The 71,453-nt window shown below is 47.2% G+C and overlaps 1 protein-coding gene and 1 pseudogene across 8 annotated transcripts; one reads left to right on the forward strand and one right to left on the reverse strand.

Moving 5' to 3' along the window:
* Positions 1 to 7,776: 7,776 nt before the first annotated feature.
* LOC135981888 (GTPase IMAP family member 4-like) lies at positions 7,777 to 24,671 on the reverse strand (annotated as a pseudogene).
* A 5,984-nt stretch (positions 24,672 to 30,655) lies between these two features.
* Positions 30,656 to 55,287, forward strand: LOC135981886 (GTPase IMAP family member 2-like). Of its 8 annotated transcripts, none has more exons than XM_065586650.1 (4): positions 30,961 to 31,210; positions 46,233 to 46,303; positions 50,048 to 50,084; positions 51,916 to 54,367. In XM_065586650.1, the coding sequence occupies exons 3-4, from the start codon at positions 50,054 to 50,056 to the stop codon at positions 52,689 to 52,691; spliced, it is 807 nt and encodes a 268-aa protein (XP_065442722.1). In that variant the 5' UTR covers positions 30,961 to 31,210; positions 46,233 to 46,303; positions 50,048 to 50,053; the 3' UTR covers positions 52,692 to 54,367. The 8 variants fall into 8 exon arrangements, 6 of the variants coding, with proteins under 6 accessions (XP_065442722.1, XP_065442724.1, XP_065442723.1 ...); XM_065586652.1 differs by having other exon boundaries at positions 51,919 to 54,367; XR_010599062.1 differs by lacking the exons at positions 50,048 to 50,084; positions 51,916 to 54,367 and adding an exon at positions 54,984 to 55,287 and having other exon boundaries at positions 30,678 to 31,210.
* The last annotated feature ends 16,166 nt before the right edge of the window (positions 55,288 to 71,453 follow it).

The following is a 71,453-nucleotide window of genomic DNA, read 5'->3' on the forward strand; positions in this document are numbered from 1 at the left end:
GCCATGCAAATAACACCACTCCTCGTAAGGAGAATTACCCTGTGCCCTTCGGAGGATATTACTCCTCCTTTGTAGGCACCTATGTGACAAATGGGTGCAACCGACCCTTCCCAGCCTTAATAGGCCATCATTGGGTTTGTGGGACCAAAGCTTATACTGTGTTACCAGCTAACTGGTCAGGTATCTGTTATCCCGCCCGACTCTTCCCACAATTCTGAGTGCTAGGGTCCTTCCCACGAGAACGCCTCCATAATTTCAGGCGAAGAAGAAGGGACTTATCAGATGCCCAATGGTATGTAAATAACATAAGCCCCTTGACCTGGGAAGAGGCCATTGGCAGTTCCCTTATCCCACTTGGGGGAGTAATACACCATGCAAAAAGGCTCCTAAGGTTACAAGCAGTAGTTGAAATAATGGCAAATGAAACCGGAGAGAGTTTAAAGACCCTGGCCAAAGAAATAGGGGTGATCTGACAGATGGCCCTCCAAAACTGTCAGGCATTGGACATAGTCCTGGCGGCCAAAGGAGGGACCTGTGCTCTCATTGGAAAGAATGTTGTGTGTTCATACCTGACGACACCAATGAGGTAATAGATCGTGCTAGTCACTTAAAACAAATTGCATCTCTTCCCCATGAAGAGCCAAGTTCTTTATGGAAGTGGCTAAGTAACCTATTCAGTTTCTCTGGCACAGGAAACTGGTTGTTTCAGGGAGCCCTGACTATCCTGTTTGGAATCCTAATGATTTTTGTATGTTTTCAATTAATCTCCTGTTGTATCCAAAATTGTGTACGGTATGCCACCCAGGTGACTACCCCAAAACAGAGTGCTAATATGATGATGTTAAATATCACTGATGAACGAAGAGATAAAGAACTATTAATATGTGGAACCCAGTAATGGTTGGTCTTTGCGTAAGCTTGACCAAAAGGAGGGATTGTGAAAGTGAAATGAATTATATTAAAGAAATGGAATGAATTAAAGAATGCTGTATGTACCTTTAAGTAGAAATGAGAAATGCTGCAAGCCAGGGGGGCAGGAAAGCAGACATTAACTGCTTAACTTGCCACTTAAGGGCAATTGGTGAAGCATTAGTCTTAGATCGATAAGAGTTAATAAGGAAGCAGGATATGCATATTGTGCCCTATGCATATTTTACAATTTTGCTCTCTCTGTCCCTTTGTTTAGTTTGCACCCTTTTATCTGTATAAATAAGACTGTTTGAATCTTGCATGGGGGGCTCACATTATCTGAATGTATTAGCAGAGCGCTGTGCTAATAAAACAGAGTGGTCTAACAAACTATGAGTCCTGAGTCTAACTTTGACAATGGGATGGGGGAAGACGGAAGTGGGGGGAGTCTCCGACATACTCCGGGCCTGGGGCAAATTGCCCCACTTGCCCCCCCCCCCCTCTGGGCGGCCCTGCTGAATAGTGGTGACTGGGAATGGGCGGGGGGGGGGGGGGGGAGTGTAGCAGATGACAATTTGAGGTGAATATTCTCTTGGCCAGATTCTACTGGGTTTATGGTGCTTTGTGCTATGGACTGGAGCAAAGTGGCTGGTGAATAACCAAGAATCTGGTTAATAATTATTCTCTAAATTCAGCTTTCTTCTTTCTCTCTCTGTGAATTATCATTAATTCAAAATAGTAGTGTGCAAGTTGACTGGATAATGATAATAGCATAATCTCTTGTTAGAACATTGTAAACCCTACTACCTGATTTTTATATAATACACTCACTATACATAATACAAGAAATCCCTGATGTTAGAACCTGGCTATGCCGCTGCTGTAGGGGGCTCATCACCCAGCAGCTGGGGGCCACCATGTGGGCTCGGCAGAGCTGCTGGCCACGGGGCCAATGGGTGTGGGTGGGATCTCAGGAGTCATGTCCCAGGGATATGCCCCACTCCCCAGCACAGCTCCAGCTCTGAGCTGTCTCCACTGCCTGGGACCTGTGGGGCCCCACCTGCCTCCCCAGGGAAAGAGCCACCTGGGATTGGTGCAGAGGCTGGGCCAGTGTCAGCCAGTCCCAGAGGACAGCTGGGGGAGGGGGACAGTGTGGGAGGCTCAGCTGGGTCCTGCCAGGCATGTGGGTCCTGAGGGAGCCTAGCCCGGGTAGGCCCTGCTCCTGCTCCAGCCTGGCTGATTGCACCCCCAAGGGGCCGGAGTTATCCTGCCCCAGGACAAGCTCTGGCTGCGCTGCCGGCTCAGCCTGGCAGACACAGTCACCTCCCATCAGGGCCGGGTATTGTGGCTGGGGGTTAGGGTGTGGGAGAGTAGCTGGGTCTGGGGGGGTGCTGTGCAGTGAGGGGTGGGAAGATCTGTGTGTGTTGGGGCACTGGGAAGTGTGCAGGGGTCTGGGTGGGGCACTGTGCAGTTGTGGCAGTGGGGCGGTGGGGGGCACTGGGCAGTGAGGGAATCTGTGGGGGGGCTCTGGGCGGGGAGGGGCAGGGCACTGTGCAGTTGTGGGAGGGCTGTGGGGGGTCTACAGCTAGGGGGCACTGGGCAGTGAGAGGATCTGGGGGGGTTCGGAGTGGTCTGTGGGAGGGCACTGGGCATGGGGGTTTGTGGGGGTCTTTTCACGTATTCACACACAAAAACATGAAACAGCGCGCCTCAATTGTCCAATAGATCAATTTGGCACATTAGCCAGGAGGAAGCAGACCGTGAGTGTTTTTGACCACAAACCCCATCCCTCCTGATTCGCAACCCCATGGACCAGTGACAGGTGCATGAGCAGCCAAGTCATTGGAAATAAGGAAGGAGGAAGCCAGTGGAAAAAATGAAAGGGGCCACTCTGGTCTCACCTTGGGCTCAGGGGCATGCTCCGTACCCCCAAAGCTTACCTCCCTTTTCACGGACTCACACACAAATACGTGAAACAGCGCGCCTCAATCGTACAATAGATCAATTTGTCACATTAGCCAGGAGGAAGCAGATCGACCAAAGGGGCCACTCTGGTCTCACCTTGGGGTCATGGGCCCACCCCGAAGGGGAAGAAGCATGATGGGAGCGCAGGGCCGGGCTGGCCAGTGTGCGTCTGGCAGCTCCCGGTTTGTAAACAGTGCCATTGTACTGGGCTGGGTGGAGCAGGGTTGTCCCTGCCGTGCCATGACCCATCTCCCATTGCCCCCGGCCAGCCCGTCGCTCTGAGGACTCTGCCCCTCATGCCCCATGTCCCCATTTCCCCCCTTGGGGACCACAAATATGTTTAGCACCAGGCCCACAAAAAGTTAATCCAGCCCTTTTTGGGGTGCAGGCTCTGGGATGGAGTTGGGGTGCAGGAGGGTTGCAGGCTATGGGTAGTTTGAATGAGGGGTGCAGGCTCTGACCTGGGGCATGGGATTGGGGTACAGGAGGGGGTGCAGACATGTGGGCTCTGGGAGGGAGTTAGCAACTCAGTACGTTATATAAGAGAAATGAGCTGCAGTGATTTCATATAGGCATAGAAACTGATAGAAGACACTTTTACATATTCAAAATGTGAGAGACAGAGTTGGAGGGAGGGAGAGTCTGTACAATATTTCACCGCATTCAGTCTCCTGGCTGGATCAGTAACGTAGCCGTGTACAGGGCTGCCCAGAGGATTCAGGGGGCCTGGGGCAAAGCAATTTTGGGGGCTCCTTCCATAAAAAAAGTTGCAATACTATAGTAACATGTATTTGGAAATGTAAAAAATAACCAGTGACATACATTCAAAAATTAATTTGTAATAATTTGAAAATACACTAAATACATTATTTAAAAACATTCAATGCTTTAATGGTATGTATACATTTGCAATTACATAATGGGCTGTTGCTGGGTGATGGTGATGGTTAGGATGGGGTTGGGGGGGGGTCCCACACCTTACCATGGCGCTTACCCCCTCTCCTGGAGCATCAGCGTGCTGCGACCCGGAGCGGCCCCGGACAGCGTTGGAGCCACCGCGCTGCAGTGCGCCAGGCCCGCTCCCGGACGCGGCACGCTGAGACCCCGGGGGAAGACGGAGGCGGGGGCAGCCTCCGACATATTCGTGGGGGCCCCTGTGGAAAATTGCCCCACTTGGCCCCCCCGTCTGGGCGGCCCTGGCCCTGCAACACTTGTATAGGATACAGAGTAGCAGCCGTGTTAGTCTGTATCCGCAAAAAGAAGAACAGGAGGACTTGTGGCACCTTAGAGACTAACAAATTTATTAGAGCATAAGCTTTCGTGGACTACAGCCCACTTCTTCGGATGCATATAGAATGGAACATATATTGAGGAGATATATATACACACATACAGAGAGCATAAATAGGTGGGAGTTGTCTTACCACCTCTGAGAGGCCAATTAATTAAGAGAAAAAAAACTTTTGAAGTGATAATCAAGCTAGCCGAGTACAGACAGACAGTTAGATAACAAGTGTGAGAGATTCAATGTTTGTAATGGCTCAACCATTCCCAGTCCTTATTTAAACCGGAGTTGATTGTGTCTAGTTTGCATATCAATTCTAGCTCAGCAGTTTCTCGTTGGAGTCTGTTTTTGAAGTTTTTCTGTTGTAATATAGCCACCCGCAGGTCTGTCACTGAATGACCAGACAGGTTAAAGTGTTCTCCCACTGGTTTTTGAGTATTTTGATTCCTGATGTCAGATTTGTGTCCATTAATTCTTTTGCGTAGAGACTGTCCGGTTTGGCCAATGTACATGGCAGAGGGGCATTGCTGGCACATGATGGCATATATCACATTGGTAGATGTGCAGGTGAACGAGCCCCTGATGGTATGGCTGATGTGATTAGGTCCTATGATGATGTCACTGGAATAGATATGTGGACAGAGTTGACATCGGGGTTTGTTACAAGGATAGGTTCCTGGGTTAGTGGTTTTGTTCAGTGATGTGTGGTTGCTGGTGAGTATTTGCTTTAGGTTGGGGGGTTGTCTGTAAGCGAGGACAGGTCTGTCTCCCAAGATCTGTGAGAGTAAAGGATCATCTTTCAGGATAGGTTGTAGATCTCTGATGATGCGCTGGAGAGGTTTTAGTTGGGGGCTGAAGGTGACAGCTAGTGGTGTTCTGTTATTTTCTTTGTTGGGCCTGTCTTGTAGGAGGTGACTTCTGGGTACTCGTCTGGCTCTGTCAATCTGTTTTTTCACTTCAGCAGGTGGGTATTGTAGTTTTAAGAATGCTTGATAGAGATCTTGTAGGTGCTTGTCTCTATCCGAGGGATTGGAGCAAATGCGGTTATATCTTAGAGCTTGGCTGTAGACAATGGATCGTGTGGTGTGTCCTGGATGGAAGCTGGAGGCATGTAGGTAAGTGTAGCGGTCAGTAGGTTTCCGGTATAGGGTGGTATTTATGTGACCATCGCTTATTAGCACAGTAGTGTCCAGGAAATGGACCGCTTGTGTGGATTGATCTAGGCTGAGGTTGATGGTGGGATGGAAATTATTGAAATCATGGTGAAATTCCTCAAGGGCTTCTTTTCCATGGGTCCAGATGATGAAGATGTCATCAATGTAGCGCAAGTAGAGTAGGGGCGTTAGGGGACGAGAGCTAAGGAAGCGTTGTTCTAAGTCAGCCATAAAAATGTTGGCATATTGTGGGGCCATGCGGGTACCCATAGCAGTGCCGCTGACTTGAAGGTATATATTGTCCCCAAATGTGAAATAGTTGTGGGTGAGGACAAAATCACAAAGTTCAGCCACCAGGTTAGCTGTGACATTATCAGGGATACTGTTCCTGATAGCTTGTAGTCCATCTTTGTGTGGAATATTGGTGTAGAGGGCTTCTACGTCCATAGTGGCCAGGATGGTGTTTTCTGGAAGATCACCGATGGATTGTAGTTTCCTCAGGAAGTCAGTGGTGTCTCGAAGATAGCTGGGAGTGCTGGTAGCGTAGGGTCTGAGGAGAGAGTCTACATAACCAGACAAGCCTGATGTTAGGGTGCCAATGCCTGAGATGATGGGGCGTCCAGGATATCCAGGTTTATGGATCTTGGGTAGCAAATAGAATACCCCTGGTCGGGGTTCTAGGCATGTGTCTGTACAGATTTGTTCCTGTGCTTTGTCAGGGAGTTTTTTTAGCAGATGGTGTAGTTTCTTTAGGTAATCCTCAGTGGGATCAGAGGATAATGGCCTGTAGAATGTGGTGTTAGAGAGCTGTCTAGCAGCCTCCTGGTCATATTCCAATTTATTCATGATGACGACAGCACCTCCTTTGTCAGCCTTTTTGATTATGATGTCAGGGTTGTTTCTGAGGCTGTAGATGGCGTTGTGTTCTGCATGGCTGAGGTTATGTGGCAAGTGATGTTGCTTTTCCAACGAGAAACTGCTGAGCTAGAATTGATATGCAAACTAGACACAATCAACTCCGGTTTAAATAAGGACTGGGAATGGTTGAGCCATTACAAACATTGAATCTCTCACACTTGTTATCTAACTGTCTGTCTGTACTCGGCTAGCTTGATTATCACTTCAAAAGTTTTTTTTCTCTTAATTAATTGGCCTCTCAGAGGTGGTAAGACAACTCCCACCTATTTATGCTCTCTGTATGTGTGTATATATATCTCCTCAATATATGTTCCATTCTATATGCATCCGAAGAAGTGGGCTGTAGTCCACGAAAGCTTATGCTCTAATAAATTTGTTAGTCTCTAAGGTGCCACAAGTCCTCCTGTTCTTCTTTTTGTATAGGATAGAGAGGAGCTGCGTTGATTAAGCTTTGACAGGCTAGGAATTGGAGGCCTGTGCCTTTAAGACCCCAACCCCAGGAACCCGCCCCCTGCTCCGAGGCTGACATGCAGCCTCCCTGTGAGACCAACAAAAACAGCCTCTGCCCCCCCACCCCCCTAGATTAGCGAGCACAGTGGGTGGCTCATCCCACGGGGTCACTGTTCCCCCCTCCCCCTCCCTAAACGGGGGTTTTGTACTCGCACGGGGTCTGGCAGTGTCCCCCCCCCCCCCCCCCCCCCGGCTTAACCCCGGCTCTCACCCCCCACCACCGATTTTTGCCCTTCAGCCTCTCTTCTGCCGCTAGCTACAGTAGCTTGAACCCCCCAGGCCAGTAAAATTCTGCCCCCTGCTCAGACCCTGACAGCCCCCGCTGCGATTTGCCCCCTTAATCCTTTTAAACCCTCCCAAAGAGGAGGCAGCAAGTCCTAAGTAGAAGTAAGGGCAGAGAGAGGGCAGTGGCTACAGCGAAGGTTACTGGGCATGCTCAGTTCGAGTCAGCCTGCTCAGTACACCCAAGGTAGCAAAAGGGGAGCGAGAGCCTCCGGGAGCCAGTTGGGGGAAGGAGGAGCCGGGATTGTTTGGGCAGATCAGAAAAAAATCCTGGATGTCACTGTTCAGTCTCTACTGCTTCCCACCCTCACCACCAGTCCCTGGGTTTGCTGGAAATCAGCATGAAAGCTGGCTCTTTGGGAAGTAGGAGGCCCCCACTACGGGTATTCATATGCAGCCATTGTGCCTAGGGGGGCAGGCTTAGAAGGATACAGCTACACAGTTCAGAATCACTAAACACCCCCATTAAACACCCCCAGAATGTGGAGCCTGCAGCAATTTTACACTTTTGAAAATTTAGTTCAAGTTGGAGGAGTCACAAACCTCACGTTTCCATGAGTGTAACTGTTATTTCACTGAAAAACAGGGGCAGAGGGATTTCATTCCACTATGTGTCTGGAAATCCAGGCAGACAGCATCCTGCTGGTGAATGAGAACCACACGAGAACAAACAAAGGGAACTGACTGGTCTGGTTTCACTGCTGAAGCAGAGAGAAAGATAAAAAGTACAACCATAAAATGATGAAAATTAAATTTGATTTAAAATTCTTTCAGGTTTTGCTATCCAAGATGAAATTAGTGATACAATTAAGGGAAATGTAAATATGTTATTTTAATCTCAGTGTCGAAGATTTTAATACCAATAAAAGCCTTGGCATTAAAACAAGTGTTCCAAACCCCCTTCTAAAATGGTAAAAGTACAACAAACCCCTGTCTCAGAAGATCATTATCGATTAGAGTATAGCACAAAAGCGTTCTAAGAGTGACTTGTCCTTCTTAAACATTCCTTCAGTATAACAGGGCTGTTCACTGTTTCCACGCACCATGTCATCAATCATTTCAAGCAACTCAGACACCTGAGCAGACTGTTCATTTCCTTCTGCTCTGTTGTTGAAAGCGAGGCGTCGGTTTCCACAAGTCTGAATCAGACTCCAAAGCTGTTTATCGCCATTTGCTAGGAACGCTTCCAGTGTTTTCTCCTCTAAATCTTCGGGTGAACAGGAAGATCATGTAATTCTTTGCTTCGAACCTGAAAATCCTGTTTATTTCCTTAGCCACGTCCTTTTCTTCTTGGGTGAAGCGACCCAGCTGCATGACGTGAATAATGGCATGGATTCCAGGAGAGAGGAGTTTAACAGACTCACCTATTTCTTTGGAAGTCTCTTTGTTACGTGCATAAGTGTCAAAAAGGCCAGGAGTATCGACCACTGTAATTTTCCTCCCATCAATGAACACTGCCTGTCTTCCAGAGTGCATTGTAACTGAAGATGATGAGAGCTCTGAATGAAATTTTTTAGCACCAAGGATGGTGTTTCCTGTTGCACTTTTCCCAGCTCCAGTTTTACCAACAAGGACGATTCTCAGTTCAGATTGTGCTGGGAACAAGTAAGAGAGAGTACGCCAGCCGGTCAGTACAGCTTACTTCAATCATGGAAAAAAATTGTTCATGAACAGTTTGTTGAACAGGAAATCTTAGCTCAGGTTCCCTTGTCTGTGATGGTTAATTATTTCAAAAGTTTACTAACCATAAAGAAACTTCACTCCACACCTGCCCCCCCCCCAGCCTCTTCTCCCTGCCCCCTTCCCTTCACAATGATTTTCATTGAGCTGATCCCCTCCTAAATAACACCCCACAAAAATATATGGCACTAACATGCTGTTTGCTGCCTTCACATTGTTCACTCTGCTGGTGTGTTCTACCCCTTCCCCCGCCCGCTGTCTGTCCTGTCTGTCTGCAGTGTCAGCTCCTCGGGACAAGGACCACCTGCTACTCAGCATTGCCAGCGCTCGTGATTCTCCATGAGTGACGGGATTGCAGAGGGGCTGGAGCCTGTCTGACAATGCTGTGAAAGCACCAGCCCCTTGGGAAGTGCAGCCCTGGCAGAAGCCGGCGAGTCTCCCCTCCACTGGCCGCTCTCACATGGGGGAACAGAGCCCAGCGCTCAGGGCAGCGCCCCTCCCTCCTGCCCCCTCCCCTGCTCCTCTGCCCTCCCCCTGCAGCATCCAGCCTGGGCGGGGCAGAGGGAGTGACAAGCCCCTGGAGCTGCCCTCCCAGCCTGGAATGGAAAAGGGAACCTGCTGCAGCCACCCCAGGCCGGGGAGAGGGTGAAGGACCCCAGGAGGAGCAGAGGGGAGGCTGTGGGTGGCTGAACTGATGGGGCTTGGGGCTGAAATAATGGCTGGGCAGGAGCTGGGAAGCTGTGGGGTGAGAGCTCCTGCAGCAGGGGCCACACTCACCTCACCCGATACGTGTGGGGGAGGGGGCAGCACTCAGTGTCACCCCCCGTGTGCCTGGGCCGGGGGAGTTCACCAGCGAAACACCCCAATGCCCGATGACAGGCTGCTGACACGAGCGTTTCTGTGGTGCCCCAGGGTGAGAGACAGAGAGGCCGACCTACCCAGAGGCGCACTGTGTAGCACTGCAAAGGCTGATGTGGCATTACTACCTCTGAGTGTAAGAGACCTGGGAAAAAAGAGTCCAGCCTGGGAATGTCTGACACCGTTTGACGTCTGTTCTATGCGCCTGCAGGCGCAGGACGGCTGATGATGTTGCTGGGGCTCACACTATGGGACTCATCTGCACCAAACGGAGCTTATCTCAGTGGATTTTACTTGAGTTAGTGTTTGACCCTGTTTAAAGTCAGGAAAACTGTATTTAAATAGTTAATATTTGGTGCTGTGATGTCTGACAGGGACTGAATTGGATAATCCCTCGCAGGGGGGCGAGCTTCGGCTCTGTGGGTGGGATGTGGGAAACACGACTTTAGCTCTGTGTTCCCTGCTTCTCAGAGGTTTCGGTTTAGCAACTTCCATATTCTAGAAGGTCACAGGGTCTGCCAGGCAACCTTAACGCTGCAATAACCTGTTTGTTGGCAATGAATTGCCCTTGTATTGTGAGGAAGTGGTGGTGCTGGGGGGCAGTTGTGGGGAGCACGAGAGGGCTCCCCGGGCACACTTCACTACCACTCAGCACCCAGCCCTGCCCTCCTCCTGGCCCCCCAATGTCCCCAGTATGGCCGGAGGGGCCACCAGCAGGAGGGAAGGTGGGAGCTGATAAGACAAAGGGAGCATGTCCAGCTGCCGGTGGGGAGCCCCAGAGCCCCATTGCACTTTGGGGGCTAGCACAGAGGTTGGGGGCCCTGCACACCCACCTATGGCACAGGAGGCTCACAGAGGTGTGAACTGACCCATCCATCTCAGCAGCTGTTCTCCTCCTTCCTCTCCCAGTCGGCAATTGGGAGAAAGAAAAAAAAAGCCATGATCGGCCATGGCAGTTCAGCGTCAGGTCCTTCGCTCCTAGAGGGAGTGAGGGACCTGCCGCCCCTGAATTGCCGCAGGTGCTGCCCATCTGCCTTGGCCGCCCCAAGCACCTGCTTGTTAAGCAGGTGCCTGGAGCCGGCCCTAGCGAGGGTGAGCCCCAAGCGTATCCCACTGTCTTCAGTGTCCCACATCGGTCTCAGAGCAACGTGTCTGAGCCATGCAATGAGTGCATCTGTTCCCAAGCCAGACCCGACCCAGTGCACCTGGTGCTGCCTGGCAGGAGGTCAGCCGCCTCTCCTGGCCCAGGAGTGATTTATCCAGGCTGGGACTCTCAGACTGGCCTCATTTCATACCCCAGCCCTGTTGTGCCAGACCAGTTTTCAAGACAATCCGCCTCTGTATGTGGATTTTAGAGCACTTTGAAATATCAGCTGGTGATGCTGGCGTACCTGGTGCCAGCCCATGCCCAGGTCCCCATGCCTCAGCTGAACACTGACAAACACAGAGCTGGGATCAGTCTGGCTCACCTGTGTGTGTGACTATTGTTAAAGCAGGTATTAGAATTACAAGAATGGGTTTAGTGTTCAGACTTTATTGAATGCCAGTGAGTTGCTGCCTGCACTAATCTCACTTAGAACATCTGTATTCCATGTTATAAGGGAATATTTCAGAGTTTGTGCTGTGAGCCTCTCTGACTATGTAAATCACCAGACAGAAAGAGACATTAACTAGTGTGAAACGTGGGTCTCCAACAAACGGTGTCACACCCTGCCCAACAGGGAAGTTTCATCGACACCAGATGGACTTTGGTGGAACATTAAAGAGGACAAAAGACTTTGTGGTTTGCTTTCTCCCTCCCCCACTCATTAAGATAGGTCCTGCAAGTGAATTCCTCCCATCAAATGAGTCCGCAGTTCAGAGCACAAGAGGGGAGGGGAATAAAAACCCTAAACAAGAAGTAACTGGATCTCTATGCTTCTTAGAGTCTGGGGGGGAAGGTTGCTAGGCATAAGTGAGGGGTCCCCAGCTGCTTAGCCTGGGTTAGCCCTAAAGGACATATACAGCTTTCTTATTATAGAAGTTTCTGTTCCTTTCTGAAATTTAAGATTGGAACTCATTTGTGTGTATCTCTGTTTACTTGCTTTAACCTTGTAAATAACTCTTGTTTCCTTTTCCTATTTAATAAATCTTTAGATAGTTTTTTATTATAAGTGTAATGCTGGCAGACCAGGTGCCAGCTCATGCCAGAGCCCCAGGCCAATTGACTTGTGTATTAGTAAAAGTGATTGTTAAATGTATAAGAGTTGGCAGAACTCCAACCTTGTCCCCGTGGGTCCCAGCGCTTCTAGGCGGTATATGCAAGGAGGTTGGTGAGAGAACTTCCACAGTCTCTGTTGTCCCCACAGGCTTGTTCACATACAGTTTAGCCTCCTGTCCTGAGAGGGGCCTGTCTTCCCCTCCCAGGAGGTCTTTCTGTAGTGGCGGGTTGGGGGGAACCCGGGCACGCCCTCTACTCTGGGTTCCAGCCCAGGGACCCTAGTGGCAGCAGCTGTTGGCAGCTGACTTTTCACTGCCAGAGTTGCTACATTTCCCTGGGCCACTTCCCCACAGCTCTCCTGCTTCTCCCTTACCTTCGGGCTCCCTTATCAATAACTTGAGGGTGTCTTCATTAACCAGCCCTTCAGCCACACTTCCTTTTCTCTGGCTCCCTGGCTTTCCTCAGCCTGATTGGAGTGAGCCCTTTTATAGTATCAGCGGGGCCTTAATTAGAGTCAGGTGGTCACATTAGCTTAACAGCCTCACCTGACTCTTTGCAGGTTAATTGGAGTCAGGTGTCCACCTAGTCTGGAGCAGCCCCTGCTCTGGTCAGTCAGGGAACAGAAAACTACTTATCCAGTGGCCAGTATATCTTCCTTCTACTACTCTGCTGTTCCCAACTGGCCTGGGTCTATCACAGAGTGTATTTGGTGATTCATGAAAACTAGTGGGAGGTTACTTGCATTGTTTTCACTTATCTGTGGGCTGTTATCATATAGTAGCAAACATTTACAGCGTGTATACCCTGTAACTAAATAACCCATTACACGAGAAAGAAGGCTTGTGGAATGCAAATGAAGAACTTTAACAGAAACGTGCTAATTTCAAAGCAAGTGTTCATTGTGTGTGATAATGGGAGGTCAAAGACTAAGTGCCTTCCTCACTCACTGCCATCAAAGGCAAAGTCCACGTGCATGGTGACCCTGTCAGCTTGTTTTCTGAGAGAAGATGCTATATGTACGGATTCAAGGAAAGATCCTGCATCTCTGGGCTGTTTGGACTCTTACAGGGGAGTGTGCCAGATGCAAAGCGGAGATCCCCAGAGACAATCTGGGTACCCTGAAAAGTTTTTTGGGAAACTGGCAGCTTATTACATCACTGCCACCATTCGGAATTACAAACTGTGACTCACCTCTATGTATATTTTACCTGCTTTAACCTCTCAGTAGCACGTTTCCTTTTCTTAGCTAATAAACCTTTAGTTAGTTTACTACAGAATTGGTTGCCAGTGTTGTCTTTGGTGTAAGATCTAGAGTACCCATTGATCCGGGGTAAGTGACTGGTCTCTTGGGACTGAGAGCAACCTGATGTGGTGTGAGTTTTGGTTTAAGGGACCTTTTATCATTAAGTCCAGCTTGTCTTGGGGGCAAGATACACTGGAGAATCTAAGGAGACTGTTTGTGACTCCATGGTAAGACGGCTATAGTGATCCAGGAGTTCACATTTGTCATTGGCTTGGTGAAATCTAATTATAGAACACACCACCAGTTCGGGATGTCTACCCTGTTTTCTGACAGTCTGCCCTAGGGTGACCAGACGTCCCGATAAAATCGGGACCGTCCCAATATTTAGGCGTTTGTCCCACGTCCTGATCGATCTTCAGTCGGGACGCAATTAGTCCTGATATTTCGCAGTACTCCTTGCACTCCGCCTTTTTTTTTCCGCTGGCAGCACTCGGCTGTTCTCGTTCCCCCCCCCACCCCCTGCTGACTGCCGGCAGCACTCGGCTGTTCTCAGTTGTTGTTGTTTTTTCCCCTCTCCTGTAAACTGATCCACACATTGCTACCAGTCTGGACCAGCTGCCTAGACTTGCATGTCAGAATGCAGAGTGAAAGGAAAAGTTACAGCGGTTGTTACTTCTCTGCTCTGTCATTATGGTGATGAGCCTGGTGTAAATACCTAGACGCTGGAGGTATGCATAGCTAAGGGAGGGTGCAGAATCTCCTCTGACTGCCCACAGCACTCGGCTGTTCTCGGCTTTTTTTTTTCCCTCTCCTCTGACTGCTGGCAGCACTGGGCCACAGTAAGGAATTGGGAGAGGGAGCTCTTTGTGTCGTTACACGTGATACTCAGTTGGTGAATCATAGAATCTCAGGGTTGGAAGGGACCTCAGGAGGTCATCTAGTCCAACCCCCCGCTCAAAGCAGGACGAATCCCCAACTAAATCATCCCAGCCAGGGCTTTGTCAAGCCGGGCCTTAAAAACCTCTAAGGAAGGAGATTCCACCACCTCCCTAGTAACCCATTCCAGTACTTCACCACCCTCCTAGTGAAATAGTGTTTCATAATATCCAACCTAGACCTCCCCCACTGCAACTTGAGACCATTACTTCTTGTTCTGTCATCTGCCACCACCGAGAATAGCCGAGCTCCATCCTCTTTTCAAGGAGTGGAAGATGAGAGGGATCAGCAAGGAAAACTGCCTTATTGAAGTCAGAACATGTAGGGATAAAGTGAGAAAGGCCAAAAGCCATGTAGAGTTGGACCTTGCAAAGGGAATTAAAACCAATAGTAAAAGGTTCTATAGCCATATAAATAAGAAGAAAACAAAGAAAGAAGAAGTGGGACTGCTAGACACTGAGGATGGAGTGGAGGGTAAGGATAATCTAGGCATGGCCCAATATCTAAACAAATACTTTGCCTCAGTCTTTAACGAGGCTAATGAGGAGCTTAGGGATAATGATAGGATGACAAATGGGAATGAGGATATGGAGGTAGATATTACCACATCCGAGGTAGAAGCCAAACTTGAACAGTTTAATGGGACTAAATCGGGAGCCCCAGATAACCTTCATCCAAGAATATTAAAGGAACTGGCACATGAAATTGCAAGCCCGTTAGCAAGAATTTTTAATGAATCTGTAAACTCAGTGGTTGTACCGTATGACTGGAGAATTGCTAACATAGTTCCTATTTTTAAGAAAGGGAAAAAATGTGATCTGGGTAACTACAGGCCCTTTAGTTTGACATCTGTAGTATGTAAGGTCTGGGAAAAAATTTTGAAGGAGAAAGTAGTTAAGGACATTGAGGTCAATGGTAATTGGGACAAAATACAAAATGGTTTTACAAAAGGTAGATCGTGCCATACCAACCTGATCTCCTTCTTTGAGAAGGTAACAGATTTTTTAGACAAAGGAAACTCAGTGGATCTAATGTACCTAGATTTCAGTAAGGCATTTGATACAGTTCCACATGGGGAATTATTAGCTAAATTGGAAAAGATGAGGATCAATATGAAAATTGAAAGGTGGATAAGGAACTGGTTAAAGGGGAGACTACAACGGGTCATACTGAAAGGTGAACTGTCAGGCTGGAGGAAGGTTACTAGTGGAGTTTCTCAGGGATCGGTTTGGGGACCAATCTTATTTAATCTTTTTATTACTGATCTTGGCACAAAAAGTGGGAATGTGCTAATAAAGTTTGTGGATGACACAAAGATGGGAGGTATTGACAATACAGAGAAGGACCGGGATATCATACAGGAAGATCTGGATGACCTTGTAAACTGGAGTAAATTTAATAGTGAAAAGTGCAAGGTCATTCATTTAGGGATTAATAACAAGAATTTTTTGTTATAAACTGGGGACACATCAGTTGGAAGTAACAGAGGAGGAGAAGGACCTTGGAGTATTGGTTGATTACAGGATGACTATGAGCTGCCAATGTGATATGGCTGTGAAAAAAGCTAATGCGGTCTTGGGATGCATCAGGCGAGGTATTTCCAGTAGAGATAAGGAGGTGTTAGTACCGTTATACAAAGCACTGGTGAGACCTCATCTGGAATGTTCTCCCATGTTTAAGAAGTATGAATTCAAACTGGAACAGGTACAGAGAAGGGCTACTAGGATGATCTGAGAAATGGAAAACCTGTCTTATGAAAGGAGACTCAAAGAGCTTGCCTTGTTTAGACTAACCAAAAGAAGGCTGAGGGGAGATATGATTGCTCTCTATAAATATATCAGAGGGATAAATATCAGAGAGGGAGAGGAATTATTTAACCAGTTCTCAATCCATGAAAGGACCTTCCCTTTTATCCCATGACAGCTTAATTTACATAAGAGCCTTTGGTGAGGGACCTTGTCAAAGGCTTTCTGGAAATCTAAGTACACTATGTCCACTGGATTACCCTTGTCCACATGTTTGTTGACCCCTTCAAAGAACTCTAATAGATTAGTAAGACACGATTTCCCTTTACAGAAACCATGTTGACTATTGCTCAACAGTTTATGTTTTTCTATGTGTCTGACAATTTTATTCTTAACTATTGTTTCGACTAATTTGCCCAGTACCGATGTTAGACTTACCGGTCTGTAATTGCCGGGATCACCTCTAGAGCCCTTTTTAAATATTGGCGTTACATTAGCTAACTTCCAGTCATTGGGTACAGAAGCCGATTTAAAGGACAGGTTACAAACCTTAGTTAATAGTTCCGCTACTTCACATTTGAGTTCTTTCAGAACTCCTGGGTGAATGCCATCTGGTCCCGGTGACTTGTTACTGTTAAGTTTATCAATTAATTCCAAAACCTCCTCTAGTGACACTTCAATCTGTGACAGTTCCTCAGATTTGTCACCTACAAAAGCCGGCTCAGGTTTGGGAATCTCCCTAACATCCTCAGCCGTGAAGACTGAAGCAAAGAATCCATTTAGTTTCTCCGCAATGGCTTTATCGTCTTTAAGTGCTCCTTTTCCATCTCTATCATCGAGGGGCCCACTGGTTCTTTAGCAGGCTTTCCACTTCTGATGTACTTAAAAAACATTTTGTTATTACCTTTGGAGTTTTTGGCTAGCTGTTCTTCAAACTCCTCTTTGGCTTTTCTTATTACATTCTTGCACTTAATCTGGCAGCGTTTATGCTCCTTTCTATTTGCCTCACCAGGATTTGACTTCCACTTTTTAAAGGAAGTCTTTTTATCTCTCACTGCTCCTTTTACATGGTTGTTAAGCCACGGTGGCTCTTTTTTAGTTCTTTTACTGTGTTTCTTAATTTGGGGTATACATTGACGTTGGGCCTCTATTATGGTGTCTTTAAAAAGTGCCCATGCAGCTTGCAGGGATTTCACTTTAGTCACTGTACCTTTTAACTTCTGTTTAACTAACCCCCTCATTTTTGCATAGTTCCCCTTTTTTGAAATTAAATGCCGCAGTGTTGGGCTGTTGAGATGTTCTTCCCACCACAGGGATGTTAAATGTTATTATATTATGGTCACTATTTCCAAGCGGTCCTGTTATAGTTACCTCTTGGACCAGCTCCTGCGCTCCACTCAGGACTAAATCTAGAGTTGCCTCTCCCCTTGTGGGTTCCCGTACCAGCTGCTCCAAGAAGCAGTCATTTAAAGTATCAAGAAATTTTATCTCTGCATTTCGTCCTGAAGTGAAATGTTCCCAGTCAATATGGGGATAATTGAAATCCCCCACTATTATTGAGTTCTTAATTTTGATAGCCTCTTTAATTTCCCTTAGCATTTCATCATCACTATCACCGTCCTGGTCAGGTGGTTGATAATAGATCCCTAATGTTATATTCTTATTAGAGCATGACATTTTTATCCATAGAGATTCTATGGAACATGTGGATTCACTTATGATTTTTAATTCATTTGATTCTACATTTTCTTTCACATATAGTGCCATTCCCCCCCCCTCCCCCCGGACCTGTTTTGTCCTTCCGATATATTTTGTACCCCGGAATGATTGTGTCCCATTGATTGCTCTCAGTCCACCAGGTTTCTGTGATGCCTATTATATCAATATCCTCCTTTATCACAAGGCACTCTAGTTCACCCGTCTTATTATTTAGACTTCTAGCATTTGTGTACAAGCGCTTTAAAAACGTGTCACTGTTTATTTGTCTGCCCTTTTCTGATGTGTCAGATTCTTTTTTATGTGAATGTTTCTCATCTGATCTGGCCCTTACATTATCCTCCTCCTCCATCCTCTGCTCCTGACTAGAACCTGGAGATTCTCGATCAATAGACTCTCCCCTAAGAGACGTCTCTGGCCGATCCACATGCTCCTCTGCAGCAGTCGGCTTTCCCCCATCTCCTAGTTTAAAAACTGCTCTACAACCTTTTTAATGTTTAGTGCCAGCCGTCTGGTTCCACTTTGGTTTAGGTGGAGCCCATCTCTCCTGTATAGGCTCCTCCATCCCAAAAGTTTCCCCAGTTCCTAATGAATGTAAACCCCTCCTCTCTACACCATCGTCTCATCCACGCATTGAGACTCTGAAGCTCTGCCTGCCTACCTGGCCCTGTGCGTGGAACTGGGAGCATTTCTGAGAATGCCGCCATAGAGATCCTGGATTTCAGTCTCTTCCCTAGCAGCCTAAATTTGGCCTCCAGGACATCTCTCCTACCCTTCCCTGTGTCATTGGTACCTACATGTACCCCAGCACTACACATAAGTCTATCCAGCTGTCTCGAGAGATCCGCAACCTTCGCACCAGGCAGGCAAGTCACCATACAGTTCTCCCAGTCATCACAAACCCAGCTATCTACGTTTCTAATGATCGAATCGCCCATTACTAACACCTGCCTTTTCCTAGCAACTGGAGATCCCTCCCGCGGACAGGTAACCTCAGTGCGAGAGGCAACCCCAGCACCGTCTGGAAGGAGGGTCCCAACTATGGGAAGGTTTCCCTCTGCTCCCGTTGACTGCTCTGCTTCCCTGGGCCTTTCATCCTCCTCAACAGCGCAGGGGCTGTCTGACCGGAGGTGGGACAATTCTACAGTGTCCCGGAAAGCCTCATCAACATACCTCTCTGCCTCCCTTAGCTCCTCCAGTTCCGCTACCCTGGCCTCCAAAGTCCGTACGTGGTCTCTGAGGGCCAGGAGCTCCTTGCACTGAATGCACACATACGCCACCCGCCCACAGGGCAGGTAATCATACATGCTGCACTCAGTGCAATAAACTGGATAGCCCCCACTCTGCAGCTGGGCTTCTGCCTGCGTTGTCTCCTAGTTAATGAAAGGGTTGTTTAAAGCAAGAAGTCTCGAATGTAGTTTGGTTTATAGGTTTTAAGGGGAATAAAGGGTATAAGATAGACCCGGCAAGGGACCCCCGCTCCCTTCCCACTCCCCTTCCAAACTCCCTTGCGAAACTCCCTGTCAGCAGCCCCGTTCGCAAAAGCTCCCTGGTCGCTTGTGCGCTGCTTTATAAAGCCTTGACCTGTGTGAATGCCCCGCCCACTGATTAAGGTTCAGCCAATTACCAGAGGCTTCTAGCTTTCAGACCTTCCTTTGAAGCTCACCGCCAGCCACAGCACACGGTCCTTCAAACAAACAACCAAACAAACAGACTGACAAACACAAGCTCAGCACACAGCAAGTAACCCTCAAACACAAACAAACACACACTACAGTCAATCACTTACCCCAAGGGTCCTATATTTGCTCCTCCTTCACCTGGAGAACTCCCTTGCAAAACTCCCTGTTAGCAGCCCCTGGTCGCAAAAGTGGGTGGGTGAGATTCTGTGGCCTGCGTTGTGCAGGAGGTCAGACTAGATGATCATAATGGTCCCTTCTGACCTTAAAGTCTATGATTCTATGATTCCTTGGAACCCCCTGTTCAGGTAGTTGAAGGCTGCTATCAAATCTCCCCTCATTCTTCTCTTCTGCAGACTAAAAATAAGCCCAGTTCCCTCAGCCTCTCCTCGTAAGTCATGTGCCCCAGCCCCTTAATCATTTTCGTTGTCCTCCGTTGGACTCTCTCCAATTTGTCCACATCCCTTCTGTAGTGGGGGGCGTGATGTTGTGCGGTCCATATGGTTTTATAAAAATATGGTAATGAGTGAATATAATGTAACTGGGATATGCTTCTTGCAAAAGGTCTCTTGTAAGGTATCATTACAAAGCTTATAATCTACTGAGTGTGATCATCCTATTTGTATAAATGTACCACTCTTGTATCTGAAACTAGAAATATGAAATATAACTCTGAGGGCCTATTGTAATTATGCAAAGTGTGGGCCATTAATGGTGGTTTGGAATCTTGATGACTCCCATTAACCAGGATCATTGTCTGCAGATGGCTGTGTTTACCTGTGAGTCTTCCTGTATATGTGTGTGCTGGCAAGTGGGTAATAAAATCTTGCAGTGACATGTGATCATGTCACCTGAACTGGAATCCATCTTTAAACTGGTGCTTTTCCAGTGAGGAGTGGGGGGTGGAAACCCAGAGGGACAAAGAATTCCTGCCTTATGCAAAAGATATATAAAGGGGTGGAACAGAACAAAGAGGAGGGGAGAGAAGCCATCATGAAGAATCCCCTAGCTACCACCTGAGCTGCAACAAGAGCTGTACCAGGGGAAAGAATTGTGCCCAGGCCTGGAAGGTGTCCAGTCTGAGAAAAAACTTATTGAAGCATCTCTGAGGGTGAGATTATCTGTATTCAGTTTGATTAGATATAGATTTGCACATTTTATTTTATTTTGCTTGGTGACTTACTTTGTTCTGTCTGTTACTACTTGGAACCACATAAATCCTACTTTCTGTATTTAATAAAATCACTTTTTACTTATTAATTAACTCAGAGTATGTATTAATACCGGGGGGAGCAAACAACTGTACATATCTCTCTATCAGTGTTATAGAGGGCAAATAATTTATGAATTTAGCCTGCATAAGCTTTATACAGGGTAAAATGGATTTATTTGGGTTTAGACCCCACTGGGAGTTGGACATCTGAGTGTTAAACAGGAACACTTCTGTTAGCTGCTTTCAGGCAAACCTGCAGCTTTGGTGCAAGTAATTCAGACCCTGGGTCTGTGTTGGAGCAGACGGGAGTGTCTGGCTCAGCAAGACAGGGTGCTGGGGTCCTGAGCTGGCAGGGAAAGCAGGGGGCAGAAGTAGTCTTCGCACATCAGGTGGCAGCTCCCAACGGGGTTTCTGTGATCCAACCCGTCACAGGGGGGACCAAAACTGGATGCAATATGCCAGGTGTGGCCTCACCAGTGCCAAATAGAGGGGAATAATCACTTCCTTTGATCTGCTGGCAATGCTCCTACTAATACAGCCCAATATGCTGTTAGCCTTCTTGGCAACAAGGGCACACTGCTGATTCATATCCAGCTTCTCGTCCACTGTAATCCCCACGTCCTTTTCTGCAGAACTGCTGCTTAGCCAGTCGGTCCCCAGCCTGTAGCAGTGCATGGGATTCTTCCTTCCTAAGTGCAGGACTCTGCACTTCTCCTTGTTGAACCTCATCCTCCAATTTGTTTAGGTGACTCTGGACCCTATCCCTACCCTTCAGCGTATGTTAGTGTAACAGTTGTGCATCACTCCCCAACCCTTCTCCTGTCACACATCCAGTCTTGGTGGGTGGGAGTGTATCTCATATGGAAGAACAGAGGAGCTCACTTTGTGTGAGTAGCCCAAGTGGAGGGTGTGGAAACAGAGTGACCAGTTTTGCAAAGTGAAAAACCATGACGCCTACAGGGTGTGACAATCCAAGAACTGTCAATGAGGGTGAAGACCCACAGGAAGAGGGGGCTGACGGAGGTTGGGGGTGGGTCAGGAAGCAATATTAGCCAGAGGACACCCAAAGCTAGAACCCAAGGAGGTGTTTGCAGGTCGCAGGGGGAGAACCAAGATGAATAAAAGTGTGGCTAAACCTAAATCTGTGCAACATTTCTTGCTGTTTGTTTTTCCAGTGATACAGAAGGAAAGAAAGAGGGTGAATCTTGGGAGAGGACACAGAGGGATAAAATGACCCTGAAGGCATCAACAAAGGTTAATAGCAGCCTCCCCCCAGACACTGGAGGAGTGCAGCAGCTCTTCAGGACTCCAGACGGAAAAAAATGAGTGTGTGTGTGTGGGGAGGAGGTACATGGGGAGTGGAAACCAGAAATGTGTGGCTGGAACCAGATTTATGGGACAGAAGAAAAGAACAAGGGAGGAGAAAGATGGAGGCTGGGGAGGGGGAAAGAGGCCAACTGGGACAGAACTACAAGAGGAAGAATGGCGGGAGGCAACAGTAGGAGGAGGGATCTTGTGAGAGGGCACAGAATGAGGAGATTATCTTTGAAGCCATCAAAGCAGCCATCAGTTCTCCCCTCAGAAAAAAGCAAGTAGTGGGGGACACAGGGTTAGCTCAGTGTTTTTCACATCTCCTCATGGAGAGGAGGCCACTGGGGAATCCTATTCCCCCTTCGTCTCATCAGCCTGCCTGGGAAGGAATTACTGAGCCATAGCTCTTCTCCTCTCTCCTCAGAGAGGACAGGCTGGGAAGGTTCATCATGCAGAGATTTAGCTGCCACTGGCTCTCCAGGGAGAGTGGGAATCCTGAGCACGCTCCATCTGCCCCTGCTCTGTCCAAGGCAGAGTGAGCTGGACTCTGAACAGCTTTGTCATTAGTGATTCTCTGGTGGGAGAGCTGCAGGGCCCATGGGGCTCATTCCAGATATAAACATAATGTCCTTCCCAAAGCCTGCTGAAATCAATGGAAAGGCTCCCCCGATTGATGTCAATGGGTATTGGGTCAGGTCTATATTGAGCAAATGAGCAACTACCTGGCAGCACAACCTGGGCCCATGATGCAATGACTTGATCAGGCCAGTTTTGTTCAACATCTTTATCAATGATCTGGATGATGGGATGGATTGCACCCTCAGCAAGTTTGCAGGTGACACTAAGCTGGGGGGAGAGGTAGATATGCTGGAGGGTAGGAATAGGGTCCAGAGGGACCTAGACAAGTTGGAGGATTGGGCCAAAAGAAATCTGATGAGGTTCAACAAGGACAAGTGCAGAGCCCTGCACGTAGGAAGGAAGAATCCCATTCACTGTTACAGACTGGGGGCCAACTGGCTAAGCAGCAGTTCTGCAGAAAAGGATCTAGGGGTTACAGTGGACGAGAAGCTGGATATGAGTCAGCAGTGCGCCCTCGTTGCCAAGAAGACTAACGGCATATTGGGCTGTATTAGTAGGAACACTGCCATCAGATCGAGGGAAGTGATTATTCTCTTCTATTCGGCACTGGTGAGGCCACACCTGGAGTATTGTGTCCAGTTTTGGTCCCCCCACTATAGAAGGGATGTGGAAAAATTGGAAAGAGTCCAGCAGAGGACAACAAAAATGATTAGGGGGCTGGGGCACATGACTTATGAGGAGAGGCTGAGGGAACTGGGATTGTTTAGTCTGCAGAAGAGAAGAATGAGGGGGGATCTGATAGCTGTTTTCAACTACCTGAAGGGGGGTTCCAAAGAGGATGGAGCTCGGCTGTTCTCAGTGGTGGCAGATGACAGAACAAGGAGCAATGGTCTCAAGTTGCAGTGGGGGAGGTTTAGGTTGGATATTAGGAAACACTATTTCACTAGGAGGGTGGTGAAGCACTGGAATGGGTTACCTAGGGAGGTGGTGGAATCTCCTTCCTTGGAGGTTTTTAAGGCCCGGCTTGACAAAGCCCTGGCTGGGATGATTTAGTTGGGAATTGGTCCTGCTTTGAGCAGGGGGTTGGACTAGATACCTCCTGAGGTCGCTTCCAACCCTGATATTCTATGATTCTATGATCACACAATTGTCCCAATATTCTCCAAAAAAAAATGTATCCAAAAAAATCTTACCTCTATTCCTTCCAGATGCAGCAGGGGGAGTTGCCTGGTCAGACATTTTATCTGTTAAAGGGTATAGCCCCACGTCAGCGCTCAGTATCTCACGGAATTTCTGAATTAAAAAAAAGAGAGTGGAAAGTAGTCACTTAGGCCTGGCTCCACAAAGGCACTGTGGTGTTGTGATGCTGAGCATTGCAATGCTTAACTTGTAAGCACCTAGAAAATCACTGGGGTCCACAAAGCTTGCCCAGGCTTCCTACACACTGAATGGGAAGAGACAGACACCTCTGAATGGGATCCCCAAAAGCCACCATGCTAGACAGGGAGCCCCCCTAAGCCAGCCAATGGGAAATGCTAGGGAGAGGGGTGAGTCTTAGGCACTTAAGTCTGGGCTGGAGGAAGGTGGCTGTCTCTGCTTGGGATCCACAGCTGGGAACCTTATCCTGGAATCAGACGTCTCGGCTATTTCCCACCCAATGCAGCTGGGGGACAGCGGAGTGGAGTCAATGAGTGTCCTAACCCTGCACTATTGGGTTAGCTAATGTGGGTCTCTCCCAATGTCACTTGTTGAAGCCTTTGTATAAATAATCAAATATTAATCGGGCTACTTGTGTTACACCCATTGGTGAATTTCCAGATAAATCTGAAGTAACTTTGAATCACTACATATGTGCTTAGTGTCCACATGTGATATCCAGGTGTGTGTTTTGTGAAAGGAAAAGGTTGGCTATTGTGATGGAATATACCTTTGTGTTCACACCCTGCACACTATTGTATTTTTTGTACAAATTATGTCCTGTAAGGTATCTTTTGAAAACTCACAAGTTGCTGGTCAGTATCATCCTAATAAAATGTGTGACAACACTGTATGTTAAGTTATAAGATTTCCCTTTATGATGTTATCACATGTTCCGAACCCCATAGCCCTGCCCAAACAGAGGGTGGCAAACAGGTCTGTCCTAAACAAAGGAATGTGTGCTCTGCTTCATTTGCATTTAAGCAGTAAACAATGTCATCAAGCAGGAAGGGAAACAACGAAAGCTCAAGCAGGTGAGAAAAAGCCAGCAGGGAACATCCTTCCACCTAAACTCTTTGTCTCCTAGTGCCCAGCTGGAAATGTTTTTCAAACGAGGGACTGAAACTATCAAAAGGAAGGACAAACACACCAAGCGTTCCCTCTCTTCTCTGCCCACTGCATTCGCCACACCTGAAGAGAAAAAGGAAGCAATCATTGGACTGTGGGATCATGGTCCTCACCTACAGAGTTTGGTCAGTAACATTGCTGAAACATTGTCGTGAGACACTTTGCTTGAATCTGATATAGTTTGTTAAGTTAGATATTAGTAAACGTTCTATCTTTATTGTTCTTATAACCATTTCTGACTTTTATGCCTTGTTACTTGTACTCACTTAAAATCTCTCTTCGTACTTAAATTTGTTATTGTTTTATCTAATCCTGTGTGCTTAAAGTGAAGTGTCTGAATAGCTATTTGAAACAATAAACTGGCATAAGACCTTAAGAATGGCCAAAGGTCCATATAGCCCAGTATCCTATCTTCCAACAGTGGCCAATGCCAGGTGCCCCAGAGGGAATGCCCAAATAAATCCATTAGTCTTTAAGGTGCCACCGGACTCCTTGTTTTAATGCACCTCGGAGCTTTCCCAGGAATGTGGCTTGGTTGGTAAGAAACTCAGTCATGCATGGACATGTGACTTGCTCATGTAACTCCAAAACTCCATTTTGTAGCTGGATTCTACACATGGGGAGGGAGGGGTGTCCACCCACAAGAGAAACTCTACTTAAACCCCGGGGAGATCCCTCCATTGGGTCTTCAGCTGGCTCAAGAGATAGCCTCTCCACCCCGAAGGATACCTGAAAGAAACTGGAACAAAGGACAGTAACTACAGGGGGTGTGAGTGATTGCTGGACCCAGACTAGAAGGAGATTGGTCTGTAAAAGGAAGCTTGCTGGAACACCACTGAGGGTGAGGTTTTATCTGTAATCAGTTTTCTTACTGTATTAGACTCAGACATGCATGTTTTATTTTATTTTACTTGGTAATTCATTTTGTTCTGTCTGTTACTACTTGGAACCACTTAAATCCAACCTTTTGTATTTAATAAAATCACTTTTACTTATTAATTAACCCAGAGTATGTATTAATACCTGGGAGGGGAGGGGCAAACAGCTGTGCATATCTCTCTATCAGTGTTATAGAGGGCGAACAATTTATGAATTTACCCTGTATAAGGATAAAACGGATTTATTTGGGGTTTGGACCCCATTGGGAGTTGGGCATCTGAGTGTTAGAGACAGGAACACTTCTCAACCTGCTTTCAATTAAGCCTACAACTGTTAGGGGATGTGGTTCAGACCTGGGTCTGGGTTTGCAGCAGGCTAGCAGGTCTGGCTCAAACCAGGCAGGGCACTGAAGTCTCAAGCTGCCAGGGCAGGAAAGCAGGGGCAGAAGTAGTCTCAACACATCTGTTGGCAGCTCCCAAGGGGGTTTCTGTGATCCAACCCGTCACAGTGTATAAGCCAGGAACTTTTCCCACAATAGCAGGACCATTTCCCTGCTTACATATGTGTGGTGCCTTTTGCAACTGGGGGGCAATGGGTCATTGGTGGTGGACTGGAGAGTGAGCCTGCCCCACATTCATCTGGCAGGGGCAACTCCTGTCCTGCAGGTCTGGGCCTGGCTCCCCGCTCCCAGCACTGCGATAAGGCACACGGCGTTACATGGTGCTGTGACCCCATGCACCATGCTCCAATGTCACTCACTCATATTTGGCCTGTCTGCTCCTCTGTCACGATGGGGGGCGGCCGGGCGAAGCCTGACTGGCTCTGTGACCCTGTGCACTGGATGCAATGCCTAGGGTGGGGCGCAGGGCCCAGTCCCGCGGGGCAGGAGTCACAGCTGCTGGGTAAGCTGAGGCTGGTTCGCTCGCCCAAACACTAGAAATGTCCCATTGTGAAACCTGGCTCACCCTGTTCAAATCCCCTACCCGTCTGGTGCACACCTACCAGATTAGGTCCTGTATACGATGTAAATACCTGTCTTCCCCCTGTTCGTGACTTGCTCTGGGGCATAGGTGGGAGACAGGCATCCAGATGCCCAGAGGAAGGCAGCAGTGCACATTTGCAGCGACACAGGTGCCAAGGGAACTTCTACCCTGAAAACTTAGGGGCCAGATGAATTTAGGCACCTACAGGGTTTGGCGGGAGTTTGGTGGATTGTAGTGGAGCCAAAACTGGGGCTTAGGTGCCTAAACCTGAGATTTAGATACCTATCTCTGGGGTTTAGGAGCCTAAGTACCTTTGTGGATCCCATCCTAAGGGTATGTCTACGTTGAAATAAAAGACTCTCGGCATGGCTGCAGCTGGTCCTGGTCAGCTGACTCAGGCTGGGGGGTTAGATATTAACATGTAGCTATTTGGGCTCGGGCTGGAGCCTGGGATCTGGGACCCTCTCTGCTCATGGGGTCCCAGAGCTCAAGCTCCAGCCTGAGCCTAAACATTTACACAGCAATTTTACAGCCCCTCAGCCTGAGCCTCAGCTGACCCAGGCCCGCCACATGTGTTTAATTGCTGTGTAGACGTACCCTAAGTGACTTGCCCAAGGTCACACAGCAGTCTGTGTCAGGGCTGGAACCGGAACCAGAGTCTCTTACAGCTCAGACTAGCACCCTAACCACTGCACCCTTCTGCACACAACTTGCCAGGGGCGTATGTGGCATGATGTCCCACTCAGCTCCAGACCCCAGACAGTCCACAGGAAAAGGGAATATCTCCCCCCCACACATACTTCTACATGCAAGAGTTTGGCCTGGCATACTCTAAAAATGTAGATCAACATCGCTATGTTAGCCAGGGGTGTGAAAAACTCACACATCTAAGCACCGTAGCTGTGCTGATCTAACCCTTGGTGTGGTTAAGTTGACAGAAGAATGCTCCAGTTGCCCTAGCTACTGCCTCTCAGGGAGGTGGAGTTACTACAGTCACAGAAAAAACCCTTCCATCTCTGTAGGAAGTGTCACTATATGGCTCTCTAGCAGCCGGAGTGCAGACATGGCCTTCTGCTCTCTCCTACCCCACTCACTCAGAGACCTACCACTGCCAAGAGGAGAGCACCCGTCCTGCAGACCCTAGGAAGTGCACAGGAGAGTGTGTGAACACAAGGGGGTTGGGTGAGCAGGAGGCTAGGGAAGGGGCAGCAGAGCAGGGAGGCTTGGGTGAATCCAGTTAACTTAATTTTAGTTGTTTTCTACTCTTGGTTCTCCAGCTAGGAGCTGGACAACAAAGAAAAGGTAGAACTTTAACTGTGCTCACAACTACAGGTGGGATTCATAAACAACTGCCATTGATCTCAATGGGGGTTAGGGGCCTACGTAGTCAGGGATTCACAAAGGTGTTTATTTAGCTTTTTGAATGTAACAGCTTGTCTGACTAGCTCCAGTACAGACACAATTTCTCATTTTGAGGTCTCTCTCCAAGGAAACAGGCTAGAGACTTGCTTTTATAAAAGAGAACCATTAGATCTCTAGCAGTTATTTGACATCTATTTGGCCTACCGCACAGTTTCCAATGAAACTAATAATAGCTTCCTATGTTGTTACTGAAATCAGTAATAATTAGCTCCATGCAGTTGATCTCAGGTGACTGCAGTAAACAGTTTAAGCGCTTCTGGCTTTTTTCTGCTGCAAAAATTACAAAAAAAATTAGACATTGGGAGCACTTCTGTTCTTAGCATGCCATAATTCAGGAACCCATTTTCTGATTGGTAGAGAATTTCTGCCTTGCTCCCAGACGTAGCCTTCCCACTGTGGGTTATGGGGCTGACCCAAGAGTTTACAATGAAATTGGTTTCAGAGTAGCAGCCGTGTTAGTCTGTATCAGCAAAAAGAACAGGAGTCCTCGTGGCACCTTAGAGACTAACAAATTTATTTGAGCATTAGCTTTCGTGGGCTAAAACCCACTTCATCGGATGCATACAGTGGAAAATACAGTAGGAAGATATATGTATATACACAGAGAACATGAAACAATGGGTGTTGTCATGCCAACGATAACGAGAGTGATCAGTTAAGATGAGCTATTACCAGCAGGAGAGAAAAAAAAAAACCTGTAGTGGTAATCAAAATAGCCCATTTCCAGCAGTTGACAAGAAGATGTGAGGAACTGTAGAGGGGAAAAAATAAACACGGGGCAATAGTTTTACTTTGTGTAATGGCCCATCCACTCCCAGTCTTTATTCAAGCCTAATTTAATGGTGTCTAATTTGCAAATTAATTCCAATTCAGCAGTCTCTTGTTGGAGTCTGTTTTTGAAGTTTTTTTGTTGGAGTATTGTGACGTTTAGGTTTGTAATCGAGTGACCAGGGAGATTGAAGTGTTCTCCAACTGATTTTTGAATATTATAATTCTTGACGTCTGATTTGTGTCCATTTATTCTTTTGCGTAGAGACTGTCCGGTTTGGCCAATGTACATGGCAGAGGGGCATTGCTGACACAATGAAATTAGGTTCACGATGAAAATGCCATTGCAACCACCTCTATACAAGGATATTGCTACCCCATTGTCTTATTAGCCACCAGCAAGACTTCCCAGCAAATCTTTCCCGATGGCTAGACATAGCAGTTAAGATGCTGGCCCTGGGATAACCAGATCCCTGGTAATTCTGGGCTTCAAATAAAGCACCAAGTCCGACCTGCTACCATTCATGGGGACCTAGTCTATGTTCACAAGGACACAGGAGACTGAACTATTCAGTGAAAGATGTGTGAATCCCAGAAGCTAATACAATTTTAACACAAAGGAACGTTCACCTGAAAATCTGTTACATAACTAAAAAGAAGAACAGGAGTACTTGTGGCACCTTAGAGACTAACAAATTTATTAGAGCATAAGCTTTCGTGGACTACAGCCCACTTCTTCGGATACATATAGAATGGAACATATATTGAGGAGATATATATACACACATACAGAGAGCATAAACAGGTGGGAGTTGTCTTACCAACTCTGAGAGGCCAATTAAGTAAGAGAAAAAAAAAAACACTTTTGAAGTGATAATCAAGATAGCCCAGTACAGACAGTTTGATAAGATAAGCTCTTATCAAACTGTCTGTACTGGGCGATCGTGATTATCACTTCAAAAGTGTTTTTTTGTTTGTTTGTTTGTTTGTTTTTTTGTTTGTTTGTTTTTTTCTCTTAATTAATTGGCCTCTCAGAGTTGGTAAGACAACTCCCACCTGTTCATGCTCTCTGTATGTGTGTGTATATATCTCCTCAATATTTATTCCACTCTATATGCATCCGAAGAAGTGGGCTGTAGCCCACGAAAGCTTATGCTCTAATAAATTTGTTAGTCTCTAAGGTGCCACAAGTCCTCCTGTTCTTCTTTTTGCGGATACAGACTAACACGGCTGTTACTCTGAAACCTTACATAACTAACAAGCTCTGCTTTTTGAATACTTATGACTAGGCAACATGGAGAACAACATTTCAAGTTTTCTTACAAAGAACAGGAACATTTGCAGGAGGCAGGATTGGTTTGGGAGGGATCCACTAGCCAGAAAGGGGATAAGTTCCCAACTCGTTTTATCCTTAATGAGCAGGTTTCAACAGCTGTAGTTTAAACACAGAGAGAACTGGAAGCCTGAACACAGCTCTTAGATCTTTAGGACATCTCCCTTTTGCGATACTGAAGGCATTAAATTAATGGACTAGCTTGGAAATTAGCAGGATATTTTTAAAAGCTCCTTAACCAAATTTGACTAAACCTCTCAAGAAACACTTCCTGTGTGCTTCCATCTCTTGGAAATTTGTATTCCTGGGATCTCATACGTGTATGTGTGTACACGCGCGCACAGAGAGAGAGAGAGAGAGAGAAAGACAGAGAGAAATCAGCCTCTGATGTGTTTCTTCTACCTACAACCCAGGAGCGTTGTCAGTGATTAATTTCCACTGACAAAATTCTCTGTCCAAACACCGGAGCAAAGTTTAAATCACATTAACCAACAATACCTCTGTGCTGCCGCCGCAGTTTGCAGAACAAGCGGGTGCTTTTCCTGTAGCCTCCGAGCTCCCTCCAGCCTCTGCAGCGTCCTCCCGGGCTGCTGGGGTTCGAACAGGGATATTTATAGGGCTGTGTCTGTTACATAACAAGTTTCACTTTTACTCAGAATCAGACAAAGCACTTGCTGGAAGCCAGAACGAGTTCATCTTCCTTATGCGTTCGTGCTGCGGATCCGGGTGGGGGACGGAGGGGCCGGGGGGGGGGGGGGGCGGGCTTCGTCCTCACCTCGCTCTGAAATGATCCAGAGGGGGTTCTTGTCGCACTCCTTGCAGAATATCCTTTCAAACCATGAAATATTCTCTGTGGACAGCGATGGACCCAGCCCTTATCCGGATGGGATGTAGCACTTGGGGAGAGCTGGCTGCAGCCCTACAGGGGCCAGATGTACCGGCATCCCATTGCCCAGTTGAAAGCACTTCTCGGGCTGTGCTGCTGCAAAGCGACACAAACCCAGTTCTTAGAACCCCCCTCTGGATCATTTCAGAGCGAGGTGAGGACTAAGCCTCCCCCCCCCCCCCCCCGGCCCCTCCGGCCCCCACCCGGACCAGCAGCACGAACGCATAAGGAAGATAAACTCATTTTGGCTTCCAGCAAGTGCTTTGTCTGATTCTGAGTAAAAGTGAAACTTGTTATGTAACAGCAACAGCCCTATAAATATCCCGGTTCAAACCCCAGCAGCCCGGGAGGACGCTGCAGAGGCTGGAGGGAGCTCGGAGGCTACAGGAAAAGCACCCGCTTGTTCTGCAAACTGCGGCGGCAGCACAGAGGTATTGTCGGTTAATGTGATTTAAACTTTGCTCCGGTGTTTGGACAGAGAATTTTGTCAGTGGAAATTAGTCACTGACAACGCTCCTGGGTTGTAGGTAGAAGAAACACATCACAGGCAGGTGTGTGTGTGTGTGTGTGTGTGTGTGTGTGTGTGTGTGTGTGTGTGTGTGTTGTACTAATTTCCAAGCTAGTCCATTAATTTAATGCCTTCGGTATCTCAGTGGGGAGATGTTCTAAAAATCTAAGAGCTGTGTACGGGCTTCCAGTTCGCTCCATGGTTCAAACTACAGCTATTGAAACTCATTAAGGCAGGGGCAGATTTACCATGACACCAACGGTGCTCTGGCAAGGGGCTCCCAACAAAAGGGGGGCCCCACACTGGAGCAGCAAAGCAAAGAAAACAAATGCCTCATTTTCCAGCTTTGGGCTGTATGTTTATGTTTGCTCTTGTGGTAATGCCCACAAGGTATTTAGCCGGACATGAAGGCAAGGGGCAAGTGCATGGTGAAGTTGAATGGCCCATTAAGGAACACTTGGCTCACAACAGACCCTGGAAAACGCCTGCCCTGTCTACACTTTTCTTAACGGACTTTTCCTCACACAGAAAGGGAAGGGACGGGGCAGAGATGCCTGAGGACCCCAGAAAGAAGAGCCAACCAGGGAGGGGCCGGCCAGGGGCGGGCCCTGGGGCAGTTCAGCCTGGGCGGGGACTGCCCCTTTCTGGGGCTCATCTCTGATCTCTCCCAGCCCAGGTGGTGCTAGAGGCCTGGTTCCTCTTGGTGAGTGACTCAGTGCCTGCCCAGGGGAGCCCCCCTCACCTTCCTCTTGCTGGGGCACTTCAAGGGTGGCAGCCGTGGAAATTTTACTCCTGCTGCACCGAGGAGCACAGATGCCCAAGGGCTCTTCAAGCTTCACTACTACACAGTCCTGGGTAAGGTTGAGACTCGCTTCCCACTGCGCCCACAGAGGGGAGGGGCAGAGAGGGTTATGGGGGGGAATGAGCCCCAAACAGCAGAGGGGACAGGGTGGGGTGGGCAGTGGGCTATGTGGGGGATGAGTTGGATATTTTACAGAGACTCTACTAGCCTCGTTGATTGCTGATTTCTCCCTTGCAATAGACAAAGATCAGATGGCTGCTGACTTTCTCACATGAGGCAACAGCCTTTGATACCTGTGGTATAAGCAACATAGCCCTTGCTCAAGTGGTTTTGTTCTTTCCTCTCCAAATGTCAAAGCCTGTTCCCATTGAACTTGATAGTAAAACTCCTTTTGATTTCAATGGAAACTTTATTTCGCCCCAACAAGAGATCAGAGAATGTGATTTTGATCAATTGCTCATCTGTCCAGAGACAGGTCTCAGGCATGCTCTGCCAGGCTGATTTGCTTGCCCCTCCTGTGTGCCATGCAGAGGAAAATAATAAAACAATTGATCCACATCATCTATACTTTATTTGTACACATTTTTCACATTAGCATAATGGAAATACAAGCTTTGATCTAGACCAGAAGTTCTCAAACTTTGGTCCCAGAACTCCATTCAGGTGGACCGAGGAAAGATTATTATTTTTTTTTTATAAAGCGTTCTTATCCAAAGCACTTTACAATAGTTAGCTAACGGTACAAACAACATTTGGAAAGATCATTAAGTGGTCCACTGAGACCCTCAGCAATTTTCAAGTCGTCTTTGAAAAAAAAGTTAGACTACAAAAACAGTCAAGATACCTCACTTTATTTTCATTTACTTCCTGTAACTTATAATATAGGAGGAGTCTGAAGAAAAAATGAATGAAAAACAGGGGTGGGGGGAGATCAGAGAGAATGTACTTTTTCTTATCTGGGTCCCCAGGGAGGGGGACCCCAAAAATGAAGATGAGCACAGGGCCCCACTAACTCTAAATCCACCACTGCATTAAGGATAAAACAAGTTGGGAACCTATTGCCTTTTCTGGCTAATGGATCCCTCCCAAACCAATCCTGCCTCCTGCAAATGTCCCTGTTCTTTGTAAGTAGACTCGAAATGGTGTTCTCCATGTTGCCTAGTCCCAAACTCTGTTTTTTGAATATTTGTTAGACATGTCACAGGTTTTCAGGTGAACATTCCTTTGTGTTAAAATTGTTTTAGCTTCTGGGATTCTCACCCCTTTTACTGAATAGCTCAGTCTCCTGTGTCCAGGCCCCCGTGAATGGTAGTGAGTCTAAGTGGCTCCATGCCAGACTAAGAGCACTGTAGAGGAGCCTGAAGATGGAACATCTGGACTGCCTGTGAATACAGACCAGTCCCTGCCCTCTGTCTTCCAGAGGGAGGTTCAGGACACCTGCAGAAACCGAGAGCTTCCCCAGACAGAAGAACTCCAGGACCTTCCTCTGGAGTTTGGCCAGGGTGGGCTCAGGGGTTGGACCAGTGCTAGCATGGACAGGACTAGCTGGTTCGTGGCCAGTGCCCTCCCCTGAAGAGAAAGGCACTGGAGAAGCCCCACCCATGCCCACAACTGGTCAGAGTCTGGTCTCCAGGTCGGTCCAAGTTTCCAGTGGGGATATAGAGGAACATGGGGGACCCAGGATCAATTCTGCCTGATGGGGAGAAAGACAATCCCTTTTCAAATCCCTTCTCCCTATCAGGCAGAGAAGGGGATTGAACTTGGGTTTTCCACACACCAGGGAAGTGCTCCAACCACTGGGTTAAACATTATAAGGGAAGTACCACCACCACCACCACACTTTGAATGGGGCCTGATCTGGTAGGCAACCTCTGAGTATGCATATTGAATCGGGCCCAACATGTGAGATAGACACTCCTCTGCCTGTCTTCCCACCCTCCCCTTTGTGTTTTCAGCATTATTTTATAGAAAGCACATACACACTAGCTGAAAGCTAGCTGTGAGAAATATACAAGACTAAACTTTTACTTATTTTCTGTTAGTTTCCTACCAAACTTACAATTTACCAATTCTAGTAAAGTTGGTTAATTATGAGACAAAATGAAGACTGTTTAAAATGGTCTCTGTAAAAAAGTAGATAACATTTGAACGTTCTTACCACAAACTATCTCCATTTTGCTGTGTTAAACTGTAACTCTTTCAGAATGTAAGGTACAAACAGGCACCTTATTGTAGTGTACTTTTAAATAACGGGAAGTAATTTTATGAAAATGGTTAAACATGGATTTAATAAATACATTAAAACAACCTTGAAACTGCAGGGACAGTTTTTGTGAGACAATAAATACAAATAAAATGCCCTCAACATAACTCAAAGGCTTTAGCAGTAAATATTTTGCATTTATAACTTTTTGCAAAATATTTAGGAAAATACAAAGAAAAATCATGAACCCCTTAGATAAACACATACTCACTGAAAATACACAGTGTTTGATCAGTTTTTGAAAGGAGAGCTGCAAATATCAAACTACTCATACGATGTCTCCAGGGGTGGCGCTAGCTTTTTTGCTGCCCCAAGCACGGCAGTGAGGCAGCATTCGGCGGCATGCCTGCGGGAGGTCTGCCGGTCCCACGCCTTCGGCGGACCCGCCGCCTCATTGCCACCGAAGCCGCGGGACCGCTGGACCTCCAGCAGGCATGCCGCCGAAGGCTGCCTCACTGCCGCCCTCGGAGCGAACGGCAGGGCACCCCCTGCAGCTTGCCGCCCCAGGCACGCGCTTGGAGCGCTGGTGCCTGGAGCCGCCGCTGGATGTCTCTTCTGAAAAACTGGTTTTCTTTCTGATTTCTTCAGGGTTGTCAGAAGACCTAAGAGCAAGGCTTCATTTACTTTAACTCTGTTGGTCTGCAGACAGTGTGTCAAAGATAAAGTTTTGGGCTCACAGTCTGTGAGCAAGGCGCACAGATTTGCACACCGCAGTCCTCTCCTTCCCTTCGCTTTATACAAAGCTCTGATAGGATTAACATCTCACAAACCCAGGGGCAAACTGCAGGAAAATTCTCTGATAGTCACCATTGCAGGGACATTTTCACTAGGTTCTGTTGTTGATACAATACTCACCATTAAAGTCATTTGTTCCGTATGGCTGATGTCAGGTGTGCAGTCCAGAATAACAGAGTAATGTCTTGCTGACTTCAGATCTGCCACAATCTTCTGTTTGACTTTTGTTGCCAGTAACTGTATGATCTCATTGTGAATTGTTTTTCCAAGGTAGTGGTGTGTGTACATTTCTTGGGTGGTGACTCTTCTTAGATGCTCCTGGAGTACAGCATCAAACTCAGCCATCAGCTCCACAATTTTAAGGAAGTTTCCATTGTTTGGCACATACAGCTGATCTGAAGTGCCATGCAGTGCTAGGTTTTGGGTAGCAAGCCTTCTCACAATGGCAATGAGCCTTTTCAGAACATTGTGCCAGTAAAGAGACTCTGATGCAATCTTCTCTTGATGCTGATCATCTATGGTGGCCTTTAACCTTAGTCTCATCTCAAGCTCTTTCCACCTATGGAATACTCTCTGGTGATTTGCTGCCTTCTCATGGCATGCCAGATTTCTAGCCAGATTTTTCCAGTCCTTTGTTCCTGTAGAACCCAATGTAGCTGAAACATTAGACTGGAAGAGTTTGCAACAAAAACAGGATGTAGCATTCTGGGTTTTTGAGTACATACGCCATGGCCTCTCCACTTTGTCACCATTGGGGATTTCACACCAGGAATGTGTTGGATGGAAACTTCTATTTTCATTCTCTTTGGGGAACATGACATTTTTCACTTGCTGTGGCCCACGCAGTACAAGGAAGTCCCTCAGGCTACTGCTCAAGTGGGTCCACAGTCCTGGATCATCTAGACTTAAGGAACTAAACTCAGCAGCAGCTGTTTCTTGCACCTCCACCACACTCTTCTCTGATCTACACTTTTCTTCAGGAATGTGCCTGGTTACACCCATTTGAGATGGAGATATGGATGCTGCAGTAGCTGCCAGGTCACCTGCACTCTGACTAACTGGAAGATCAGGCATCTCCTCACCACTCCCATCCTCACTGGGGCCGGAAGGCTCACCGTGAACATTTGTGTCTGTGTATCTCAGGAGAGCTCCTTCCTGCTTAGGTAGAAAAGCTTCCTTTGCTTGCTTTCTTTTTCTGAATGCTGCCCCAGAGGGGCGTTTTCTTCTTTCACTCATGACTGCTGTTCTGTGCCAGCTAGAGTGGCTCTCAACACTCAACTGAAGGGGACAAATAAGCATCTTAGGGGCCTAACTGGCTCCTACTACTTCAGTTGACCACCTGTTCTCCTCAAGTGGGTTCAGGGAAGCAGCAGGAGATAGGAAGCTCCCTGAGAAGCTGATGTGAATCAGTCCAGGCTCCTGGGGGTGCTAGAGGGGTACATAAGAGGCTCCTCCTCCTCTCTCTCCCTGCAGCTCCTGCTGCTTTCTGTTCTTCCCTCTCACCTTTTCTCCTGCCTGCCTGTTATGTCTCTTGTGCCCTCCTTCCTCCAGCACAGCACTCCACCATCGCTGTGCATCTACAGCAGAGAGAATACATATGCACCAGCTGCAGACACAATTTTCTACACTCTGGGTCCTAGTGGCGCCCCCCACCTACACACAGTCTGGCACCTGGGGCGGCTGCCTCAGGTCACCTCATGGTAAGGCCAGCTCTGTCCGGGACCAGCGGAACCACAGCCCATCACTGCCCATCAGCATCCCACCAAGCACCTCCCAGGCACTGGTTCTGACGGTACCAACACCGCCAGACAAGCTCTGCCATGAGCACAAAAAACATGGCCATGGGCTAAGGGCAGGTCCCTGACCAGGACTGCCCAATCAGGTAGTGTTGCCTCCCCAAGCTGTGCCACTAGGTCAGGTGAGAAGTCGCATGTCAACCCGACTGCTCCAGCTCCTGAACTCTCCCAGCTCGAGGATAAGGACAAGCGGAAGTGGGAGCTGCTGCTGCAAGCACCAGCTCCGGTTACTGCACCAGCCCTAGTGTACCTACCGACCAGCACCGTCAACCCCACCAGGACCCTCAGATTGTCCCACGCAACCCCTGATACTCCCGGCTGCTTGGACCTGCTGATCTCTGAGGAACTGCTGCCCCCATATCCTGGCTCTCCCCTCATTCTCACCGGCCCCACGACAGAGGCTGGAGTCATGGTGCAGACCTCCACAACCCCTGGCTTACAATCCCACTGCGGACCCATGGTATCGCTACCTGCCCGGACCACCCATGCTCAGAGACCCTTACTATTCATCCTATTGGCCATCCTGGGATCCCTGCAGCATCTGTAGCCTCATGCCAGCCTTCCCCAGTGCACCCTCTGGTGCCATCAGTTTATGAGGAGCAGGAAGGAGATGTGGAACCAATACCACTGGTTCCCATGGCGGCCTCTTGCTCCCCGGATAAGGTGCTTATGCTGACCTCTCTGTCCCCACCAGATGACCACCGCCAGTATCAAGAGCTATTACAGTGGGTGGCAGTGGATCTTGCTCTTCCACTGGAGGAGGTCCAGGATACCCATGACCAACTGCTGGACATCCTCTGGCCCCAGGAACACTCGCACATGGCTCTCCCCATTATCCTGCAACCAGCTCACCTGGTACGGCAGATGCCTGCTTCCTGGGACCTCCTACCATGTGGTGCAGCAACTGCCCGTGATATTAGACATTACTGCCTAGGACAGTGGACATTGGGTGATACCACCTGTGATTGTGAGTATTGGGCACCGCTGCCTAAGACTGTGGATGTCTGTGGATGTCATTGATGACTGTGGATGTCCACTACTGCCCTGGTCTAAGACCCTGACCATTAGGTCTCACTGCCCTGAAGAAAAGGATGGCTCTGTGGACTCTGGGTGCTGGGACTTACTGTCCAGAGAGGTAGGGCAGCCTTGTGAATATGTGTGGTTGGGAGTTGCCGCCATCAAGGAAGGAGCGACCCCCCACCCTTTTTCCCTTTTTGAATGGAGGCCCCATGACAGGGCCAAACACACCCAACTGCTCTCCCACAACATTGCAGCGGTGGCCTACTTCAACAAACAGGGCAGCACCACATCTCCCTACTTCTGTTCTGTCATGGCCGGTTATAGCCTTGGCTGCAAACACGAGGGGGATGTACAACGCGTGTGCAAGTCAATCTTCTGGCTCTGATGCATGACGCACATGTGCACTCAGAAGGGACCATCAGATCATCTAGTCTGAACTTCCGTATATCACAAGCCACTACATTTCACACAACTACTCCTGTATTGAGCTCAATAACTTGTGTTTGGCTAAAGCATCTTCCAGAAAGGCTCCAGTCTCCATCTGACAACAATAAGAGAGGAGAATCCACCACTTCCCTTGTAGCTTGTTCTAATAGTTAATCACCCTCCCTGTTAAATATTTCTGCCTAGTTTCTAAATTGAATTTGCTTGGCTTTAACTTCCAGCCTCTAGTTCTTGTTGTGCTTTTCTCCACTAGATTAAAGCACACTTTAGTACCTGCCATTTTCTCTCTGTAAAGGATTTAATTTATATTCACTTCCTGGTCACTGATGAAACTGTTGAAAATGTCGGGCCCATTATCAAACCCTGTGGAAACCCATTAGAAACATCCACATTGAATGATGATTCCTTATTGATAATTAGTTTGTGTAATCTTTCAGTTAGCCAGTTCTTAATCCATTTGGTGTGTGCTTTATTGACACTGTATAGTGCTATTTTTTTATTTGGAAAGTTGTGTGGTGCTTAGGCAAACACTTTACAAAAGTCTAAGTATATTATATCTATCAGTTACCTTTATCAACCAAACTTGTATTCTCCTCAAAGAATGAAATCAGATCTTTATGGCAAGACCTGTTTTCCATAAAATGACATTGACTGGCATTAATTATATTCCTAGCCTTTAATTCTTTATTAATTGAATCCTGTACCAGTTTTTCCATTAATTTGACTGGCATTAAAGTCAGGCTAACTAGCCTATAGTTATCCAGGTCATCCTGCTTGCCTGTTTAGATTATTGTCATAGCATCCTCCTGTTTTCTGGAATGTTCCCCATATTCAACATTTTTAAAAAATTAACACCCATGGGCCAGACTCCTTTGGGATTCTTGGGTGCAAGTTATCTGGACCTGCTGATTTAAAAATATTTATTCCCAATAGACGTTCTTAACCTGGTTACTAATGGACTGGAATGTAATTCATCATCCTCATGTGATACTAACACATCAACCTGCTTCATTCCAAATACAGAACAGAAATATTTAATGGAAATGTCTGCAACATTATTAACAATTTTACCCTCTCCTTTAAGTAATAGGATGATACCATTGTTAGGATTTCTTTTGTTCCTAATTTATTTAAAAAAACCCTCCTTCTTATTGTTCTTAGCCCTGCTAGCCATGAATATTATGCTGATGTCTTTTAGCTTCCCTGATCAATTTTCTACACTTTATAATTTATATCAATTGCTATCCATTTTCCCTTTTTTCCACTTGTTTTATATTGTCTTTTTATTTCTGACTGCTGCCTTCACGTCTCCACTAAATCAGGATGGGCGTTTAGCCAAAGCTGTCCCCTCTTTCTTGATTGTGAATCATGGCTTTTTTTGACCATCTAATAAACTCTTCTTGAACTCCCAAATTTCATTCACATTTTCATGTCTACATCTTTCCTCCAAGTCAATTTTGCTCATAATTATTCTCAGCTTTGAGAAATTAGCCCGTTTGAAGTACCAAGGATGTGTGTGTGTCTTTGTTTACCCATATTGAATGCAATCAGATCATGATCACTGGTCCCCAGATTACCACCAACTTCCAGTGCAGCTTTTAATTTTTTAATTCACCTTTATCTGTCAGAGTGAGGTCCAAAACAGGGTTATCTTGTGCTATATCTTTTGTATTAGAAAATTATCATCTATACTTTTTAAAATTGCTAATGTTGTTTTGCTACTGGCTGCATGAGACTTCCAGCATATGTCTATCAAACTGAAGTCCTTCTGAACACAATGTTTATTTCTACACATTACAGACAGGTGCCTAAGGAGTAGCTTTTCCTGTTCTCTGGTTTGATTAGGTGGTCTGAACCAAACCACCTCCAGTACTCCTCGTGGGCTTTTTTAGTTAGCACATTGATCCATATGCATTCAAGATCCTGTGGCTCTGAGTTGTCAAAAACTCTAAAACAGGCAATGGTGTCTTTAATATAGAGTACCCTGCCAGCTTTTTTACCCACTCTGTCCTGCCTAAACAAGTTATAAACAGTGATTTTAACTTTCCAAACATAAGAATCATCCCGCCAGGTGTCAATAATGCCAATTGATAGGATTATAGGCCCACATTAGATTTGGGTGAACTATGGTTTTAAACTGATCTGCGATATTAGCATGAGCAGTAGGCCCAAAGCATGCAACCAAAAATAATGAGATCATGAGAAGGAAGGGTTGTTGTGTTATACTTGTAGTGACCCTTCTAAATATCAGTGTTCTCTTATTTAAGGTTTGGGTTAAAGTAATAGAAATAAAACACGGTTAATTGGGTACCAGCTGCAGTAAATAATTGGCTATATAAGAAACTGCTTCATCTGGCCTTAGCTAAGGTCTGATAATTGGCAATGACGTCCCTTGTTTGTTAAGGGGTATAAAAAAGTAAACTCTTAAAATGTTCATTCCTAATACCTGCCAGACCATACTGAAGCTGTGTGGGTCTAAGCTCCCCTGGTCCCATTTGTAAGTATCTTGATCAAATGCTTATAAATGTTTTGTTACTGTGCGACTGTAGTAAATTGCTTATTATTTAGGCTTTTTAGGAATGTTTAGAGCAATTGTTTAAACCCCATTCGGCCTTTGGCTTTAACAAAGGAATTTATGATTAAATTAGTGTTGTGGTAATACCATGCATTAATAACTAAAATTCCAATACAACTGTATCAAATTCCTTTTCATCAATGAGAATTTCTCATTCCTCCAGCTTGTCATCCTAACATTGGTATATAAGCAAATAAAATTCCTTTCTTCTCATTCTTTGCCGCCTCAGTTCAATTTGTTCTCAAAGTGCTGCGTTTGAGCTGCATTTGCCTCCTTAGCGTCCTCCCTCTGCATTGTTAGTTTAACATCCTCGTGGCTGCTCCAGCTAATCTCTAACCAAAAAGATTAGCACCCCTACCGTGAGATTTGGCACTGGTGTGACTGCTGCTGGAATACAAATTGAATTCTCGTGGCCACAATTCAAAAAGGATGTTGAAAAATTGGAGAGGGTTCAAAGAAGATCCACAAGGATGATTAAAGGATTAGAAAATAAAACATGTCTTCTAGTGTGAGACTCCCAGAGCTCAATCTGTGTAGCTGAACAAAGAGAAGGTTAAGGGGTGACTTGATCACAGTCTATGAGTACATACATACATGGGGAACCAATATTTAATGATGGACTCTCCAGTCTAGGAGAGAAAGGTTTAACACGATCCAATGGCTGCAAGCTGAAGCTAGACCAATTCAGGCTGGAAATAAGGCATCGATGTTTAACAGTGAGAGTAACTTAACCGTTGGAACAGTTCACCAAGGGGCCGGGTGGGGTCTCCACTTGGGAATTTTTAAATCAGACTATGTACTCTCAGCGTTCCTTGGGGGAAGTTCTATGGCTTGTGCTGTGCAGGAGGTCAGACTAGTTGATCACAATGGTCCCTTCAGGCCGTGGAATCTGTGCATCTATGAGATGCAGGCCAGCCATTCATACATAGAGCTGGGCAAATAATGCATGTTCCAGTTCACTGGCAATTCACAAAGAAGCGGGGTCACAGTTGAGCCGAAAATAACATGTTTTACAATTTTCCAATCAATCAAAAAGTAAAAAAAAAATTCAAGTTGAAATAAAACAACATTACCAAAATGTTTTGTTTCCATTTTCAGGCATTTGGACAAAAGCAAAGGAAAGGGGTCACAAAACAGCTGAAGGAGGTGGTGGTGTTGATGTCACCTACTTTATAAGCTTTCGTGGTTTGGCCAATCAGCTGGGATGTGAAAAATGTTGGTTCAATTCCCCTGTGTATTAAATGTAGAGAAGGAATTCAAAGCTGGTTTCCCACATGGCAGGAATGTGCCTGGGCCAGAGGGCTTTCTCAAGCTCTCTGCCTGAAACTCTTCCAATTTTATTTTAATAATTAAAGATCCATTGAGGTAGAGACTTGAATATGAGCGGCCCAAAGCTATAGGGTCATCTTCACAACCTTGCCTGGGCCCAATGACTATCCACTGTCATCATTATGAACTGCCGAATTCCAATTCCTTCTCCACATCAGAAGATAGGAGTGGAGGGGATTCCATATACTCATAGAGTCCAGGGCCAAAAGGGACCATTGTGATCATGTAGTCTGACCTCCTGGATAACACAGGGCATAGGACTTCCCTGAATAATAATGCCCATTTCAATTAGAGCATATCTCCTAAAACTACATCCAATCTGCATTTTAAAATTGCCACTGCCCTCTCCAATTTGTCAACATGTTTCTTGAATTGTGGACACCAAAACTGGACACAGTATTCCAATACCATTTGCGCCAGGCCCATATACAGACATATGATCCAAGAATCACATTAGCCTTTTTGGCAACAGCATCACTCTGTGAATTCATGTTCAACTGATTATCCACCATGATCCCCAAATCCTTCTCAGTCACTGCTTCCAATGTTAGAGACCCCATCCTGTAAGTACAGCCTACATTCTCTGTTCCTACATGTGTACATTTACATTTAGGTGTATTAAAACCAGGGCTTAATTTGTGCTGGGGATTGTTGGAGCACTACCCCGGCTCCTCTTCTGTTATAGTGTCCCTGTGCCCGATGTGTGCATGGTCACACCAGGGGGGGCAGAGCAGTGCACTCTGCAAAATGGTGTCCTCCACGAGGCGCACTCTTCTTGAGTTCTGGCACCTCTTTCTTTACAAATTAAGCACTGATTAAAATGCGTATTGTTTGCTTCTGTCCATCATCCCAAGTGATCCAGACCACTCTGTATCAGTAACCTGTCCCCTTCAGTATTTACCACTCCCCATCTTCGTGTCACCTGCAAACATGAGCAGTGATGATTTTATATTTTCTTTCCAGTCATTGATAAAAATGTTAAATGGCATTGGGCCAAGAACTGATCCCTGCAGGACTCCACTGGAAACACACCCGCTCAGTGATGATTTCCTGCTTATAATTCCATTTTGGGTACTGTCACTTATCAGTTTTTAATCCATTTAATGTATACTGTGTTCATTTGACATTATTCTAATTTCTTAATCAAAACGTTGTGCGGTACCAAGTCAAACACCTTATAGAAGTGTAAGAAAATTACATCAACATCATGGTCTTTATCAATCAAACTTGTAATCTCATAAAAAAAAGACATCAAGTTAGTTTAAGGAGATCTATTTCCCATAAATGCATGTTGATTAATCAAGTCCCATAACTTGCTCTATTATCTTGACTGGGATCAATATCAGACTGACAAGTCTATTATTATTATATTATTATTATTATAATTACCTGGGTCATCCCATTTACCCTTTTAAAATATTGCCACTACATTAGCTTCCTTTCAGTCTTCTGGAACTTCCCCAGTGCTCCAAGAGTTATTGAAAATCAACATTAACAGACCAGAAAAAATCATGAGAACAAACATGAAAGCATTTGAATAACATACGTTTATAATAAGTGTGCTATGATTTTACAAGTCTGTTTTTTTTCCCCATCACTAGGCGGTTTAATTGATCCCTGAAAAAATTCCCTGCAATATTGCAGCTTGGAGTACAACAGAAATGAATTATTTTACTAAGAAAGTTACCTGTTCTTTTGGTGACTGATTATTAATTCTTTTTCCTTTTCTGTGTTTTTCCTTTTTGTTTGTTTTCAATAAACCAAGAGATTTACAGAGATCCATAGAACATCCTGAGAGGGATGTAAGGGACAACAAGGAAAAGACTGAAGAGGGGTGGGGTATTCTTGAGTTTAGTGCTCATCCTTTTTCTCCAGGGGCAGTTATTTTTCTTTTCAATGGGAGGGGGGCAGTTACATTTAGAGTGGGGATTATTGTTTTCCCCACACAAAAGCAATCGTGTTCTGTCAGCAGGAATGACTTATTTTTAGATTAAGGAAACTAAACGAGAAGAAACAGCAGTAAAGTCTGCATCAGTGTTAGTTACATACACCACAGTACAATGTTCTCGTAGGATGCAATGAATAGCCTCCTTTCTGCTGATTGCTCTTTCTCCTTCCACCTTCTCCTTGACTCCTGTAACATTGTGGACCAGACCATTCTCCTGATCTACCTCCGTAATTATGTAAGCATGTTAACTTCCCTTGTGTCCTAGTTATTTACAGGGCCAGCTTACAAAATGCACTCTCTGTGTCTGGTGGCAACTCCTCCCTTTATCAAGGTTCTGTGTTCAGCCCTCTTCCAGCTGCCTTTTCCCTTTAGACCATCTTGGACCAAACTGAGACTGGAGTAAGCAGCAGGTGCACATCTTTTTATACCTTTAATGATTTTTCACTATCTATCCTCTACCTGCTTGACCAAATTTGTGGCTTTGTCTCATCTTCCTTCAGTTAATGTCTCAAAGACAAAAAGGCATCTTCCCAACAACCTCATCTTGTCTTGTGCCCTCCTCAACTCAATATTTCCCTTTTATTTCATTAGCTAAAATCAGACCAGGGCAGGAGACAAGGGTAAGTGTGTAGCAATCCATGTTTACGTGGACTTGCTATGTGCACAATTTGCAGGTTTAGAGTCAACTTTTTTTTAAGATGGTATTGTATTCAGTCTCTGTAGGCCACCTGCCGAGCTACTTTTAGCTATCAATTTCCTCTAGACATGCTAACAGATCAGCTCACTTACACTATAGATTCAGGCTTAGCCTGAGACAAAACAAAAGCAAGCAGCCAGTCCAAAAATGAAAATATTAACATATGATTTTAATATAAAATGAAATTATGAATGATCTGTCCTTCCTTCACTCACTGCATACAAATGAGGCCACAACCCGTGGTTCCCACAACAAAGCCATAGTATGATCCCCAAACCAGGTGAACATAGGCAGGGCAATACGTGTGTTTCCTGCAGGGCCCAATATAGTAGGACTCTGGATTATTTGAAGGTGGGTCTCTCTCAATCTCTCTTGTTGAAGCCATTCCACTTTTGATTAAATATGTATTAGGCCAGAATGACTCTATAGACCAGGGCACTCACGTGAGACATGGGGAAACCCAGCTCAGATCCCTTCTCATCAGGCAAAGGAGGGAATTCAGCTGGTGTCGTCCACCTCCTGGGTGTGTGTCCTAACCACTGGGCTAAAGGTTACAAAGGAGCGGTTGTCCTCCAATCATTGGCTATTTTGTAGGGAGTTCTGGTGCCCAAGCTGCCTGATGCCAGGAGAGAGTTCCTGGCTGTGGGTCACAAATAGCGATCGGTGCCTCCCTGCAGCTCGGGCTTTAGGCACCCTGAGCATGCAGGGCTTAAAATCACACCCTTGTCACCAGCTTCTCCCATTGGCTCCTTGCCCAGCACGCTGGCTTTTGTGGATCTCATTCTCAGGTGCCTGTCTCTCCCCATGCCAAGGGTAGGGAGCCTAGGCCCGTAAATCAGGGTTTGTGGATTCCAGTGATTTTCAAGATGCCTAAAAGTTCGGTGTTGCAACACTCACCCCCTTTGTGGATTCAGGCCTTAGACCCTGATCCTGCAACTGAATCCACTAGCACAGACCCTTGCACTCTGGTAAAGCCCCAATTACAGTCAACAGGTCTCCACCCAGGTCCAGTTTCCATGCCGGCAGCTCCAGTCGCAGGATCAAGGTCTTAGCTTCTAAGCTCTTGTTGTAGGGACATGAGGGAAGAGTTTCAAAGGTACAAATGTCAGTTAGAGACCTAGCTCCCATGGACATGCACTGCAATTTATGCCTCTGAAAATCTCACCCATTGCCTTCTATTCATCTGTAATGATCATGCATATTCATGGCACTGTATAAATAAAATAATAATAAAGAAATAAACCACCCTTCAGTCTCCACAGGAGCAATGAGACACAAACCAGTTGGGATTTGGCTTTCTTGTATATTAATCAGTTCTTCTGTTGATTTTTGTCAGGAAGAAGCTGTTTCAGATCCATGTTTTAGAGGAGAAATCTCAGCCTATCAATCACTTGAAAACTTGCCCGGGTATATACTAGTGATGGACAAATCCACAGATGTTCTAAGCAGAGGCAAATTTAGAGTTAATGGGGCCCTGTGCTCAGCTCCATTCCCCCCCCCCCCCGCCCCCGGGACCCAGCCAAGAAAAAGAACATTCTCTCTTATATCATAGAATATCAGGGTTGGAAGGGACCTCAGGAGGTCATCTAGTCCAACCCCCTGCTCAAAGCAGGACCAATCCCCAACTAAATCATCCCAGCCAGGGCTTTGTCAAGCCTGACCTTAGAAACCTCTAAGGAAGGAGATTCCACCACCTCCCTAGGTAACCCAGTCATAGAATCATAGAATCATAGAATATCAGAGTTGGAAGGGACCTCAAGAGGTCATCTAGTCCAACCCCCTGCTCAAAGCAGGACCAATTCCCAGCTAAATCATCCCAGCCAGGGCTTTGTCAAGCCGGGCCTTAAAAACCTCCAAGGAAGGAGACTCCACCACCTCCCTAGGTAACGCATTCCAGTGTTTCACCACCCTCCTAGTGAAATAGTTTTTCCTGATATCCAACCTGGACCTCCCCCACCACAACTTGAGACCATTGCTCCTTGTTCTGTCATCTGCCACCACTGAGAACAGCCGAGCTCCATCCTCTTTGGAACCCCCCTTCAGGTAGTTGAAGGCTGCTATCAAATCCCCCCTCATTCTTCTCTTCTGGAGACTAAACAATCCCAGTTCTCTCAGCCTCTCCTCATAAGTCATGTGCTCCAGACCCCTAATCATTTTTGTTGCCCTCCGCTGGACTCTTTCCAATTTTTCCACATCCTTCTTGTAGTGTGGGGCCCAAAACTGGACACAGTATTCCAGATGAGGCCTCACCAATGTCGAATAAAGGGGAACGATCACGTTCCTCGATCTGCTGGCAATGCCCCTACTTATACAGCCCAAAATGCCGTTAGCCTTCTTGGCAACAAGAGCACACTGTTGACTCATATCCAGCTTCTCGTCCACTGTGACCCCTAGGTCCTTTTCAGCAGAACTGCTACCTAGCCATTCGGTCCCTAGTCTGTAGCAGTGCATGGGATTCTTCCGTCCTAAGTGCAGGACTCTGCACTTGTCCTTGTTGAACCTCATCAGGTTTTTTTCTGCCCAATCCTCTAATTTGTCTAGGTCCCTCTGTATCCGATCCCTACCCTCTAGTGTATCTACCACGCCTCCTAGTTTAGTGTCATCTGCAAACTTGCTGAGAGTGCAGTCCACACCATCCTCCAGATCATTAATAAAGATATTAAACAAAACCGGCCCCAGGACCGACCCTTGGGGCACTCCGCTTGAAACCGGCTGCCAACTAGACATGGAGCCATTGATCACTACCCGTTGAGCCCGACGATCTAGCCAGCTTTCTATCCACCTTACAGTCCATTCATCCAGCCCATACTTCTTTAACTTGGTGGCAAGAATACTGTGGGAGACAGTATCAAAAGCTTTGCTAAAGTCAAGAAATAACACATCCACTGCTTTCCCCTCATCCACAGAGCCAGTTATCTCATCATAGAAGGCAATTAGGTTAGTCAGGCACGACTTCCCCTTCGTGAATCCATGCTGACTGTTCCTGATCACTTTCCTTTCCTCTAAATGTTTCATAATTGATTCCTTGAGGACCTGCTCCATAATTTTTCCATGGGGTTAGTCCAATGCTTCCCCATCCTCCTAGTGAAATAGCGTTTCCTAATATCCAACCTAAACCTCCCCCACTGCAACTTGAGACCATTGCTCCTTGTTCTGTCATCTGCCACCACTGAGAACAGCCGAGCTCCATCCTCTTTGGAACCCCCTTTCAGGTAGTTGAAGGCTGCTATCAAATCCCCCCTCATTCTTCTCTTCTGCAGACTAAACAATCCCAGTTCCCTCAGCCTCTCCTCATAAGTCATATGCTCCAGCCAGTGATGAGCTCCCAAAATCCTAAGAATCGGTTCCCTACCAGGTCCTCGGCAGCACTTCGGCCGCAGGGGGGACTTCACTTGCTCCAGGTTTTTGGCGGCAGGTCCTTCACCCGGAGTGAGTGAAGGACTCGCCGCCAAAGTGGCACCGAAGACCGGGTAGGGAACCGCGCAGTGAGTACAAGCCCCATGTGCCTGTCTCCCCCGCTGCCGCCCACCCATCTTACCCCAACCCACGTCGTGCCCCCGACTACCTCTCTCAGAACCCGCAACCCATCAACCCCCCCCTTGTCCCCTGACCACCCCCTCCCAAGACCCCCCACCCTAACCGCCCCCCCAGGACCCCACCCCCTACCCAACCTGCCCCACTCCCTGTCCCGTGACTGCCCCGACCCCATCCACTACCACCCCGACGGACCCCCCGGACTCCCTCGCCTACCCAACTCCCCCCTGTTCCCCGTCCCCTGACCGCCCCCCCATAACCTCCGCCCCCTCCAACCGCTCCCAACCCATATCCAACCCCTCCTCCCAGCCGTGGCTGGCCCCCTTACCATGCTGCTGTGTAAGGATGCCGCGCAGTCGCTGGAGCTTACAGCCCCACCCCCTTACCCAGAGGTGAAAGTAAGCCGGTATGCCCCCGTACGGCATACCGGCAAGAGTCAATGCGCCGGTGCCCGGCTTCCCCAGGGGGCAATTTAAAGAGCCCCAGGCCCTTTAAAATGCCACCAGAGCCCCATGCTGGAGCCCCGGGCCCTTTAAATAGCCCCCAGAGCCCTGGGGTAGTGGGGGACTCCAGGGGCTATTTAAAGGGCCGGGGCTCCAGCTGCTTCTGCTGTCCTGGTCCTTTAAACAGCCGCTGGAGTCCCCCCGCTTCCCCCAGGGCTCTGGCAGCTCTGCAAGGGGGGGAAGTGGGGGAGGGGCTGGGGGAGCCTTGGCCTCCCCAGCTGGGAGCTCAGACATGCCAGACAGGATGGTCCCGTGGGCCGGATGTGGCCTGTGGACCAGAGTTTGCCCACCCGCCCGCCTCTTTAGGAACTGGTTCTACACCGGCTTCTAAATTTAGCAACTGGTTCTTGCGAACCGGTGCGAACCGGCTCCAGCTCACCACTGGCTCCAGCCCCCTATCATTTTTGTTTCCCTCCGGTGGACTCTTTCCAATTTTTCCACATCCTTCTTGTAGTGTGGGGCCCAAAACTGGACACAGTACTCCAGATGAGGCCTCACCAATGTCGAATAAAGGGGAACGATCACGTTCCTCGATCTGCTGGCAATGCCCCTACTTATACAGCCCCAAATACCGTTAGCCTTCTTGGCAACCAGGATACACTGTTGACTCATATCCAGCTTCTCGTCCACTGTGACCCCTAGGTCCTTTTCTGCAGAACTGTTGCCTAGCCACTCGGTCCCTAGTCTGTAACAGTGAATGGGATTCTTCCGTCCTAAGTGCAGGACTCTGAACTTGTCCTTGTTGAATCTCATCAACTAGACATGGAGCCATTGATCACTATCCGTTGAGTCCGACGATCTAGCCAGCTTTTTATCCACCTTACAGTCCATTCATCCAGCCCATACTTCTTTAACTTGCTGTTGCTCTATCAGCAATAGAGATTCTGGACTAATACTTAGTCAACAATCTGGCTGTTGATGCACAAGGCAGAGAGAATACAGCTAGTACTGATACTGCCTTTGCAGTTCGTAAACTAAGTGGCTATGATTCAGTTATATTATTACTATTTATTATTTGTATTACTGAATTTTTGTAGATGTGTATTTTTCTATATTCTGAGCTCCTTCGTTAAAGTATGTTTGTAAATAACACATTTTATTACAAATATTTCAGAGCAATATGGATAGAAAGAACCAGAGAGGAGATGATGGTAAGACAGTTACACAAAAGGCCCTATTCTGACCTCACTTCTATATTTTAATCAGCTCAAATTTTCCTGTAAAGTAAAAGAGCCCTGCAAACTCTAGGGGATTGAGGCACATTCTGAATATAGCTCTAGTCACCCAAAATTATTTCACTGGCTCTAGCATGGGTGCTATTGGGGGGGAATGGTAGTGACATGTCCCTTGTAACTATGTCTTATGCTGGGGACAACCCCCACAAAGAAAATCCCTTTCCCAGTATCTGTAATTTCATCCATAACTCAGGCTGCTAGAGCAGCTTCAAACTATAAAGCAAGAACCTACCGCTTTTGATCAAGAACCATATAAAAGTGGAATCACGGCAGAGCTTCGTTCCAATCCAACGACAGTGAGAGTGTGTGTACCAGGCACACCCCATTCCCCAGCTCCCTAGAACACTTCTGGACAGAGCTGGTCAACTGTTTTTCAAATTTCAACCCAAAAAATGGGAACAAATGTAATGTGTTATCCTGTCTGACCAACTATATAGAGCTAGGGAAGAACAGGAGGTAATTTATAGGCAAGTCAACCTGATTCACTATCTGCAGCACAGCAGAAGTGGGTTTTTAAGAGGGACTTTGATGTGGACACACTAGTAATTTTGCAGGTGAGCTCAGTGGGATCATACCATGCATTCATTGGGGGCTACAATGAAGAAGGCACACAGGTGATTATGCAAGAGGTGGGAGGGATAGCTCAGTGGTTTGAGCATTGGCCTGCTAAGCCCAGAGTTGTGAGTTCAATCCTTGAGGGGGTGGTTTAGGGAACTGGGGTAAAAATCTGTCTGGGGATTAGTCCTGCTTTGAGTAGGGGGTTGGACTAAATGAGGTCCTGTCCAACCCTGATATTCTAAGAATCTGAAAACCAGATTAGGTGCATTAGCAGAGTGGAGGGGATGGGGCAATGAAATGGTTGACAAGGGAGAATGTGTAATGAGGTGCAGAGTTCTATAGAAATTTGAAGGTAGAGACAAGAAACTTAAATTTGATGGTCAAATGTTCAGAGTTGAAAGGGTCTGAAGGAGGAAGTGGTCTGACGAGAACACAAGGGCTTGTTTTTATACGTTTCGTGTTTACATCTGACTCTAGGATCCAGTACAAAGAGTGTCAGCTCTGTGTGTGAATCCAGGGATTATCTGTGTGAAACCAGAGACAGAGGTGCTCCGATTCGACAGTGATGAGTGCGGTATAAGAACCTATCCTGTCGGACAGGGAGCCAACAGCAGAATAGAAAGAGAGAAGTTGCATGATCAAACGAACAGGCCAGGAAGACAAATTTAGTGGTAGTATTTAGAATGCACTGAAGGGTCTGATGTACATGTTGGAGAGGCCAGAGAGGAGGATGTTGCAATAATCAAGGCAAAATATACTGCGGTTCTGAAAAGGAACTTGGGTGTAGGGTTGGAGAGAAAAGGACCGATCTTGGAGATACTGAGGGGAAAGAACCAGTTGGATTTGGATCTGGCTTAGATGTGTGGGACAAAGGAAAGAAAAGAGTCAAAAATAGCCCCCAGATTGCAGCCCTGAGAGATGGCTAGAATGGTAGATAAAAAAGGAACAGGAGAAGTATGGGAGAGAAGATAAGGAGTTCTGCTTTGGTCATGTTCAGTTTAAAGTGACAAGACATCCAAGAGGACAGATCTGAGATGTGAGATTGGATGGATGTTATTTACTCTGGGCCTCTCAGCCCCAGAGTATGCTATTTTAATGCAGGTTAATTAAAAATTGTATAATTAGATATAAGTCCTACCCATTTCCTTGTATCTGTGCAATGGTGTTCTGACTGTCAAACTGTTCCCAGCAGCCGCAGATGACGGCAGGAGATCAGAACTCAGAATCATCCTCGTTGGCAAAAGTGGAGGTGGGAAAAGTGCAACAGGAAACTCCATCCTTGGGGAAAAAAGGTTTGAATTCAAACTCAACACAAAGCCAGTAACTTTGACTTGTGAAAAAGGACAAAGGAGCTGGAATGGGAGGGAGCTTGTGGTTATTGACACACCTGCCATTTTTGACCAAAATGTTTGTGATACGGAAACATATAAAGAGATTGTTCGCTGTATCACACTCTCCGCCCCAGGCCCCCACGCTCTGCTGCTGGTGACCCAGGTGAAACGTTACACTGAGGAAGACAGGGAAGCAGTGAAGCGAGTAGAGGAGATTTTTGGAGTTGAAGCCATGAGGCACATGATTGTCCTGTTCACCCGGAAAGAGGATTTAGACGGTAAAACACTGCGTGACTATGTGAGAAATAACGAAGATCTTGAAAGGCTGATTCAGAAGTGTGGGAACCGATGCTGCGCTTTCAATAACAAAATAACCGGAAAAGAACAGGCTGAACAGGTTTCTGAGCTGATTGAAATGATCCAGGGAATGGATCGGGAGAATGGGGGCAGATATTATGTCAATAAGATGTATTTGGAACCTAATTTAACTGCAGAAAAAGTGAGATGTTATATTAGAATAAAAAGGATGAAAGCTTTTTGTAGAAAGTATAAGGACGTTATTTGTATCGGGGTTTTTGTTGTTGTTGTTGTTGCTGCTGCTGCTGTACCGTTCCTGATCGACCTCGATCCCTAACAGCCATTAATAAAGTCTCATTGCAGCCTAACCCTCCTGCTTCCCACTCCTGCATCTCAGCTTCTCGGGCACCTCACCCTTATGCTAGTGCAGCACATTCAGACAATGTGAATAAAGCTATTTGCATTTGTTCTTTATTAACAATATATATTAGATAACTTAAATATGCTGAGCCAGTTTCTACACTCAGTGACTCTGGATTTAGATGGTTTAACTCTGTTAATTTAAGCGCAGTCATACGGGTTTACAGCCATGTATCAGCTCTCAGCCTGGATTTGTAATGGAGTGTCTCCATTAGCTTCCCTGAAGTACGCTGCATTTGCAGCCCGGTCACTGAGAGACGAATTAGGCCCTTTGGCTAGAGCTGTGAGATCTATTCAGCTCTCATGTAAACTTATAGCAGCTCAAACTGCAACATCAAACAGGGCAGTATTTTTACTAAAAATAAAATCTCAGACACTTACAGGGCCAAATTCAGACCAGGTGCAAGTTGGTGAAACTCTATTGACCTTACTGGAGTTACACCAAGAATTAATCTGGCCCCATTGGTGTAGCCTCTTTTGATATTTTGAAAGGCAAACTTCAAAACGCATTGAAGATGTGACTATGAAATATGGTGATATGCAGCATTGCTTTTTACTCTTTTTTAAGATATCCTGTCAATGGGATTTAGGCTCCTAAGTGCCTAAATCCCTTTTGAAAATTAGACTTACACTCATAAACCCATTAGGCATTGCAATGCTGAGTGCAACAAGGCCTACATACCTTTAAAAGTCTGGATCTATGTCTACAAGGAAAATTTAACTTACAGAACCAGACTTGTTTTGTTACATTTTTAAAAGTGACAGTGCTAATAAGTTTATGAATACTAATATATTATGGCAACACAGGTCAATAGGTTGCAACCGAAAGATTTTTAGTTTACTTACAAATCTGTGATTGTTAAATTAATTTCTCCAAGAAAACCCAGGCTGTGAGCCCAAAAGTCGCTGAGTTCCAACTGGCAAAGGGGTCACTGTCCAATAGCAAGTCCCATCTGACCTATCTACCACATGGCTGTCAGAGTGTTTATATGTAATGAAGGTCATGTGAGAGATCAAATGAAAATTTATATCATATTGGTCATCATAAGCATTACATGATGTATGTGTGGGAAATAATTAAGTTGTATGTACTAAAACATGTTGAAAACATGGGGTTTGATAAACAGGATTGACAAACAAGTCTTTCCCTGGCAAAGGAATGTTGATGTACCTGTCTGCCTAGGTCTCTGATGTATCTGAAGAAGTGAGGTTCTTACCCACGAAAGCTTATGCTCCCAATACTTCTGTTAGTCTTAAAGGTGCCACAGGACCCTAGGTCTCTGATGTAAGTCAAGTATTGTGAAACCAAATGCAATGGGAGGTACATTTCCATCTGAGCTAAGCAGGAAGCTTAGGTTAGCTGGAGGATGAAGAAAGCAGTGCTTTTTGCATTCATGAAAGTTGGATCTTGGCCATGTGAGCCAGTGATGCTGGGAAATGACTTTAGGTAAGATTAACTTGCTGAAGTTAAGTCCTAGTCTTGTAGAAGCGGGTTGTCTTTTTGTTTTACTTGTAACCAATTGTTTCCATTATATTTACTTGGTATCACTTACCTCTCTATCTTTGTTAATAAACTTCTTCTTGTTTATCTCACGTACCTCTCAGTGTTGTAATATTAAGCCAAGTGTGAATCCTCAGCTGAATAAATAAATAGAGATATCCTATCTCCTAGAACTGGAAGAGACCTTGAAAGGTCATTGAGTCCAGCCCCCTGTCTTCACTAGCAGGACCAAGTACTGATTTTGCCCCAGATCCCTAAATGGCCCCCTCAAGGATTGAACTCACAACCCTGGGTTTAGCAGGCCAATGCTCAAACCACTGAGCTGTCCCTCCCCCCTGAACTGGCTGGTGTGCACAATGTCTCTTTGGAGCCAGCAAACTTGGTACTTTCTGGGTGTGTCCAGTGACAGGGGCTGGGCATTACAGGGGATGCTCTAAAAGAGGGTCGGGAACTGGGGTGCACCAAGTGTTACCCACAAGGCAAAGTAATGGCTAAGGCAGAGCGGTAACAATATGACTCATAGTTCTGGGCAGCCTGAGGAAGCGTCACAGCGACGTAGTGTTGGCAGGATTTACACACAGTTTGCGGGTTGGCTGAGGTTCACACTCCAAGCACTGGTCAATTAGACTCTACAACATTGACAAATGAGAAGGCTGGAAAAAGACAAAAAAAGGTTCCAGTTTTGTCATTTTCTGTTTGTTATCTTAGGTGATAGAAACGGAGTAAAAGAAAGAATAAAAATGATGAAGGCAGAGACTGGCCTCGGTGACACCTCCATGAAGTTAGAGCCGGCCAGACTGGAGTTAGAGAAAGCCGACAAGGAGTGTGAGCACCAGAAATGGGAAGCTGAACAGAGAGCCAAAGAGGGGGAGGCAGAAAAGCAATAGCAAGTGGATGCACACCAGACAGCCCTGGAACTGGAAGAGAGGAACCATGGGGAGAGGGAACACCAACACAAAACACTGTCAGCGCAGAGCCAAACCCCTCAGGCTGTAATCTGTCCTTCCCAGAAGCCACCCAGATGGGACAATTTGGCTCTAATTACAAGGAAAGTGATTGTATTGAGGAGTATGTGACCACCTTTGAAATAATCTATTTCATTCAAAACATTCCTAAGAGCCAAAAAATCACCGTCCTTCTCTCTAAACGGATGGGTAAAGCATTACAGGTGCTTACGATATGGATGTAAGTGAAGCAACAAAATATGATTTTTTTAAATGTCTCTGTTAAAACAGTTTCAGATTAAACAAGAAACTTAACGCCTCAGGGTCAGGAATCTTCGAAACGTTGATAAATTAAGTCATGGGGAATTTGTGCATAAAATGGTGGATTATTTGAAAAGGTGCTTTAAGATGAAAGGGGCAAAGACCCGTGCCAAGCTGGTGGATTTAATTGCTCCAGATCAGTTCTTTGAGGTTTGCGCTGAGGAGGTGAGAACTGCTGTGTGGGAGGAAAGTCCAGGACCAGCATGACTGGTATGTACAGGTCAGGCAGCTCAGAGAGCGGAAGCCACAAGGAGAAGGTGTGACGGGTTCGGCTCCCTGCTGGCGCCTCCTCGTGGCCAGGTGTGGTGTGGCACTCTATCTCTGCTGGGTGTCTCCTGCCAATGGCTGCTCCACCTTGGTGGTGGCCTGCCTCTTCCTGTGACTTGATCCTCCAGGCAGAACACTTCCAAGTCTCCCTCCTTCCACGGTGATCCACAAACAAAAAGCAAAGGGAATTAATGCAAATAAACTGAGTTAGCAAGAGAGAAAGGGGAACGACTCCTCTCAGCGTGAACCAGGATCTGGCCCTGCTTTCCCAAGGGAGGGGCCTTCAGGCAGTGGGTGTTAGAGAAGCTCCTGCCTCCAGTCAGCCCTGTCCTCGGGGCTGAGGGCTGTTGGTCTGTTCTCTCCCCTGGTCTGCCCACAAGTGAGCTGTTCTGCTCCCCTTTTAACTCCTCCAGCCTGTGCCTGCCTTGCAGGTGTGGTAGGGGCGGCAGGCTGGCTAAGCCCAGGGCAGCTCCTTAACCCCTTGTTGTCCAGTGTGGGGTCCATATACCCCATCACACAAGGGGAAAAGCCCAGTGTAAAGGGTGGGGGTTGTTTGATCCCAGGAAAAAGGGATAGTGGTTGGGAGTCCAGGCTCCCAAAATTGAGTGTGCCCCCTCCCCCCCCGGTAATCATATTCACAGACCTCTATCACAGGAGGACAGTCCAAGGAAGTGTTTCTCCTGTGGCTCCACTGAACACATGAAAACACAGGGCCCTGACCAAAAGGAATCCAAGTTCACACTCCATCCAGCTCAGCTTAATGCGTCTGTCATGGACACAGGACCCATAGAGGTGACTGAGATGATCCTGGTGAGTTTTGTAAGGCCTGACCCACTGGAGATTGTCATAAATATAAAGGGAACAGTAACAACCTTCATATATGCAGTAACATCAAATCCCTCCGGGCCAGAGGTACAGAATCAGTTGCCTGTAAGGGGTTAATCAGTTCCATTAACCTGGCTGGCACCTGACCAGAAGGACCAATGAGGAAAGAAGATACTTTCAAATCTGGGGAGGGGGAGGTTTTGTTTGTGCTCTTTTTTTGAGTGTTTTCTTGGGACAGAGAGGGACCAGGGCAGGAAAAAAACATCTCCTAAAACCCTGCCTGAAATAAGCATCTAAGATTACAAAAATTGTAAGTAAAGCCAGGAAATGTGTTAGATTATCTTTTGTTTTAGCCTGTGAATTTTCCCTGTGCTAAGAGGGAGGTTTATTCCTGTTTTTTGTAACTTGACGTTTTGCCTAGAGGGGAATCCTCTGTGTTTTAAATCTTATTACCTGTAAAATTACCTTCCATCCTGATTTTACAGAGATGCTTCTTTTACTTTTTTCTTTATAATAAAGTTCTGCTTTTAAGAACCTGATTGGTTTTTAGTGTCCTAAAAACCCAAGGGTCTGGTCTGTGCTCACCTTGGTTACCTATTTGGTTGGTGTATTATTCTCAAGCCTCCCCAGGAAGGGGGGTGAAGTGGTTTGGGGGAATATTTTAGGGAAACAGGAACTCCAAGTGGTCCTTTTCCTGAATCTTTGTCTAACTCACTTGGTGGTGGCAGCAGTACTCATCCAAGGACAAGGAAAGGAATTTGTGCCTTGGGGAAGTTTTTAACCTAAGCTGGTAGAAATAAGCTTAGGGGGTCTTTCATGTGGGTCCCCACATCTGTATCCCAGAGTTCAGAGTGGGGAGGGAACCCTGACAGAGGTCAATCTGGAGTTTATGAAGTTGCCAAGGTGAATGGCCAGGTAAGCCAGGGATGGAGAGACGCTGGTGCCCAGATTTCTCTGCGCATGGTTAGGGAAGCTGAACGTGCCGCCTGGGTGAAATGTAAAACTCCTTGCATTGGGAAAATCTGAAACCACTGCGCCTGTAGCTAAACTGAAGTTGGAGTGGGAAGGCCTAAAAGGGACCTTAAAGGTTGGTGTGCTGGGAAACATTCCAGCAGAGGTGTTAATTGGTAATGATAGATTGACTGCATCCAAAGCTGTTAGTATTGTGACTTGTAGTCAAAAGGAATGTGTCTCTTTGGTCCCAGACGGGGACTACAAAGAAAGAGAAACAGCTGAGTTCAGGGAGGACATTTCCAGCCCTGGTTCAGGAGAGAAAGGCCGTGTGCATCCAGGAATGGGAGGGAAGGAGTCACCCTCCACCCTGGAGACAGCTATCGGAGCTGGCACCAGCCAGGACTTTTCAGCAGAGCAGAGAGCATAAGGGGAATCATCTTCAGTGGGAATCATCTCCCTCCTGGCCAATGGGAGCTGCAGAGCTGGCACCTGGGTCAGGGGCAGCACGCGGAGCACTGGTAGCCACCCCTACACCTAGGAGCCAGAGGGACATGTCGGCTGCTTCCTAGGAGCCGCACAGAGCCAGTTAGGGAGCCTGCCAGCCCCACACACCAGGGCTTTTAACAGCCTGATCAGCGGTGCAGACCGGAGCTGCCAGGGTTCCTTTTTGAAAACCAGACACCTGGCAACCCTAGGGCAGAGCCTAATGATTGACAAGGGAAAGCCCGGGAAGAAGAGCTAGCCTGACCAATAGGGAGTGAGATGTCTTCCCCTGGGAATCCTGGAGAGGGGAGAAGCCATTTTGGAGCAATCTGGAGCCAGTCATGGAAAGGGCAGCGGTGGCTGTGGGGGAGGCTGGTGAGGCCCAGGCCTGCATGCAGGGACCCCCTGAGAACTGGCCTCTGGCGACCTGGAAGCAACATCCCTCAGCTTGGCCCTTTCCCTCTCCAGGGTGACTCCCAGTTTACAGAGCTTTGCTTGGAAAATTTCCCCCAGCCAGACGAAGTTCTCCCCCCACCTCCTCAGGTGAGATGAGTCACCACAGGGCACCACTGGTCTGGCTGCTAGTCCAGGGCTGCCACCTACTGTGAATCTGAGCGCTGGGGTGGGAGACTAAAGTTAGGATTTTTAGTATAGTTGTTATAACCTGCACCTTGAGCTCTTCACCCTTTGTGGGGAGGGGAAATCCTGGGACCAGCACCAGCCTGACCCTGCATGAAGCGGCTGCCAGCAGCGATCATCAACCCCTCTGCAATGACTGAGGAGTCCAGAGCCACCTCTCAACCTGAGGATCATTCACGGAGTTATGAGTGCGCTGTCTCTTAGTTAGCTAGTCAGGGAGATTGTTTGGAAGACCCCTTCCTCCTTAAACACTGTCCTCAAGCCAGGGGGTCAGGGTCTGAGGATTTTATTACTTGCTGCCTATTAAACCTATGGAGGGACTTACCACTTTATCTCACATGTGAGTCTTTGGGGCTGCACTGAACCCAGTCACCCATGTTGCTAACTGCTGCACAGAAGATAGCATGGTCACAGATCATCAAGGGCCCTACAAAGTATGTGCACCAACGGGACACTAATTTTACATTTGCTATATCAGGTCATGTGACTGGGGAAATTCATGGGTATTAACAGGGCACCAGTGACCCTGAAATCAGTGTTTTACCCTGTTATGTTATATTTACCTCCTATTTAACATAATTACTGTGTTGAATATATTGTATGTGTTTGTGTTATTTGCTGAGAGTCTCCAACTCTCTGGCAAGTAAGTGGGGGTTATCCTATGGATAGAATTTTCCTCCCAAGCTGCCCCGGTGATCCTGCATGATAATGAAAGAAAAACTGCGAAAACAACTAGTTTGTAATTAATAATTCAAGCATCACACAGCAGAGTTCATAGGCTTACATGAGGATTTGTTGCTACAAAAGATAGGCGAGAGCCAAGGGGCTTTGGGTTTCTCCTGCCAAGACTTCCCCCGGAGTATCGTGTTGCGGCCGACAGAATCCAGCTCCTCCCTACCCGTGATCAATCTGGCTGGCCACTAGATTGATCCGGACCCTGAACTGGTAACTAGACCATCGACTGGCGGGACTGTGTGTGTGTGTGTGTCTGTTTATGTGAGCATATGCTAGCTGCTTTGCTATTGTATTCTTAATAAACGCAGTGTATTGCCTTATCCCCTGAAAAAGATCCCGTGTGCTTCTTATAAGCATAACACAAGGGGGGGTGGGGCTATCACCAAATAAATTCAAATGGGAAGAAAATAAAGAGGCCGCACAAATCAAACCAATGGCTGTATAGGCAGGTGGCTAAGCATCTGTTGGTAAAAGGACTGAAATACGATACCCACCTGAGATCAAGTGTTGAGCACTGCTATACATTCTGTCCCTTCGATCCTCACAGTGACCTCTGCTCAGGGCCCTGTCCGTCCTGAGGGGATCCCAGCTGGACAGACTTTTCCAAGGGACCTTCAAATTCTGAGAGCCTAGGCGGCTCCCTTCCCAAGCCCTTTGGCTATTTCCCGACTTTCCCCAAGTTGTTCTCTGCTTTGGTACACTAGGACGGGATCCTTTTCATTCTGACACCTTGCTGCTGTGTGTCGACCCTGGCCACACCTGTAGCAGAAGGACTATGCTCTCCCTTGTCGCCCTGATGAGGCAGTGGCTCTAAAAGTGGTCTTCTGGACCACTGCAGCCAGGGGCTCCTTGTGCCCTGAAGTCTTTGAGGGACTGATGGTACTCTGCAAAAAGAAGAACAGGAATACTTGTGGCACCTTAGAGACTAACAAATTTATTAGAGCATAAGCTTTCGTGGACTACTCTTATGCTTATGCTCTAATAAATTTGTTAGTCTCTAAGGTGCCACAAGTACTCCTGTTCTTCTTTTTGCGGATACAGACTAACACGGCTGTTACTCTGAAACCTGATGGTACTCTGCGGTTCAGCTGTCTGCTCTGCCAGGGCCTGCATTCGTTGGGCTAGTTCCTCTTCCCGTGACTTGCATGCTGAGCCTCTGGTAATGCAACCTAAAATTGCAATTGCTTTTTTTGCAACTACAGCACATTGTTGATTCATGTTGAGGCTGTCATCCACCACAACTCCCAGATCTGTCTCAATAGTGCTGGTGCCAAGCCAGTTATCCCTCATTCTGTATTTGTGCATTTGGTTTTTCTTCACTAAGTGTAGCACCTTACATTTGTCCCTGTTGAATTTCATTTTGTTGTCTATAGCCCAGTTCGCCAATTTATCAAGATCCCTCTGAATTTTAGCTCTTTTTGAGTGCTTGTTCATGTCGATTCCAATCAGGTGTGTGTGCACGACGTGCATGGCCATCGGAACATTTTCCCTCGGCAGCTCCTGTTGGGTCAGCTGGGGAGCCCCCTGGAGTGGTGCCTTCATGGTGCTCAATATATAACCCTGCCGACCTGACCCCCCTTCAGTTCCTTCTTACCGTCTGTGGCGGCATTGGAACAGTGACTTACAAGTTCACAAATCTTCCCTAGTTACTAGCGTTCAGTCTCCATTTTGTTTTCATTCTTTTCTTAGTCTACAAAATAAAATAATTTTGTTTGTAGGTGTAGTTAGCAGAGGTAGTGGTGGGCGGAATCGCCCATAACTCCCGCCAGCCCCAGGCTTCGGGCCATGCCGAGAGCCCAAGGCTTTAAGTCTTGTGCTACTTGCAGGAAGCCTGTGCCGAACAGCGACCCGCACACCTCGTGCCTCAAGTGTCTGGGAGAAGAACACCAGTCGGGTCGCTGTAAGATCTGCAAGGCCTTCAAGCCCCAAACCAGGAAGGAGCGTGACTTCAGGCTCAAACGACTATGGATGGAAGCCGCTCTTGGACCTTCAGCCCCGGACGCAAGCTTGGTGTGGAGCGCCACAGCTTCAGCACCAGCAACGGTGCCGAGAAAGGACTCTGCACCTAGAGACTCTTGGCACCGAAGCCCACCAGCACCGCAAGGTGTGTCAGCATCTCAGCACCATTCCACATCTCTGGTGCCACAAAAACGCCACAAGAAGGTGAACAGAGGGCTCTCTCCACATAGAGCTCAACCCTCACAAGAGCCCATCCCACACCACACAAGGGCTGTGGCGCACGTGGCTCAGGACCTTGAGCCGTTGACTCCAGCACCCCTGCAGGCACCGTTGAGTCCGGCTCTGAGCATCTCGCTGGAGGGACACGGTCCAGTGGAAGTTCTGGAATCCCCCTCCACCTCAGACACTTTTGAGGTTTCTACGGACCTCATACAAATTTTGGAGTCTGGGGCCCTGGCCATATCAAAAAGGCCTCTGGCACCACCACAAGTGCCGCAGTCCAGGGGGAAGCCCGTGATGTTGCGGCATTTGTCGATGCCGGACCAGCACCAGCATGGGCACCAATCCACATCTCCCTCTCCGCGGCACTCCCCTACCCTGCTACATGACATCTCGGAACCGAGGGAACACCGATCTGCTTCCCCAGCACGGATAAAAGGAGACATTCCAGGTCACCGGTGCAGAGCTGGCACCAATAAGCTCAGTACCAATGTGGACACAAGAACAAATGGATATAAACTGGACATTAGGAAGTTTAGACTTGAAATTAGATGAAGGTTTCTAACCATCAGAGGAGTGAAGTTCTGGAACAGCCTTCCAAGGGAAGTAGTGGGTGCAAAAGACACATCTGGCTTCATGACTAAGCTTGATAAGTTTATGGAGGGGATGGTATGATGGGATAGCCTAATTTTGGCAATTAATTGATCTTTGATTATTAGCAGGTAAATATGCCCAATGGTCTGTGATGGGATGTTAGATGGGATGGGATCTGAGTTACTACAGAGAATTCTTTCCTGGGTGTCTGGCTGGTGAGTCTTGCCCACACGCTCAGGGTTTAGCTGATCGCCATATTTGGGGTCGGGAAGGAATTTTCCTCCAGGGCAGTTTGGCAGAGGCCCTGGGGGTTTTTCACCCTCCTCTGTAGCATGGGGCAAGGGTCACTTGCTGGAGGCTTCTCTGCACCCTGAAGTCTTTAAACCACGAGTTGAGGACTTCAATAGCTCAGACATAGGTTAGGGATTTGTTACAGGAGTGGGTGGGTGAGATTCTGGGGCCTGTGTTGTGCAGGAGGTCAGACTAGATGATCATAATGGTCCCTTCTGACCTTAAAGTCTATGCTTCATTGCTTCTACATCCTGACATCACTGGCAAGTTGCTAAGGAAGAGGCACAGAGTCATGGTCACCGTACATCATGCAGCCAACGAAGTTATTCAGGTGTTCGTTAGGGTGGGCCAGGACCTAGAACACCGGTGGTGGGAAGTGTGATTGGAGTGGCTCCCACCGGGACAGGAATTCTGAATTTGGCCTGCAACCCATTGTTATGATTTTGATATTCCAAGTGGTCATGGCTTCCTTTTTTTAGCATCATGACATGCTGGACTTGGCATAAGATTCGAAAGCTGCAGCTCTCTCAAGTCCCCCATCCAATAAGCCAGTGGCTCATACCTCCCCAACCCCCGCCTTGGGCAGGGGAATATGCCACACTTGCTCCTCTCTCGGAAGGGGAGTGTGTGCAGCTTGCCGCCCCATGATCATCACCCTGCTAATCTGGGGTGCGGAGTCTGTGGCACCAACAAGATCATTTGCTCCGTCTCAGCCTGTAACAGATGGGAACTGATTTCAGTTTCAGTTGCTAGAAATGCCAAGGTTGCACAAGGATCAGCAAAGTCCAGCTACAAGAAATCCCAGTCTCTCACTAAGTTCTACACACGGGCCAGTTGGCTGGTTTTTGACTGGCCTGGGCGGTTTTTCTACTCTCTTGCCAAGCAAGAGATGTAATTAGCTGGGAGGGGCGGGGGGCTGCTGCATGCTCCATCCCACTTCCCAGCTGGTCCCCAGCGATGAGAGGAGCCGCTGCGATTTCCGGCAGGTGAGGGCCCGGCAAGCTGTACAGGCCGAGTGGGACCAGGACTGGCTGCAGCACACTCCCAGCTGTGACACGCAGCGCCATGCGCGCCATCCTGTAACTAGCAGCCGTGCACATCATAGCATCATTGCATCCTCTCCACCTCCCAGAGCTGCCACTCCCATGTACCTCATCCCCCACATCCCTGCACCCCATTCCCCTCCATACACTTCTGCACTCCCATTATGTCTCTGTACAGCCCTGTGCCCCCCATATCCTCATGCACCTGCAGCCTTCTGCATCCCCCTGCAATCCCATCCACCCCACATACCCCCCACAGCCTCTCCTCTCTCCTCCCTCTCACCACCACCCTGCTCTCATGTACACAATGTATATTTTATTTTCTATAATTGACCTGTTCTGGCCCACCATAAGAGCAAGACTGAGTGATGTGGCCCTGGCAGCTGAAAGTTTGGGGACCCCTGGATTAGAGACTCGGATGACAGGAAGGATGGTTGTGTCGTCCACCAGGACAGAGAAAGGTGGGCAGAAGGGAGAATGATCAGGAGCTCAGATGAGGCCATGATAAATTTCATCCTGTGGCTGTAAGGAAAAAAAGCTGGATCTAGATGTAAGGGATCTAGAGGCCCAGAAAGACTTTGGCAATGAGAACCAGGAGGCTGTCATTGAACAACTCCATTGAGCATCCCTCGCCTCACTCCTTCTGTGCAGTCAGGCTGCAGTTCCTGAGATAATGTGTTTCCTTCAGTCAGCGAGGGGCATCTCAGGGGTGGCAGCTGAGAGGGGTGGGCTGACTGTTCCAAGGGAGATGGTAGAAGGTTTGGCAGAGGTGAGGCTGATTTTCCCTGAGGGTGGGAAGGTTTCAGCAGCAGAGAGCAGTCAGGGGCCCATCAGTTGCCAGGAGCATTTGGAGGTGCTTGGGCTGAAGCTCCTGTTATGTGTGAGAGTGACTCCAAATTCAAATGATTGCAGAACCAGTTTGGAGCCACCAAAGAGACAGTTCCTGAACTGTATAGAGAACAAACCACATGTTCAAGGCCTGTCCACATGCTCCCAGTTCAAAGACAGCAAGAGAAAGAAACTCCATCTCACTGTGGGTAACACACCCACACACACACCTTACAACCTCTGCAAAAGGTGCATGTAGCAAGGGGGTGGGGAGAAGAGAAACTAGTCTGAGGCTAGGTCTACACTACCCGCCTGAATCGGCGGGTAGAAATCGACCTCTCGGGGATCGATTTATCGTGTCCCATCGGGACGCGACAATCGATCCCCGAATCGACGCTCTTACTCCACCAGCGGAGGTGGGAGTAAGCGCTGTCGACAGAAAGCCGCAGAAGTCGATTTTGCCGCCATCCTTACAGCGGGGTAAGTTGGCTGCGATACGTCGAATTCAGCTACGCTATTCACGTAGCTGAATTTGCGTATCTTAAATCGACTCCCCCCTGTAGTGTAGATGTACCCTGAGTGGGAGTCAGGGACACCTGCAGCTACTGCTGATTCGGGCATGGGAACAGAAACCTCAAGAGTGTTGTTCATCTGACAACTATTCAGAGATGTTTCCGTGCACATTTTACAAATACAAAAACAGGAAACTAGCACAGTCTTGGTAACCACCCCACCCCAGTTATCATGCTGCAGAGAGACTGAAAGGAAAGCCTCGCCCATGAATGTACTTAACTATATTTAAACAAAAACAAAATGACTTTTTCCTCTCAGTCTGCCCTTTCAGTCATCCTCACACATGAGATTATATGAAATATGTTTCAGATAGGTTCAAATTCGTTCCATGTTCACTTTTATATGGTTATGATATATTTTGTGTAAAGTATGCCTTGTGAGGTATCATTTGAAAAGTCATAGAATCATAGAAGATTAGTGTTGGAAGAGACCTCAGAAGTTATCTAGTTCAACCCCTTGCTCAAAGCAAGACCATAATCATAATTTGCTGAACATCTTCGTCCTGTTCAAATTTGTACAACATTGAATGTGGGACTATGAGATTTTACTATATGTTTGTTATTAAAATACTTTGGAATTCTGGGGAATGCCCGCACACTAGCTCCTTAGAGCTCACAAAGGACTGTAAACAAAGGTCTTGCATGTCGTCCCCAAAAATGCCTCAAGCATGACATACACAGAAGGTGCAAGCAAAAAATTTGCAATTCACCTGAGAGGCTTTGAATCTCATGTACACAGGAGACAGCTTTGCTATACCTGGACAGGGGGAAGCGGCGGTGGGGGATGATATTCCTCAAAGAGAGGGGGAGGGTATAAAATAAGACCTCTACCTGACCGCCTCTCCTCCCCCACTTCTACTCACGGCCACAAGAACATTTGAAAGGTAAGAACCATCACTGAACGGTGGGAAGGGGTGTCCCAGGCTGGAAGAGGACACAACCTGTGACGTGTATTGCAACTTATGGTGAGACAATCTGTTTTGCTTTAAGAACTATTAGCCTTGGCAAAGTGTAGGAATTAGATTTCTTTTGGTAACCAATTCTGACTTTTATGCCTCAATCACTTAAAATCTTTGTATAGTTAATAAACTTGTTTTAATATTTTATCTAAACCAGTGTATTTTGACTGAAGTGTCTAGGAAATCTCTACTTAGGTTAACAAAGATTGTGGCAGACTCATTTCCTTTGATAAAATGACAAATTAATTAATGAGCTTACACTGATCAATGGGGTCTTAAACAGTGTAAGGCACATATTTCAGGGGTGTGAGGCTGGGGTTGGAAGAGATGCAGGTGTCACCCTGGATTTAATTCATGAATAGCTGGGCATGGCACTCATCTATTCAGCTGGGTTGAATTTACGATGTTGAAGGCTGCATCAGGTGGCCAGGAGTGGCTGTTCTGACAGCACGGCAGTGTAAAAAGCACCCTAGGCTGGAGAATTAAGGGGAAGCAGTGGTTCCATAGGACAGATTCTACCCTGGGAGAAGTCACAGGAGTGCTAGCACTTCCTTGCTCCCTCCACACAATGAACCCCTCAAGGTCCATCAGAGGGAAGTCCATTCCTGTAAACCCTGGAGACATGTTGGTGAAAAAAGCACAAATGTCACTTCCCTGATTTCTCCCCTTGTACATCTGAGCTGCCCCTGACACAAGGAAGAAAGGAGAGCAGCAGAATACGGACCCTGGACTTCAGAAAAGCAGACTTTGACTCCCTCAGGGAACTGATGGGCAGGATCCCCTGGGAGAATAAGATGAGGGGGAAAGGAGTCCAGGAGAGCTGGCTGTATATTAAAGAATCCTTATTGAGGTTGCAGGAAAAAAACATCCCGATGTGTAGAAGGAATAGTAAATATGGGAGGTGACCAGCTTGGCTTAACAGTGAAATCCTTGCTGATCTTAAACGCAAAAAAGAAGCTTACAAGAAGTGAAAGATTGGACAAATGACCCGGGAGGAGTATAAAAATATTGCTCAGGCATGCAGGAGTGAAATCAGGAAGGCCAAAATCACACTTGGAGTTGCAGCTAGCAAGAGATGTTAAAAGCAACAAGAAGGGTTTCTTCAGGTATGTTAGCAACAAGAAGGAAGTCAAGGAAAGTGTGGGCCCCTTACTGAATGAGGGAGGCAACCTAGTGCCAGAGGATGTGGAAAAAGCTAATGTACTCAATGTTTTATTTGCCTCTGTCTTCATGAACAAGGTCAGCTCCCAGACTGCTGCACAGGGCAGCACAGCATGGGGAGGAGGTGACCAGCCCTCTGTGGAGAAAGAAGTGGTTCGGGACTATTTAGAAAAGCTGGACGAGCACAAGTCCATGGGGCCGGATGCGCTGCATCTGAGGGTGCTAAAGGAGCTGGCGGATGTAATTGCAGAGCCATTGGCCATCATCTTTGAAAACTCATGGCAATCGGGGGAGATCCCGGATGACTGGAAAAAGGCTAATATAGTGCCCATTTTTAAAAAAGGGAAGAAGGAGGATCCGGGGAACTACAGGCCAGTCAGCCTCACCTCAGTCCCTGGAAAAATCATGGAGCAGGTCCTCAAGGAATCAATTCTGAAGCAGTTAGAGGAGAGGAAAGTGATCAGGAACAGTCAGCATGGATTCACCAAGGGCAAGTCGTGCCTGACTAACCTAATTGCCTTCTATGATGAGATAACTGGCTCTGTGGATCAGGGGAAAGCAGTGGATGTGTTATTCCTGGACTTTAACAAAGCTTTTGATACGGTCTCCCACAGTATTCTTGCCACCAAGTTAAAGAAGTATGGGCTGGATGAATGGACTATAAGGTGGATAGAAATCTGGCTAGATCGTTGGGATCAACAGGTAGTGATCAATGGCTCCATGTCTAGTTGGCAGCCGGCATCAAGCGGAGTGCCCCAAGGGTCGGTCCTGGGGCCAGTTTTGTTCAACATCTTCATTAATGATCTGGAGGATGGCGTGGATTGCACCCTCAGCAAGTTCGCAGATGACACTAAACTGGGGGAAGAGGTAGATACGCTGGAGGATAGGGATAGGATACAGAGGGACCTAGACAAATTAGAGGATTGGACCAAAAGAAACCTGATGAAGTTCAACATGGACAAGTGCAGAGTCCTGCTCTTAGGACGGAAGAATCCCATTCACTGTTACAGACTAGGGACCGTGTGGCTAGGAAGCAGTTCTGCAGAAAAGGAGCTAGGGGTTACAGTGGACGAGAAGCTGGATATGAATCAACAGTGTGCCCTTGTTGCCAAGAAGGCTAACGCATTTTGGGCTGTATAAGTAGGAGCATTGCCAGCAGATCGAGGAACGTGATTATTCCCCTCTATTCGACATTGGTGAGGCCTCATGTGGAGTACTGTTTCCAGTTTTGAGCCCCACACTACAAGAAGGATGTGGAAAAATTGGAAAGAGTCCAGCGGAGGGCAACAAAAATGATTAGGGGCCTGGAGCACATGACTTATGAGGAGAGGCTGAGGGAACTGGGATTGTTTAGTTTGCAGAAGAGAAGAATGAGGGGGGGATTTGATAGCTGCTTTCAACTACCTGAAGGGGGGTTCCAAAGAGGATGGAGCTCGGCAGTTCTCAGTGGTGGCAGATGACAGAACAAGGAGCAATGGTCTCAAGTTGCAGTGGGGGAGGTCCAGGTTGGATATTAGGAAACACTATTTCACTAGGAGGGTGGTGAAGCACTGGAATGGGTTACCTAGGGAGGTGGTGGAATCTCCTTCCTTAGAGGTTTTTAAGGTCAGGCTTGACAAAGCCCAGGCTGGGATGATTTAGTTGGTGTTGGTCCTGCTTTGAGCCGAGAGTTGGACTAGATACCTCCTGAGGTCCCTTCCAACCCTGATATTCTATGATTCTATGAAGTCCCTCAGATCATTAGGTGTCTCTGTGGGGGAGTCACTCGGAGATGAAGACATGGCCCCAGAGCTGTGCAAGGGAGAACCTCCCTCCAAGGGCACTAGGACCCATGTGGCCTGGGAATGAAGGAAAGAAACTGCAGTGAGGGGCCAGCCAGACTTAACAGCAGAAAGCCTAGAAGCAGCCTCAGCAGGGATTGGCCCACTACAGTTTTCTCTCTGAACAATCTCTCCCCTGTGCTCTATGCATGTTTGTTCCAACGCCCTCAGCCCCTCCCTCATAGACTTTACCTCAGCCTCACTCAACCTGTCCCCTGAACCCTCCTGCCCTCCCGCCTTCTGCCCCTTTCTCTCCCTTCTATGTTCCCCTGTCCCTTCCTTTAACTTTCTATTTAGCTTAACAAACTCCACCCAAAGAATGAAACAAACAGAAAAACCCACAACCAACCTCCTCTCCCTCCAATAACCTTGTAGCACTAGCATGTTTTGCAAACCACCACATTGCTTCGTCTGTATGTTCTAACCCTTTCCCAGAACCTTCATCTGTCTTGTCGATTTACATTGTAATCTGTTTGGCACAGAAATTGCCTCTTACTTTCTCTTTCATAGATTCCAAGTTCAGAAGGGGCCACTGTGATGATCGAGTCTGACCTGCTTCCTGCTGTGAAGGAAAGATAGGAAGAGCAGTGAGAGATCAAAGTGGCTCCTTCAGGAGTTCTTTAATTAAGAGAAAAATAAAAAAGGAATGCTATAAAAAGTGGAAACATAGACAACGGCTAAAAAAGAATATAAAAGAATAGTAGAAGCATTTAGGGAAAAATCAAAAGAACTAAGGGACAAAATGAGTTACATCTAGCAAAAAGACATAAAAGGCAGTAAGAGGAGGTTCTATAAATACATGAGAAGCAAGAGAAAGACAAAGGAAAGTATAGGCCCTCTACTTAGCAAGGAAGAAGAGAAGAACAAAAATAATGCCTATTTTGCTTCAGTCTTTGCTAAAAAGGTTAACGATGACCTGATACTTAACACAATTAATATTAACAACAAGGGGAGGGGTGGGGAGACATCAGCTAAAATAGGGAAAGAACAGGTTAAAGAATGTTTCGGTAAGTTAGACGTATTCGATTCAGCAAGGCCGGATGAATACGTCTAGGGTACTTCCTACAGTACTTAATGAACTATCTGAAGCAACCTCAGAACCATTAGCAATTATCTTTGAGACCTCATGGAGAATGAGGCCTTGTCTACACTGGCAAGTTGGAGTGCACTAAATCAGCCCTGAGCACTGTAACTCCCGAGGTGTCCACACTGGCAAGGCATGTAGAGTGCCCGGACTCCGCGGCTGAGTGCCCCTGGTAATCCACCTCCACGAGAAGTAGAGAGCTTGCTGCGCCCTGGCTGGAGCCCCACAGTGCCAGTGTGGATGCCCTGCTCTATTGCTGTGCTCTGATTGGCCTCCAGAAGTGTCCCACAATGCCTTTTCTAGGCATTCTGGTCATCACTTTGAACTCTACTGCCCTGTCCTCAGGTGACCAACTGTCAGACCTGCCCTTTAAATTCTCTGGGAATTTTGAAAGTCCCCTTCCTGTTAGCACTCCACGCCTTGCTGAGCAATCAGTGAATCTTTCCAGGTGACCATGCCTCCTTGCGCCAGGCAATCCCCGGCATGGAGCAATAGCGAGGTGCTGGACCTCATCAGTGTTTGGCGGGGAGGAAGCTGTGCAGTCCCAGCTGCGCTCCAGTGTAGGAATTATGATACCTTGGGGCAGATATCAAGGGCCGTGATGGAAAGGGGCCATGACCAGGATGCACAGCAGTGCAGGGTCAAAGTGAAGGAGCTGTGGAATGCCTACCACAAGGTGTGGGAGGCAAACCACCACTCCAGTGCTGCCCCTGTGACCTGCCATTTCTACAAAGAGCTGGACACAATACCCCACCTCCACTGCCAGGGCCAGCTCCAGGGTTTTTGCTGCCCCAAGCAGCCCCCTTCCCTCCCCCAAAAAAGCCGCGATTGCTATCTGCAGCACTTCGGTGGGAGGTCCTTCGCTCCCACGGGAGTGAGGGACCTGCCACCGAATTGCCGCCGAAGAGCCGGACCTGCTGCCCCTCTCTGGCGTGGCCGCCCCAAGCACCTGCTTGCTAAGCTGGTGCCTGGAGCCGGCCCTGTCCACTGCAAACAGCCCCGTGGACACTTCAGGGGTTGTGCCAGCCCAGAATGCGCCGAGCCAGGAGCAGGAGGAAATCAGGGGTGAGGGTGCTGAGGAGGAGGGTGCAGAGCCAGAGGATGACTCGGCATCCATAGATGCATGCAGCCAGGAGCTCTTTTGTACCCCGGAGAAGGATAGCCAGTCACAGCAACTGGAACTTGGGGAATTGCAAAGATCAGAGGAGGCACCTTGTAAGCACCTTTGCTTTGGGGAAGCAAGTTGTTGGGGGCGGGCTGGTGGGGTGAGGAGAGTTGCAGAAAGCAGAATTGGGTCTGAGTAGTGCCTAGAAATGGAACAGGGCATTGATGAATCTCTCACATCTTGGCACTCGGCCTCACAAATCTCATCAAAGGTCTCGTGCAGGTACTGGGCAATCCGATTCCATAGGTTCCTTGGCAACACTGCTGTGTTCATTGTCCCATTAAAGGTAACATTCCCGAGCCATTGTGCCATCAG

The sequence above is a fragment of the Chrysemys picta genome, chromosome 2 (genome assembly GCF_011386835.1).
Source record: "Chrysemys picta bellii isolate R12L10 chromosome 2, ASM1138683v2, whole genome shotgun sequence".
Taxonomy (NCBI): domain Eukaryota; kingdom Metazoa; phylum Chordata; order Testudines; family Emydidae; genus Chrysemys; species Chrysemys picta.

Excerpts from the sequence above, each read along its gene's own strand:
- LOC135981886 (XM_065586648.1), top strand. The coding sequence starts at position 32,101 with ATGCCCAAGGGCTCTTCAAGCTTCACTACTACACAGTCCTGG. Across the intron at positions 32,143-50,047 it reads TCACTACTACACAGTCCTGG|AGCAATATGGATAGAAAGAA; the intron begins GTAAGGTTGAGA and ends CAAATATTTCAG. Across the intron at positions 50,085-51,915 it reads GAACCAGAGAGGAGATGATG|CAGCCGCAGATGACGGCAGG; the intron begins GTAAGACAGTTA and ends AACTGTTCCCAG.